We start from the raw sequence: 72,089 nt of genomic DNA on the forward strand, positions 1-72,089 counted from the left end.
AGAAGCAATCTCAAAATTCATATGGAACAATAAAAGACCACAAATAGCAACAACAATTCTTAGCAGAAAGAACAGTGCTGGGGGAATATAAATACCAAACTTCAAATTTTATTACAAAGCTATAGTAATCAAAACAGCTTGCTACTGGCACAAGAACAGACCTGAGGATCAATGGAATAGAACTAAAGACCTAGAAATGAACCCACAGCCCTATAGCCATCTAATCTTCAATAAGGGAGCTAAAAAAAATAGAATGGAAGAAAGACAGCCTCTTCAGTAAATGGCACTAGAAAAAATTGGTTGGACACCTGTAGAAAAATAAAGCTAGATCCTTATATATCACCCTGCACCAGAACCAACTTCAAATGGATCAAAGACCTCAAAGTCAAAGCAGATACCCAGAAAACATTACAGGAAGGAAAAGGAGAAACTCTAGGGTTCCTTGGCACAAGCCAAAATTTTCTTGATAAAGATCCAGAAACACAACAAATCAAAGAAAAGTTAGACAAATGGAATTGCATGAAACTGCAGAGCTTCTGCATGGCAAAGAACATAGCAAGCAAGATCAATAGAAAGCCCACAGATTGGGAGAAGATCTTCTCTAGCTATACAACAGACAAGGGCCTCATATCTAAAATATATTTAGAACTCAAAAAACTAAAAACCCAAACAATAAATCCTCAAAGAAACAACTGCCCAATTAATAAGTGGGCTAAAGACTCAAAAGGAGACTTCTCTAAAGATGAAATAAGAATGGCCAATAGACACATGGAGAAATGCTCAACTTCTCTAGCCATAAAAGAAATGCAAATCAAGACAACATTGTGATTCCACCACACCCCACTTAGAATGGCTATAATCAAGAAATCTAATAACAACAGATGCTGGAGGGGATGTGGCCAAAAGGGAATGCTACTATACCATTGGTGGGAGTGTAAACTTGTTCAACCACTTTGGAAAGCAGTATGGAGGTTCCGCAAAATACTCCACATAGAGCTCCCCTATGACTCAGCAATTCACTTCTGGACATTTTCCTAAACGATCACAAACAAGGCTATACTAAAGCTACCAGCACAACTCTGCTTATTGCAGCATTATTTACCATAGGTAAGATATGGAACCAACCCAGATGCCCTTCAGTAGATAATGGATAAAGAAAATTATATATACATATATACACATACATACATATATATATATATATATATATAATGGAATTCTATGCCTTCATCAGAAAGAATGACACTCCTCAATTTGTTGGAAATGGAGAGACTTGGAAAAAATTATATAAAGTGAAGTAAGCCAAAGAAACATAGGCCCCATGGTTTCCCTTAATTGCAATAACTAGTATATGTGTAGGACAAGCAGAAAAAGCCAAAAGCTATGTACAGATGACCATATAAGATGATGCTAAATGAAAGGAACCCCAAGATAGGGACACAAGAGGTTTTACCTCTTGCTGTTGTTTTTAATGTATTTACACTGTACCATGTGATTTTTTTGTTTCTTTTGTATGTTCTTCCCCCATGGTATAACCCCTGTTTTCACTGTATTTGATTCTGGTACTCTGCAGCTTGTATATACATTTTTCTAATTTGGGGAGGGGAAGGGTACTAACAATATGCTGAAATAAGGATACAGGTTGACCCATTGTAACAAGACAGTATAAACTTTACAACTTTGTGGGGGGCGGGGGGGGGGGAGGAGTTGGGGAGCTGGGAGGGAAGGAGTAGTAGAGGAAAAACAAAGAAGGAGGTAGCAAAGCTCGATAGAAAATGTACTCATTACCTTACTCATGTAACTGTAATCCCTCTGTACAGTATCTTTACAATAAAAATATATATACAAAAAAAGTAAATAATCAACAGCATAAAGAGACAATGAGCAGAAATAGGGAGAAGTATTTTCAAACTTTTCATCTGACAAGGGATTCATATCCACAATAAAGAAGGACCTTAAACAACCCAGTGGCAAAACTAAAATAATCTAAATTTTTATTATTTATTTTATTGTGAAAATACCATACAGAGGGGGGTTACACTTACATGGGCAAGATAATGATTACATTTCTTATCAAGCATTGTGGTCTCCTTCTTTGTTTTCCCTTCCCATCCTCCCCCCCCTCCCTACCCAATCCTCCCGCCCCCCCTCTCACCAAAGTTGTAAAGTTCGTTTTCGACATGACTTGTACTTCTCATTGTTGCAATGGGTCCACCTGTATCCCTATTTAAACGACTTAGTGCAGGGCCTTGTTGGCTCATGTCTATAGTCTTAACTATTCAGGAGGCAGAGAGCTGAGGATTTTAATTTGAAGCCAGCTTCAGCAGTAAAGTCTGTGAGACTCTGGTCTCCAATTAACTTCACAGAAAGAGCTGAAGTAGAGCTATAGTTCAAGTGGTAAAGTGCTAGCCTTGGGGAAAAAAGCTCAGGGACAGTGCTCAGGCCCTGAGTTTAATACTCAAGACTGGCGCATGCACACACACACACACACACACACACACACACACACACACACACACACACACGGGTAAGTGATTTGAGCAGACAATTACAAAAAGAAGACATATCCATGTCTCATACAAAGACAAAGATCCATGCACAGCATGTAATGCTACATTTCTCCTCAGGAAATGTATTCAATGTCTAGTTATTCAGGACACTGAAGTAAAGGAAAACTAAGTTACTCTACAAGAATTTTTCTTTTGGGGATTACTGGAGATGGGCAGAGATGAAATATGAATTATTTCAAGCTCTTAGGAAGGATATCAGTATAGGGCTTTAAAATCCCTGAATCCTGATGGCCATTCTGGTATTTACAGAACATGTCTTTCTTAATACTCCAAAGTTGCTGAGCCATGGTGCAACAAGGCAACAGATCAAATCCATTTGGAAACATATTATGAGTTCATAGTTGCATACTCTTGACAATATACATATCAGAGAACAATCTTAATAATGACATGTAGAGAAAAAAGTCCCATCTTTTCTGGCAGGATAAATGATATCACTCTTTCAACATGCTTTAGGAATGTCTTCAATTAATTTTTTCTGAAAAAATGCATCAAGAAAATGTGGCATATCCAATAATGAGAAGAGAGAGGCCAAAATCAGGAAAGCAACTACTTTTATAATAGCCCCACAAAAATAAAATGCCTAGGAATTAACTTAACCAAAGAAATGACAGACCTCTATGATGAAAGCTTCAAAAACCTGAAAAAGGAAATTAAAGCAGAACTAAGGAAGTGGAAAAACATCCCACGTTCCTGGATTGGGAGGATTAATATTGTGAAAATGGCAATATTGCCAAAGGCTGTCTACAAATCTAATGCAATACCTATCAATATTCCAACCTCATTCTTAATGAAATAGAAAAAGCAACCCAAAAAATTCATATGGAATAATAAAAGACCACAAATAGCAACAACAATTCTTAGCAGAAAGAACTGTGCTGGAGGAATATTAATACCAAATTTCAAATTCTATTACAAAGCTATCGTAATCAAAACACCTTGGTACTGGCCCATACCCAGAAATGAACCCACAGACCTATGGCCACCTAATCTTCAATAAAAAAAAATAGGGTAGAAGAAAGATAGCCTCTTTAGTAAATGGTGCTGGAAAAATTGGTTAAACACCTGTAGAAAACTAATGTTAGATTCTCATATATCACCCTGCACCAGAATCAACTCCAAATGGATCTTTCTTTCATATGTATGTTTTCCCCATTCTTTTGCTATTATTAATGATTCAGACATAAACATTCTCATGCATTGACTTTCTTCTTTTACTTAAAAATATATATGTAGAATTTATGGGACAAAAGCTATGGTTGATTTATGGTCCTGCTATGTACTATGTTGCATACACAAAGAGTTGTATTTATTTTAAAATTCCATCTGAAATAAGTGTATTAAACAGTAGTTTTATACTTCAGTATTTAAAGTCCCTGTTCTTCCCCATCTCAAACTCCTTTCCACTCAACTGCAGACAATGTAATTGTATACCGCACAGCTCCTGTCTTCATTAACCCACTGCATTATCATTTTTCTGTAGAGCACACTGGCTCTCTCCCCTGTAGCTTTTGGACAGATCTACACCTGATGTAGCTTTTCATTTGCAATGCCTGTCATCATAGTCTCTCCTCAGCAAGTGTTCGGTATTTTTGGAAAAGAATATGAACATTCTAACTAAGGTTCAACAAGATTTCGGTGGAGCAGGACATTAGACTGGGCTGTTGGATTTGAGAAATGCTTTTGCGATGAGCTGGAATTTGTGCAAGATGAAAGACTGATGTGATCTGAGAGAGTTGTAATTTGAGTAAAAGTTTCAGATGTGCAACTGTAGGAATTTCAGCTCCCCTTGTCTAGATAGGGCATGTGCCAGGACTCATTAGAAAAGCTTAACCATCTGTTCATATGACATATGTCTTTTCCCCAAAACATCTTCAAAGAATTTGACAATTAGGAGAGGTAGGAGGCCCTCTGGATAAAAAAGGCTAGGCAAGAAGATCGCACCCCATAAAGAACCCTATTGGCAATCTGTGATGAGGGGACTTAATTGTCATTACCAAGACTTTAGGAGGAGGTCTATGGATCCCATGAGTCTCTTACACAAGGTCACAGTGATAACCATAGTTGATAAGGTGCTACTAGATTGTCACTCTCAGATGGCCAGCTGACCTAATTGAGAAGCCATGATTTTCTGCTCTGATATTCCATCTAAACCCTCCATGCATCTGATGATGACGACTCAGCAGGCCCTCCGCTACAGGATGATAGTTGGGATTGCTCCCCGAGGAATAAGCCCAGGCAGAAGGGCTGCATTCTCTGAATGCCATTTGTTGCCAATAGAAGTGGAAGGCAAGTGTCATCCAAGGATATTGCCAAGGTAGGCAAAGTGCCCTGGCATAGGAGGGCCCTGGGTCTGTATCTCTGTATCTGTGTCATCCTGAGCAAAACCATTTTCCTTCTGAATCCTCATGAAATAAGGAATTTGACTTACTTGGTACCAACTCAGGTGCCTTCTCCAGGAGCAGAAGGGAGTTGGTAGTACTTACCTTATTACAGGTACTAAAGCCAGAAGAGGGGAAAGCACTGAAAAGGCCCTAGCCCCAGGGAGCAAGGAAGGGCCACATATAAGAAGATAACTGAAGGAGATATGAGATCATCCTGTCTTGGGGCCCTATTCCCCTCCCTGCTATCCTCTGGGGACCTTAGAAATTAGCCCTCCCAAGAAGCAGTGACAGTTCGGAGAGCCACACACTGAACAACAACCCAAGCTTAATGAGGTTGTGTGAGTTTGTGATGCTCTTGATTTTCTCCAAAAGGGCCTCACTCTCAACTCCTTATTCCCACTCCTCAGACATTAGTTTCATCCTATTAATTCAGATTTATTGATTCCACTTATCACACAACAACAATGAAATCCAGAGAATTTATTTGTTTTTACAAAGACATTCATAGAGCTAAGCGTGGTGCTGAGGCTAGGCCAGAGTTTTCAGAACAAACGCTTTGCTCTTCCCAGATCCCAATAGGAGCTCTGAGCAGAGAGAAGCCAATTCCAAGATTTGCCATGACCTGGAGATGAGAAGGAGGCACAAGATGGAAACAGAAAGGAGATGCTTTCTCCAAACTCAGCTTCCTCATGAGTCCTCAGGATGGCAATACTTTCTCCTTCAGGATCTGGCTAGTGGGGACGCTGGGAGTACACCTGGGAAACATCCACAATGATTTGGGAAGTCAAAATAGAAGAGCTGAGTTGAGTTAGGACAGCTTCAATGGTCCCCAGGAATAGAGTTGTCTGAGCCCCAACTTCCGAAATTGAAGGCTCTTAGTGATGAGGTCCATGGACTGAGAGTATGGAGGGGTGATGTGACCCTCCCTCAGTAACCTATTCCCATTTAAACAGGAATTTTCCATATGGCAGGGAACTTGCCTTTCCTCAGCTACAGAACCCCAGCTCTTTCTCCACACATTCCTAGGGAAGCCTCGCACAACATGAGAAGCCCTAGAATGGTAGATAGACATGTTTTTCTAGTTATTACATCATTTAGGACAAGATGCCAATCTTCTTTGGGCTTTGACTTCCTCACCTGTGAAAACAGAAAAATATTTCCAGCCACCCAGAATTGGTCTGAAAATTAAAGATAAGAGATGTGAAGTACTTGCTAAGGGATCATCAAACAACAATAATAAAATAGTGTTCACTGATATTTAGTTTATTTTGGCACTTTGTCTTCCTCCATCTTCCTGTCAGCTCTTTGATGTAGCTTCAGTATTTTCCCCACTTTATAAAGAAGGAAACCTAGGCTCAAGTTCAGTAAGTTGCCTGATATTTTTCACCTAAGCTGAGGCACAGCTGGATCTGAAACTCCAAACAGGATTTTTTGGGAGTGGGGGGTTAGTTGTGGGGCTTGAACTCTGGGCCTGGGTGTTGTCCCTGAGCTCTCCAGCTCAAGGTGAGTGCTCTACCTCTTGAGCCACAGAGCCACTTCTGGTTTTCTGGTGGTTAATTGGAGATAAGAGTCTCACAGACTTTCCTGCCAAGGCTGGCTATGAACCGTGATCCTCAGATCTCAGCCTCCTGAGTAGCTAGGATTACAGGTGTGAGCCACTGGCACCCAGCTCCAAAACAGGATTTAAATGACATTTCCATGGCTTTCCCATCATCTGATCACCAAGTCTGCTTCTGCCCCCAACACGCTAATGTTGGTGCCTGCTTTCTTCAGTATCTTTATGATGCAGTCCTAGTACCTACATTTATAGATTAGCCACTTGGGAAAGGAAGAATGGTTACTTATTCACCTTCAGATTCCGTGTGTGTGTGTGTGTGTGTGTGTGTGTGTGTGTGTGTGTGTGTGTGTATGTGTGTGTGTGCCAGCCCTGGGGCTTCAACTCGGGTCCTAGGCATTGTCATTTATCTTTTTAATCAAAGCTAATGCTTTACCACCTGAACCACAGCTCCACTTCTGGCTTTTTGGTATTAATTGGAGATAACGATCTCATAGACTTTCCTGCCTGGACTGACCTCAATCCTTGGTCCTCAGATCTCAGCCTCCCAAGTTGCTAAGAATCCAAATATAAGCCATTGATACATATCTCCCCACTCAGATTCTTGTCATTGGTCTTTTCAACATCCCTGGTACCTGTCCTGCAGGGGATGAACTTAAGCTCTGCATGTAAGCCACGCTTATCCTGGTAGCTCAGCTCCAGACTCTTAATTCTAGTGAAAAGCTACTGCTACCCAGTGTGACTTTTTGTCTCACTTGGTTGTCCCTACCCATCATAACTTCTTTAAAGGCATGGCAATTAAGAGCAAAATTCAAGAAATGAGCCCAAACAGCAACTTAGAGGTCCTGGAAATTTGACAGATAGCTTAGGTGGCCAACTGAGTAGTAGGAAAAGAGTAAAAAAGTAAAACAATGAGCTAGGCTGGGCATGGTACTGCATTACTCTAACCCTAGCTCTTGGAGGTAGTAGTGGAGTAGACCCCTCCGTAGTAACTATGTTCCTGGCAAAGGCCATGTTGCCAGAATGTGTCTAAGAGAGGGTGTCTGCTGGAATGTGGGTATCTGGCAGACCAAGTGAATTTCTCTGGATTGCTAACAGAAAGCCCACCAGGTAGCAATTGCACACCTGACCTGAAGTTGACACCTCTTCCTCTGACCCTGGCCTTTCTGATTGATGACCTGTAGAGAGTGTGTGTGTGTGTGTGTGTGTGTGTGACCAGCTTGTATAAAACCCAGAGTTTCCCCTTCCTCAGGATCTTAACTCTTTCTGGGAGTAGCCTGGTTTGGGTCACCAGCAATAAACTCTTTTATCCTCTCTGAAAAGTGGTCTTGGTCTCTGCAGGTTCATATTGCTGTAACAGTGAAGGTAAGAGGATTTTGTTCTAAGACCACACAGGCAAAAGCCACAGAGTGTTAAAAAAAAAATGGCTGAGAATGTGATTCAGGTGGTAAAGAGTTTATCTAGCTAGTGTGAGGCCCTCAATTAAGTCCCCAGTTCCACTAAAGGAGATGTATTAATTAACTGTCCCTGACACTGTACGACACTCCTATACAGTAACTTTCTGAATATATGAAGAAGAATGAAATCTTGTCATTTGTAGAAGCATAGGTGGAACTGGAGCACATTCTGTTGAATGAATAAGCCAGAAAGATGAGAATTGCCGAGCACTGGTGACTCATCCCTGTAATCCTAGCTACTCAGGAGGCTGAGATCTGAGGATCACAGTTCAAAGCTGACCGGGGCAGGAAAAGTCTGTGAGACTCTTATCTCCAATAAACCACCAGAAAACCGGAAGTGGCACTGTGGCCCAAGTGGTAGAGCACTTGCCTTTAGCTGAAGAGCTGAGGGACAGCGCCCAGGCCCAGAGTTCAAGCCCCATGACCAACCAAAAAAAAAAAAAAAGATGAGAACTGCATGTTTTCTTGCATGCTAAAAAATAGAAAAATGGCTACTAGAAGTTGGGAGGGGAGTGTGCATGGCAGCTGGAGCTGAAAAAATGGAGGCTGAACTTCCTCAGTGACACTGCATGCACATATGGAAACATTACCCTAAACCCATTAATAGTGTACAATCATACATGTTAATACAAAGTCTTTCTGAAAGTCATTTGAGCTATAACATGTAGCAAATGAGAATGGCGGCTCATAGTAAAATCACATTTGTTGAATAAACGAATGAATTTCACCAGCCAGGAAGGACATACTTGGAAACCTTAAAGGTCTTTGGCAAAGACAGGTGTTTAGCTAGCTCTGGATCCTCCCCTCCCCCGAAAGGTAATTTCTGAGGCCTCCAAGGGGTAGATAACAGTGGGGAGAAGAGAAATCCCCCAGGTGAAAATGATGTGAGCTGTTGTTTGTATCTTTGGGTGCTCTGTCCTTTATAAGCTCTTACCTCTGAGGAGGCTCCCTGGCCTCCTCTTTGCCCAGGAAGTTCCTGTCCCTTTAACCATGTGAGTGCCATTCTAATACCCTTTGGCTGCATGTCAACTTCACTCCTGAGTCTGAAATGGATTTTTTCCTTTCCCTGAAGGCTGAACTGGTATTGGGGTGCTTGACTGTGGGAGGGAAGGAGGATGGAGGCGACAGTGAGGATTAAGGTTTTGAGCCACATGAAGTGGGATGCTAGCAAGCCTGTTCTGAAAATAGTTGACTAAGAAACAGACAGGGAGGGAAGAAAGTAGTCCAGCTTTGGGGTGATAAAGTTTGAGAAAATCGTTAAACATGTGCATGAAAAATTAAAAAAAGACCAGACTCTTTTGAGAGTGTTTGGCCCACTACAGACCTGTCGATTCTTGTCAACAGGAAGTATCTTCCTCTGCTCATGGGTTTTGCTCTTGGGGGTGGGAGGTGTCTCCAGTTCCAGCCTTTTCCACATGAGTTGAGCTCTTTATAAGTTTGTAAATACCTACACCTCAGTGAAATGAATTGCTGAGTCCTTTTTTTGTTTGTTTGTTTTTGTTTTGGGTTTATTTTTTTTTGTCAGTCATGGGGCTTGAACTCTGGGCCTGAGCACTTGTCCCTCAGCTCTTCAGATCAAGGCTAGCACTCTACCACCTGAGCCACAGCGTTACTTCTAGTTTTCTGGTGGTTTATTGGAGATAGGAGTTTCACTGCTTTTCTTGCCCAGGCTGGCTTTGAATCGGGATCCTCAGATCTCAGCCTTCTGAGTAGCTAGGATTACAGGCGTGAGCCACCAGTGCCCAGCAATTGCTGAGTTCTTTATTCCTGTGGCCACCTCCTAGTGGCAGAGAAGGCACCATTGAAGTGGCCGTGCATATGGGCTGCCAGCAGCTCTGTGACAGACTGTGGTCCTATCTGGTCATCAGGCACATGAGGGTTAGATGATGTGTAATTAGGTTCAAGAGACAGAAGGGAAAATGATTGGGCAGCAGAACATGAGGCAGAAGGGAATCAAGACGTGCGTATCTGTTTTCTCAAGAATCCAGCCGTAGGGGCTGGGAAGGTGGCTCAGTGGTAGAGCGCTTGCCTTGCATGCCTGAGACCCTGGGTTCGATTCCTCAACACCACATAAGCAAAAAGAAAAAAGCCGGAAGTGGCGCTGTGGCTCAAGTGGTAGAGCGCTAGCCTTGAGCTGAAGAGCTGAGGGACAGCGCCCAGGCCCAGAGTTCAGGCTCCACTACTGGACCCCCCCGCCCCGAAAAAAAAAAGAATCCAGCCGTAAGAAAGTTTGACTCAATATCCTGTAAATCCATCCAACCCACCCTGGAACTTAAGCCTACTAACTCTTACCTACTCAGAGTTCTTTTCACATTCTTCTTATTCAGAAAAAAAGATCAGTACTCTGGAGTCAAATTTTCTGACTTGAGAAATGCAGCAGCATCAGTCTACTTAGAAAATAAGGAAGGCTAGTTGTCACCAGCTGGAGCTGGAAATACCTCCCACAATATAGTATCATTGAGTTTCACTGTTTCTCATTTCACTAGTCAATGGCTTTCCAAGTTAATTTTCTAACAGTTCTTCCATGATTTACAGTCAGCTCTCCCTATCTGTGAGTTGTATATCTATGGATTCAGCTAATCATGGACTGAAAATATTTCAGCGGGGTCCCATATTACCTCTTTTTCCCATGAAAAGTTGTATTTCCCATAGCTTTCCCTGTTATGTCTCAATCTTTTAACTTTCTTTCCCTTAAATTATATGTTCTCTTACATCCTGGCTTCTCCTAGACATTGCTATATTTGGTGCTTCATGTCAAGATATTCTTCCCCTGTTATCCCCTTTGCTGCCTTCCAACTTTTCTCGGTCTGCTGGTAAATGAAAGCCATGGATCTGGGAGCCTTGGGAAATTATTCATTTGTGACTAAATTTGTCTTGCTGGGTCTCACAGAGACTCGGGCTCTCCAGCCTGTCCTCTGTCATCTTCCTTCTGGCTTACGTAGCTGCCATTGTCGGCAATTTCAGCATTGTGGCTGCTATCATTATTGAGCCCAAACTCCACACCCCCATGTACTTCTTCCTGGGAAACTTGTCTGTGCTGGATGTTGGGTGCATCAGTGTCACTGTCCCTGCCATGTTGACGCATTTCATGTCTAATGACAGAAGCATTTCCTACAGGGCCTGCCTCACACAGCTCTTCTTTTTCCACCTGCTGGCTGGAGCAGACTGCTTCCTGTTGACTGTCATGGCCTATGACCGTTATCTGGCCGTTTGCAAGCCTCTCACCTACAGCACCCATACGGGCTGGGGAATCCAGAAGGCTTTGGTGGGCATGTCCTGTGTCTTTTCTTTCAGTAATGCACTGACTCAGGCTGTTGCCTTGTCTACTCTTCAATTCTGCGGCCCCAATGTGATCAATCACTTCTACTGTGACCTTCCCCAGCTCTTCCAGCTCTCCTGCTCCAGCACCCAACTCAATGAGCTGCTGCTCTTTGTAGCAGCAGCCTTCATGGGTGTAGCCCCTTTGGTCCTCATCACGGTGTCCTATGCCCATGTGGTAGCTGCCATGCTACGTATCCGTTCTGCTGAGGGCAGGAAGAAGGCCTTCTCCACATGCAGCTCCCACCTCACCGTGGTGGGTATCTTCTATGGGACAGGCGTCTTCAGCTACATGAGGCTGGGTTCCGTGGAGGCTTCAGACAAGGACAAGGGCATTGGCATCCTCAACACTGTCGTCAGCCCCATGCTGAACCCACTCATCTACAGCCTCAGGAACCCCGATGTACAAGGTGCCCTGCGCAGGGTACTCTTGAGGAGGTAGCCCCGAGGGACACTTGCTCTGACTTAAGCAATGGCCTGGTTCCACTTACCACTTCTAAGAGGCATTGAAATCCATGCATGTGAGTGTGGGTATTATGAAATGAGGACATTCTAGATGAGGAAGAAGAGTACAATAAAAATGACAACAGCTATCACTTTTCTCATTATCATCAGTTGTCAGTCACTGTCCTAAGTGATTGGCTTCTAGTAGCCCATTTATTCCATGTAAGAAAGTAGATGCAGACTTACAAATTGTAGATTAAAAAAAACACCCTCAGAGAAGTTGAGTAATTTGCCCAAAGCCTCCTATGCTGAGCCTATGTTTGGTCCAAATCTGGTTGATGGGATGCTTCAATAACCACCCTTGTACATTGGTATATATATTCTTTAATTGCCGAAGACAGAAAACCATTAGAAGGGTTCCTGGGTCAAAGGATATAAACTTCTCCAAGGCCTTCATAAACATTTGACTAGACCAGGACCTGAGAAAAGTTGAGCAAATGATACTTCCAATGACTAATTACTGTATCTTTGCCAATCTATTAGTCTGAATGTTACAACTCATCATCCTATTTGAAGTTCATCAGTAGTAAAATTAAATCTATCTACCTAAGATAGTACTTACCTTAGATAGATTTAAAGCAGTGTTAGCAACTATTTTTATATAAATATAATATATATCTAAAATATTGTCTTTTTTTCTTAATGAAGGGATAGAAGAAAGGCTAAATGAAAAGGAATATGGTGGAAGTACTTTGTTTACACTATGACAACAGAACAGTGAAATCTGCTTAAATGGTTTTTGTTTTTTTTGTTTTTGTTTTTTTTTTGTCGGTCGTGGGGTTTGAACTCTGGGCCTGGGCGCTGTCCCTCAGCTCTTCAGCTCAAGGCGAGCGCTCTACCACTTGAGCTACAGCGCCACTTCCGGTTTTCTAGAGGTTTATTGGAGATAGGCGTCTCACGGTCTCTCCTGCCCGGTCTCTCCTGCCCAGGCTGACTTTGAACCGTGATCCTCAGATCTCAGCCTCCTGAGTAGCTAGGATTACAGGCGTGAGCCACCAGCGCCCGGCTTGCTTAAATGGTTTTAAGCAAAGGGGAAGGAGGATTGATTGGGAAGAGATGGAAGGAGGGAGTTTGGGGTATACTGTATATATGTATGGATATATCAAAATGAAATCCCCCTTTAAAAACCAATATATGCTAACAAAAATTAAGTGGGCATTTGCCACATTGACCAGAAAGAATTCACCCAAGGCAGTGTATGATTCCTAGAGGGAACCTAGCAGTGCTGGGAGGAGAAGTGGATGCAGTGGGCAGACCCAGCAAGGAGGATCACAAGTGAAAACAGCTCTCTGGAGAAGTTCAGCTATGAATGAGAAACAGAGATGGCCAATGTAAAAGGATAGCCAATGGAGAAGCAGAATATTAAGGGGTGTTGCGTTTTTGCTTCAAAGTGAGAGAACTATGTGCCTATATGATGGTGGGTAAACACCAACAAAAGAAAAGCAGATTAAAATGCATCAGAATAAGGAGTTTCTTGATGGCGTGGGCCCAAAAGATGTGGAAAATGAAACAGTAAGAGCAGAGATAGTTGATAATCTATATAGTGGCAGGTTTATTATTAAAAGGAAGTATTCACTGAAGGATTTATAAAAGGGAATATGTACAATATAATAATTAAGTAGTGGGTTCTAAGTAATTGTCACCTCCTGGTCATTTCCTTTGTTAACTAATGATTTAAATAATTCCTTGGATTATTAACAATGTCTATACCTACCCTAGAGGAGCTGACAATGTACAGAAAAATATAATAAAATATATTAATTGCAATGATAGGATTTACATGCTTATTTATAAGTCTGGAGAAATTTCAAGCACTAAAAATCAGTTTTTAATCTTGCTCTCTGTATATGTGTTCTATCTATCTATCTTTCTGTCTGTCTATCTTTCTATCCTTCTGTTTATCTATCTATCTATCTATCTATCTATCTATCTATCTATCTATCTATCTATCTATCTATCTATCTATCTATCTATGTGTCTGTCTGTCTGTCTGACTGACTGCCTATCATGTTTATATCTATTCTTTTCATTTACTCATTTACCCTACAAATGCTTAGTGAATATCTTACAAAATTTCCTGTACTCTGCTGAACAAAATGGGGGTGGGGAAACAGAGTTATCAAGTGGAGTAAATCTGATTAATGTACTAGGTACATGTGTGGAATTTGGTAGAACTTCTTTGGACAACCAACATACATGGAAAAATGACATGAAAGTAAAACAGCTCCCATATTGGGTGGGGAGAGGGGAGGAAGTGGCAGTATTAAATGAGGGAGAGGGTAAATGGACAGGGTAACAGTGATCAGTAGAAATACCTTATATACCTGTGTACCTGTATGCTAATAGAAAACTGAGACCTGTTGAAATTGTTTTAACAAGTGGAGGGAGAGCAATGTAGGGTAAATCTGATCAGGGTACACTGTAAGCAAATAGATGTCAAAATGAAGCTCTCTTGAACAACTAATAGATATTAATTTTTTAAGAGATTCAGAGAAAAAAAGATTTTAGAGACTAAATGTCAGTCTCTACTCTTAAAAATTCAATCTTTCCTGACAAACTGTTGTGCCAACATTGCTGATTGTTATTTTAATTGCACTTTTCCCTTTAAGTAGTTGTATGAAGAGATTACAATCCATATATCACATTATGAGTTCAATACATATTGATCAATGCCACTCCTTTGTTAGTGATTATTACAGAATAATTGCTAATTATTATTATTATGTCATTAGTATGATATCTCTTAGAATTATTATTAAGAAGCCAGGCTCTGGTGGATCATGCATATAATCCTAGCTACTCAAGAGGCTAAGATCTGAGAATCATGGTTTGAAGCCAGACCAGGCAAGGAAGTCTGTGAGACTCTTACTTATCTCCAATAAACTACTCAGAAAAAGCTGGAAGTGGTGCTGTAGCTCAAGTGATAGAGTTCTAGCCTTGAGCACAGGGAGACTCAGGGTCAGCACCCAGGCACTGAGTTCAAGCCCCAGGACTGGCAAAAAAATAAAGAACTATTATTAAGAGGTAGAAGCTTCTTCCTTCAAGGCTAATATGAAAACTGCAAAAGTACTGTGGAGGGATCAGAAAGAATGACATTGCCCATTTGTTAGGAAATGGAAAGACTTGGAAAAAAATTATATTAAGAGAAGTAAGCCAGGCCCAAAGAAACATAGGTCCCATGGTTTCCCTTATTTGCAATAACTAGTATATGTCTGAGTCAAGCAGAAAAGGTCAGATAAGTTGATGTTAGGGAAATGAACCCTAAGATATGTATTCAGATGTTTTTTTCTCTCATGCGATTGTTTCTAACACATTTATAAGATTATTTCTTTGTTGCTTTATATGTCCCTCCCCCACAGTATAACCCTGCTTTCACTGTATTTGATGTTGGTATAATTTGTGGAGGGGAAGGGAAAAACAAATCATTTAAATAGGGATACAGGTGGACCCATTGCAACAATGAGACGTACAAGTCCTTATGTCGAAAACGAACTTTACAACTTTGGTTGGGAGGAGGAGGGTTGGGTGGGGGGTTGGGGGAGGATGGGATGGGAAGGGGAAACAAAGGAGGAGGCTACAATGCTTGATAAGAAATGTACTCATTATCTTGCCCATGTAATTGTAACCCCTCTGTACAGTATTTTCACAATAAAAAAATAAAAAATAAAAAAGTACTGTGGATAGAAGCAGATGAAGCATATATACATACAACTAAATATAGTAACAATAATTCATAGCCCACACGTGGTACTTCCCAATTCACTCTTTCATGTCTAGTGTCTTACTTGAGTTTCAAGACTGGTCTGTTTCTCCCTCCACCCCCACCTGCAAATGAGTTCCTCTTGGGATGCAGAAAGCCAGAGGAAATGTCATTCCTCTACTATTAACAGAAAAAAAACAGACAACCTACAAAATCCTAACTTTTCTTGATCTAATTTAAGTTTTGATTACAGGCAATAAGGTGAATAGACAATAAGGCCCTGAAAGGAGAAGGAATAAGTTCACCTTTGACTAAATATGCTATAAATATGGCTGGGTTGTTAACAAATTCTTAAAGGTCAAGTATAGAGCAACATGGTCATTAGAATCCCTGGGGCCTCTAGACACAAGAACGACTTGGAGCAGAGAAAAGTAAGAAATATGAACTTCTAACTAGACTTTCCTCTACGAAACCAGAGGAGTCCCCCCTTTAAGAAAGTAGAAAAGCCCTTATCCTCAGGTGAGTCCAGAGAAAACAAAGAGCTGTGGTTCTGGGGAGTGGTAGAAGTAGGCCCCTTACTGGAAAGAAATAGCATAAAGACCTGAAGAGGGTGTTGAAGAAGGGAAGGGCTGCATTGAGATCTCAAAATAGACATCATAACTCTTCCAGGCTTCTAAATACCCAACAAGCATACAGGATGGCCTTGTTTGAGATGATGAATCCACATAGTAGCTTTCTCAAGGTTGAAGCTGACAGCAGACACTTGAAGACTGGAGAAGAAAACACTCTACAACCCCCCACATATACACTTTAACTGTCAGCACTTTTCCATTTTTTAACTACAGAATTCAATGGGCAACTTCAATTGCTACCAGAGTAAGTGGAGTTTAACCCTGCAAGTCTTCCATTGACCCCTGGCCTCTCTAGTCCTATTTCTCCTAATCCCTCTCTAGGTGGAGGTTGTCCTTTGGGATGTTTTCACCCAGGCTACCACTTGCTAAATTTAGCAATATCTGTTGTACATATTTTTGTGTCACAACCACACAGGATGTTAAAGAGTGGAGGGAAATGGAGGGGCTATCGACAATTAAATGGACAAGATCTCAGTGGATAAAGTCTGCTGGTTCTTAGACATCAGCAATTGGACAGAGGTCCACAGGAGAAGTGATAGCAGATGGGAGACAGATAGAGATATGAAGGCCTGAGAGGCAGCAATACTGAAGCAGAAAGCAGTGAGCTTGGAAAGGAGTCTTGAAATAGCAGCCTGAAAAATACGTAACTTTGTTTTTCATTGATTTGTAGAATCTGGTGAACTAAAGACTTCGGAGTGTGAACAGGGCTCAGAACTTTATTTGGTAGTTATGTGTAGTTGTCCAGGTATGCATTTTTTTGCAGCACTGGGATTTGAACTTAGGGTGTCCCATTCATTCTGCTTGCTTACCTGGCTGATACTCTATCATTTGAGTCATACTACCAGTCCTGCTCTTTACTGATTATTTTGGAGACAGACTCTCATGGACTTTTCTGGTGAGACTGGTTCCTTCCTTGCTTCAGACCTCCAGATCTCTTCAGATTCTGAATGATCAGTATTATAGGAATGAGTCGCTAGTGCCCAGCTGAATCCACCATCTTCCAGATGCACTAGGTTAGATGAAGGCCACATTAAGGAAGAGCTGGGAGGGCTGGTTACTGCTGTTTGTTAACCAGATGACATTGGTCGATGGCCTCTGTGGGCCCTGGGTTTCTCATCTATGAAGTGGGGAATTCTAACATGTACTTTAAATGATTATTTGGAGGAATAAACTCAGAATTACTGAGTTGATTATTCAGGGAATTTGAACTCAGAATTATTGAGCTGATAGGTATGGTGTCACCTCACATAGAGTTACCATATTTCTAGAGTTTTACATCTCTCTGTCTCTCTGCCTGTTTCTCTAATATCTACCCTAGTCCTATTTCCCAGTTGCTATGGCCTCTGTGCCACACCTGACTTCACTTCCTGAATGAAGAAATGAAGAGCTAAGGCCTGAAGACACGGATGTGTCTCCCACACACGTCCCAGGATCATGATTCATCTTCTGCATTCTCAAACTCTTCATATATTTTGACATGTCATATAAGAAAAAAATGAATTGATAAATTTTCCTAACTTCCTCAGCTCCATAGGGCCTCAGGAGGCATCCATCCACTCAATGAATCTCACAGAGGGAGCACCAGGACTGGGATCAGGGACTGAAGTCCTTAGAAGCTTCACAAACAGAACCCTCTAATTAGCTCTCAGATGAGAGTTCAAGATAATGAGGCCTAAGGGCTGAAGGAAGACTGGGAATTTGTAAATTGTCTTCTGTATCACTACTAATAAGACCAGAGGGAATGGATACTCAGAAAAAGATTTACTTTCTTTTTAGTCCTTATAGTCTGAAAGAAACTTGGACCTGGGAGAATAGAAAAGGCCAATTAGTAATGGGTGGTTGTGGTAATATTGTAGCAAGAGTCATTAACAAGTTGGGACTGGAGGGAGCATGCACCAGCCTCCCAGCAAACATGAGCTTCCCGCTCTTTTTTTCTCTGCTTATTACCATTTTTATTCTCACTTCTGTATACTTCAGAAAGCTCCTGTCCTATTCTTTTTATTATAGCTTTAGGAAAAAACCTATATTAATAAATGCATCTCTTTCATTGTTTTGTAATGGCTATATCAGTCTGTGTGTGTGTGTGTGTGTGTGTGTGTGTGTGTGTGTGTTATTGAGCCTAGAACCTTGTGCATCACAGGCAAGCACTCTACCACTGAGCTACCCCCTCCCCACCATGGCATAAATGATTATATCCTTTTATAACTTCATATAAGTTCCTTAATCAGCACTCTATCTGGACTTGTTTTGAGTTTTCATTATTAAGAGACAGGCTTTGGTAGACCTTTATACACTTATTTGCTGAAATTTAACAAACTATCATAGACAGATTTTCCCATTTGACTTTTCTACCAATTCAGAGTGAGAAGACCACTTTCCTAATCATTCTTAACTCTAGATACCATCAGCTAAAGAATTCTTGTAATGGCAGGGAGCCAGTGGCTCCTGCCTGTAATCCTAGCAACTAAGGAAGCTGAGATCTGAGTATCATGGTTCAAAGCCAGCTTGGGCAGGAAAGTCCATGAAACTCTTGTCTTCAATTAACCACCAGAAAACTGGAAGTAGCACTGTGGCTTAAGTGATACAGCACTCTCCTTGAGCTGAAAAGCTCAGGGACAGCACCTAGGCCCAGAGTTCAAGCCCCATGACCGACAAAAATAAATAAATAAAAGAATTCCTGTAATGGACTAAGTGACTAACCATTTAGCTCATACTTTTTTGTGAGAAAGATTAAGGTTTCTACTTACATTAATGCAAGTTTTAATAATTTGCCATAAATAGTGCACAATATTTTTCTTTCTTCTCTTTAATGCCAATGATGTGTTTTATGAAGATTTCTTATGTACTTAAGTATATAAATATTTGGGGTTTTCATCTGTGTTATTGTACTATAAATTATTTTTCCATGTCAAATTTATAAAAATAATCATCTAGGCAGATGCTTTAATTATGACTCACCATAACACTAAGAGTGAAACTGACATGATTGCAAACACAACTGCAATTTAAGAAACCAAAGGAAATACCTTGGCCATCTAAATACTTACACAAAACATGCACACATTTTAAAATAGTAAGAAGTCCATCCACACCAGTGTAATTAATGGGATATTTCAAACCTCTAGAATAAAAAAAACGATCCATAGGCTTCCAAAGTGGAAGTAGGGAAGAAGAGAGGCATCGATTTGTACACAAAAAAAAGAAAGGAAGGAAGGAAGGAAGGAAGGAAGGAAGGAAGGAAGGAAGGAAGGAAGGAAGGAAGGAAGGAAGGAAGAAATTAAAAGGACTTTTGCTTCTTTATAAACATGAGGCTTTATAACATGAGGGCAATTGTAAAAGCTGGAGGAAATATTTTAAAATGTATCTTTGAAGTGCCAGAATAGGACCCAGAGGCTGAAAGACTCCCATGGACTTGAGTCATCTCTCAGAACTACTCTTTCTTGGAGGTCTTCATTAATGTAGGGTGGCAAAGAAAAGAAATGATACCTTCTGAACTAGTAAGTCCTAGACTGCTCTCTGAATGAAAAGTGGCAAAGTCATTAAGCCAAAGTAAGCCTGGAGTTGAGAGCTGAGCTTCAAAGAGTCTTATTTGGGGGTAAGCTAGAAGTTTTGATCCTCATCTATGTTGAGCAGTATGGGAGCCACTAATTACATGTGATCATTGAGCAACTAAAATGTGTCCAGTACAACTGAAAATTTGAATTATTTATTTAACTTTTTTTTTTAGTTTGTCATGGGGCTTGAACTCTGAGCCTGGGAGCTGTCCCTCAGCTCTTCAGCTCAAGGCTAGTGCTCTACCATTTTGAGCCACAGTGCCACTTCTGGTTTGGGGGTGGTTAATTGGAGATAAGAGTCTCATAGACCTTCCTGCCTGGGCTGGCTTTGAACTGTTATCCTCAGATCTCAGCCTCCTGAGTAGACGGGATTAGAGACGTAAGCTACTGGTGTCTGGCTAACTTTAAATTTTTAAACTAACATTTGTTTGTGGAAAATGTGTAAGTAGAGGTAAGTGACTCTACTTTGTCAATTGTTTTATTAAACCTCCAAATTGATCGAGTTTTCCTTAGTGCACTTAACATCTGGATTGAGATATTATGTAAGTGTAAAATACATACAGAATTGGGAAAACAGTGCAAAAGAATGCAAATCATGCCATTAATAATTTTATGTTGGTTGCCTGCTTAAATAATATTTTTATGGATTGGGTTAAAATATATTATTTGAATTAATTTTACTTTAATGAATCTTTTTAAGGTGGCTACTAGAGAAGGTAAAATTACATAGGTAGCTCTCATCATATTTCTGTCAGACATCGCTGACTTAGAATATGACCCAATTAGTGAATATCTAGAAATGAGGCTGTGCTAAAATCTGAATATAGCTCCAAGTTATGGGACTTGCCTTGGAATAAGAGAGAAAATAAATGTATTTTCTGATAATATACCCAGGCCAAACTATTATGTGAGCTACTTGCATATATTATTCCAAATAATTCATACATTAGGCAATATGGCAAAGAAGTGTATTAAACACCTAGCTTCTCACCTAAGTTTGCAATTTTCAAATCAGTACATATCTCTTGGGCTGGGGGCCAGGATGAATGAAAGAATATTCTCTACTGTCTTTCAGTGTGGAAATTCTTCTACTGGATTCTCTCAACTCAGCAGATCCGATCCTGTTCTTGTTCTACAGAGTTCCACATTGGGATGGACCCAATTTGCACCAAAGGTCCCCTGCCTGCTGTTCAATGGGCTTGCTCCACAGTCTCTCAGATCCCAGGTTTTTAGCATTTGTGTTGCTAGATATTTACTTCCAGCTTTATTATCTACAAAATGCTTGTCTTTACTTGAGGCATACATGTTTGCCTTTTTCTGCAAGCTAAACATGCATCACCTTATGAACTAGAGGAAAGGAATTGAGATGAGCAGGGTTTTTTTTGTGGGGGGAGGCTTTTGTGTGTGTGTGCAAAAATCTTCCTGGTTAAGTCTGAGAAGTAGTGAGATTTTTCTTTGCTATCTTCTGAAATGAATCTATTAGAAACAGTTTATCTGTGTAAGTCTTTTGCAATGATCCCAATCTAATAAGAAACTGTATGATTCATATATAATAGCCAGTAAAGGAGTTCTGTGAAGTCAGTAAAGCTAGTCATGTTAACTGACTCGCTCCATACCCACTTTTAGTCCTCTTGATTTCTCATGCTGTCCTCATCTTCCTATTTCCTTTCTGATCATACATTGTTGTTCTAGCCAATGAGAATGTTTCCTCAACAACTCCCACACTCAGCTCACTGGTATCCACCTAATCATTGTGAAAAGTCATCTCAATGTTTTCTCAGATGCATCTTCTGATAGTGTGGGTTTAGAGCATGCTTAAGAATTTTTCACTTGTAGTAAAGTGGATGGATGATGCTGTTGCTGCTGGCCTGGGGACCACACCTAGAGAATTATGGATCCAGCACTCACTATTCTACTTTTCATCTTTCCCACTCCAGATAAAACACCACATTACTGACTTAGCCAAAGACATGTCAGACTGGATTTAAATCCTACACCTAGCATGGAAACTTGCCACACCACACAACCACAGCCAAAATTGATTACATAAGTTCCCCATATCTTTGATCAAATTTCTGGTTCTTTCCAAAGTCCACTGGCTTCTTCTTAAAGTAAATTAATCAAAAGGGAGATTCTTCTCTTGCCAGCTAATAGAACACTGCTGGGTCATTGTTGAGGCTGTGAGGGTTGAATATTAATCCCAAGACTCCCAGAAGACAATTCTCTGGGCAAAACTGGCATGCCAATAGCCACCTGCAGACATGATGCAAATCATGAGTCTTCCATTTAAACGTGGCACAACTTTAAGAAACTCACAACTTAGCCTCCATTTTACCATCTATAGGGTGAATATAATGGTTTGCTTTATGAAACTGCTATGTTAGAGTACTGATTCATTCTCCCCCTCTCTCTACCTGATCCCTCCACCTTTATTTGTCCTATCTAACTTAAGGAGGAAATTTTGGCAGGAGCGACAACTTTCACCTTGAACATCCTCTGTTGCGGCTCCATGGTCCTAGCTATGGAAAGGTGGCCTTGGCGGTTGCCTGACCTCTGAAAGTAGCTGGGTGGGGGGCTGTGGCCTCCTCCTGGAAGAATGCAGCTACAGGTACATTGGGAAGATGCTCAAGGTTGGTGGGACCTCTCCCCAGCAGGGGAGTTGAAGGTAGGGTGCAGGCAGAGCATAAACTGGAAGCCAGTCTGTTAGGCACAGAGTTAGACAGCTAAGAGCAATAGTGCAGCTGTAGAGCAGCAGCTGTGGAGCCTTAGCCAGACCACAGGGAGCAGAGCTTGCTGGCCTCTGGCTCAATGCCAGCCTGTTTGAGCAAGCTGTGGAAAAAGTCACTAACGAACATAACATTACAAAAGACTGGGGTCTTAGTATGGACATTTGTGACCAAGTTGGGAGCACTCTTAGTGGAGCAAAAGATTGCCCACAAGCAATAATGGAAAGAGTAAATCATAAGGTTTCCTCACATTGCTGTTTAGGCATTAACTCTTCTTGGGGAAAACTATGAAAAGATATTTCATTCAGCATTTATGGTCCTGTGATTTTCCAATAGAAGTATGTGCTGTGATAAAAAAATAAATAAGATTCATCCTAAAGTATGTGAAAAACCAAAGTCTTCAATGGTGGAATGGCCGGAAGAATTTCAGAAAGACCCTCAGTTTAGTCCAATATTTGCAGCTATTCAGTCTATGAGAGCGGAAGGAATTATTCTTTCTTCCAGCAGGCTCTCAGACTTTCTCAGCCATTTTGAAGAGTTGTATATCATGTAGCAAAAACAAAAAATAGGAATACATTGCTAAAACTATCAAATTATTCTTTCAAGAGTAGAAACAGCAATACACAGACATAAAACTTTTACATCCAACTGTAGAAATTCAGCTAAATAATAAGGCTGCATAGATGGCGAGTGTCTTTAAATGTGGTGAAATTATTATCAATGATGGTGATGCCAGTTTGTGGAGAGACTCACACAGGAACAGGACTCTTCCCATCACATGTGTATAACAGCTAATTTAAACACAGAGTCTGAGGTGCAGCAGTGGACAAACTGAATACTATGGATGATGGCGTAGAGGAAACTAAGAAATCAGAGTCTGAGCATAAATCTGAGGTTAAGATGAGAGAACCCTGCAGAAGAACCCTGGAGTGAGCAGGTGGATCCAACAGATTCAAAGCCAAACTTCCAAGGCCTCTTGGACTCAGAAGATATCTGCCAAAAGATTGGTTTAATGATAGATAAGAAACCTAAAGAGATTGGTAGGAAGAATGCAGAACTGTCTGAGGTGAATGTAAATGTCTTGGAAGCTCTGGCACTATATAAGAAGTTGGTGAATTGCAGCAGTGTGTTCAGTGTATTCAAAGCCCCATCCTCCAGCATATTACCCATCCGCATTCACTGGATTTCCAATGTAGGTGTATCCAGTTCACTCACATGATGGAAACTACATGAGTCAGGCACTCACCAAGTAACTGTTGCCCAAAGCCATAGCCTAGGACCATATCTTGTTGGTTCCCTGAAATCCCTACTTCCAAATGTGAATTTCTCAGTAACAACACAGCTGTATTTAAGTACTGGACAAGATATTGTTTCCAATCCCACTTATGTAAACCAGAATCCTAGTCTTTAATCAGCTACTGGCACAGCTGCTTACAAACAGCAGATGAAAACATCTGTGAACATATCTTTTTACCAGAACACTATTTCCAATCTGCCACAGCTGGCAGGCTTCCTAGTGTGGCAATTCTAGCTCATTCCATTGCCCAGCAGCAAAAAGTTTTATCAGTAGTCTCTCCCTTAGAGACAAGCATTCTCTTGAAAGTCTTCTTAAGTTATCACACCACATTTGTAGGTCTAATCTGAAAATATAAAAATATATAAATTCCTATATATATATATATATATATATATATATATATATATCAATTGATGGACCTATATTATGTAGATAATATATCAATATATCTGTATGCATTCAGGTAGATGTGGTACTCTCAAATCTCTACATAAATCTGGATATTAAATAGTATGAGATAAGAGAATAAAATTTTCTTGTTGTCAGGTGCTGATGGCTCACACCTGTAATCCTAGCTACTCAGGAGGCTGAGATCTGAGGATCTCGGTTCAAAGCCAGCCCAGGCAGGAAAGTCCATGAGACTCTTATCTCCAACAAACCACCAGAAAACAGAAGTGGCGCTCAAGTGGTAGAGTGCTTGCCTTGAGCTGAAGAGATGAGGGATAGCACCCAGGCCTAGAGTTCAAGACCCATGACTGACAAAAAAAATCTTGTTGAGAACATTGTTTCCCCTTCAAATGTGGTTTTTTAAGAGTACTGAAGATATTTAAATATTTTGCTGAATATTTCTTTCATTTCCTTCACACTATTATTTTTTTTAAGTGAGCATCTTTGGTGGAAGTATTTAACCTGTCAAGGTACTTCCTTTTGATTCCTTAAATTGCATTTTGTTTGCAGCTCTGTCAGTTTTGCTCTCAGTGTTATGATAGGATATAATTCTGTGCAGCAGCAAAAGTAATATGAAAGGAACAAAAAAGTTTAGTTATCAACAATGAACACTATGTAAGTGCAGATTGTGATAAAGCATTTAGCCAGCCATGTCCCCATTACAGCAATGCCAACATTGGACTAAAAATTGCCCCCACAAACATTTCTAGTCCCCAAGGAAAACCATTTCCTTCTGTACAAGGGTCTCTGGTATTTAGAATAAATTGAAAACTGTACGTCCAATCAACATTGTCTTTTCATTCAGTAATTTATTGACAGAATATCTTAAAGATGAAGTAATTATATTTATTATTCAGGATTTAAAGATGTAATATCATCTTATATCATTTCAAGTACTTGACATTTGACTATATACAAAATTTATTGCACACTACAATGGTTATAAAATTTCACCTTCAAATTTTTGAAAAAAATAATGTTTTATTAAAAAACATTTTAGCTAAAATTGCTAAGAACATAATGTTTTATTTAAAAACTTATTTAAAAAATAATGCTTTAAAAATAGAGCCATAGAGCTCCCCTATGACCCAGCAATCCCACTTTTGGGCATTTACCCAAATGATCACAAATAAGACCACACTAAAGCTACCAGCACAACTATGTTTATTGCAGCATTAGTTACCATAGCTAAGATATGGAACCAACCCAGATGGCCCTCAGTAGATGAATGGATCAAGAAAATGTGGTATATATACACAATGGAATTCTATGCCTCCATCAGAAAGAATGACATTGCCCATTTGTTAGGAAATGAAAAGACTTGGAAAAAATTATATTAAGTGAAGTAAGCCAGGCCCAAAGACACATAGGTCCCATGGTTTCCCTTATTTACAATAACTAGTATATGTCTGAGTCAAGCAGAAAAGGTCAGATAAGTTGATGTTAGGGAAATGAACCCTAAGATATGTAGTCAACTGTTTTTTTTCTTTCATGCAATTGTTTCTAACATATTTATAAAATTATTTCTTTGTTGCTTTGTATGTCCCTCCCCCATGATATAACTCCTGCTTTCATTGTATATGATGTTGGTATAATTTGTGGAGGGGAAGGGAAAAAACAAATCGTTAAAACAGTGATACAGGTGGACCCATTGCAACAATGATCTCAACGTTATGTCGAAAACGAACTTTACAACTTTGGTGGGGGGGGAGGGAGGAGGAGGATTCGGAGGATTCGGGGGGGGGGGGGGGAGGCGGGACCAGGAGGATAGGAAGGGATGGGAAGGGGAAACAAAGCAGGAGGCTACAATGCTTGATAAGAAATGTACTCATTATCTTGCCCATGTGATTGTAACCCCTCTGTACAGTATTTTCACAATATATGTGTAGCTCCAGGCAGAGCATATAGGTAGCATGTATATTCTGTCCCAGTACTCAAGAATATATATATATATATATATATATATGGCTTAGACATTTTTTAAAACTTTTTATTTATTTTTTATTGTGATGCCCAAGGTCCCATTAACAAGTGTATTTATTGAGTTTAGTACAGGGGAGTATAAGCAGAACAGAAGGTATCAATATCATTGAAGTTACAAACACCAACATGGAACATAATTTTGTATACAAGTGATAAATGACTTCTTATCTTGCATAAGCTTTTGTCTACCTCCAGGCTCCCAGACAGCTTGGAGCATGACCAACTCACTTCAGGTAGAAATCTGAATCTCTGTAAAGCCAGGACTGTTGGATCATTCCAGGGCAACCCCTGGCATTCTGAGAGTCTTGTTAGAGATTGGCATTCCAATTCTCTTTCCCTATCAGAGCTCACAGTTCAGTTTCCAGAGATTCCCACATATAAAGTTTTTCAAAAAAAAGCACATATAGGAGCTTTATTCATTATTGCTAAAAATAGACTAAATGGAAATCAAGAGAATTAGTAAGAAAATATTGATAACATATGCCACTTAATAATACTTAAGGGGAAAATGAACAATATTGAATTTCAAAATCATTGTGTTGAACAAAAGAAGCCAAGCCCATTTCTCTAAGTTCTAAAAACACATCCTACAGAAACCTCCACCCTATACATGTTTAGGGCATTATTCAGATATATGGTTTAATTTTGTTTTACTTCATATATTCTAACTCGTTTAAATTTCATTTTTAAGATAGCATGGGTTCTTAAAACCAAAGTGAACCCTTTTTTACTGACTCTTTGAGGTGGCTCCCTGTTTTTACTTTTTTTTTCTCTTCTGAGATTATATTTACAATACTTTGGCTAACAACAAAACCCAACAATGTATTGCTGTTAAGAATCCCCTCTTGCTGGGCACCGGTGGCTCACATCTGCAATCCTAGCTACTCAGGAGGCTGAGATCTGGGGATTGCAGTTCAAAGCCAGAGGGGCAGGAAAGTCCCTGAGATTCTTATCTCCAGTAAACCACCAGAAAAAGCCAGAAGTGGTGCTGTGCTCAAGTGGTAGAGTGCTTGCCTTAGCTGAAGAGCTGAGGGACAACTCTTAGACTCAAAGTTCAAGCCCCACGACACACACACACACACACACACACACACACACACACACACACACAAAGAATCCCCTCACAATTTTTGACAAATTGATACCATTTCTCTATGGACTGTCTACTGGGAAGTCCTGATTCCTATATTCCAATGTTTTCTATGCCTAATAGTGCACTTCATGCTCTGAGATTCAGATGGATCAATGTATTCTGTATTCTATGGTACTCTATTTCAAAGTATACATATTTTAATATGTTGGCAGCACTCATGTAACATCTTCACTAGAAGACACAGAGATTTAAGACAAGAGTGCATCCTCTGCCCTACAGTCGAAAAATCAATCAATAAAATGTGTTTAAATAATTTATATAATCAATAATGTATAAATATATATCAATAATGTATATATACATATAAATAATGATGTGCATATATCAACAACATGTATATATGGAATTTTATTCATCCATTTAGGAAGAATAATATAATGTCAAAGGAATAGATTTGGAAAAAAAATCACATTGAATGAAGTAAGCCAGGCTCAGAGAGACAAACGACATATGTTTTCTTTCATATGTGGGAGTTAGATCTAAAATATAAACATGCCTGAAAACACATAGAGGACCATATACCAATATAGACCACCAAGCTGACTAAATATAAGGAGGAGTGAGGTACTATAATGTAAGCCCTTTGAACAGTTAACAACAGGGCAACAAAATAGCAGGAAGCTGAAACATGCCTTGAGTGAAGGGTCTAGATGAATGAAAAGAGGAAAGGTCACAAATACAGCCATAATACTCAATGTACATACATGGAAACTAAAACAGGAGACTATACTGATGGAAAAGGTGACTCTGATCAGGAGTCACTTAAATTAGCGTTCTTAAATCGAAATCCGTTTGTACAACTACTTGAAGATAACCATTAAACACATTGGTTTAAAAAAATCAACCCCCCCACAAACACACACAAAGAATGCACTATTCATGCAGATTTCTCACTTGAAAAAACAGCTCTTACAGCTCAGAACAACAACAAATAGCACAGGCACACCTGAGGTCATTGTAGAAAATGCACTGAATGACCGAGGGAAAATAAAATGAGATTGTTTTCTACAGAGCCATAAATAAAGAAAAATGAACATTAAAAACGGTAATGGTAATATATCACTGTGGTGGGGAGACACATGCAGCCTCTGTTAATTACTGAAGAGTTTATTTTATGGCTTTCTTTTCCACAGCTGTAAGTAATTACAGAAATTTTCACCTCTTTGACACTGGATTTTCTTTCTGGATTCTTTAGGAAACCATCAAAGAAATAGGAAGGCTGGGGCTGGGAAGGTGGCTCAGTGGTAGAGCGCTTGCCTTGCATGCCTGAGGCCCTGGGTTCGATTCCTCAGCACCACATAAGCAAAAAGAAAAAAGCCGGAAGTGGCGCTGTGGCTCAAGTGGTAGAGCGTTAGCCTTGAGCTGAAGAGCTAAGGGACAGCGCCCAGGCCCAGAGTTCAGGGCCCACTACCGGACCAAAAAAAAAAAAAGAAATAGAAAGGCTGAAATTGATATCCCATCCTTAACAATTAATTTGTTTGCTATTATAATCATGATTAAATAGCTTGTACCGTGTCTACTTGGTGAAAAAATGCACACCTCAGCTTGAAAATGATCAGTGTCTTCAAATTTAAGCTCTGCAAAGCTTACTAGACATAGCCAATATTTTAAAATTTACAGTCGATGTTTGAAAATGAAAAGAAAAAGTACTCAACATCAGGCAGTTATTGGAACAGAATAATACAAATGCAAATTACTTGTTTTGCTGAAGTACAAAACCTCTGCCAATCTTTCTCCATATTTACTATATTCTTTATATTATTTTTATTGTAAAAACTATATTTTATATGTAGGTGTGTGGGTGGATGGATAGGTGATAACAGATTACAAAACTAGGTAGGTGATAGAGGCACATCTGTGCTGGAGGAAAGGTGTGGAAGCAGGCTGCCAACATGGGTAACTTTGTAGAGATGGGCTATGAAGGGAAGTGACATGAGGTTCTTCTTCATCTTGATAAATGTGGACATCTCACTTAGGCTAGGAAAAGAAAATAATCAAGTGAAATATTTTTTAAAGTGAAGGAGGGATTTGTTAGGAAGTGGAAAGACTTGGAAAAAAGTATGTTAAGTGAAGTAAGCCAGATCCAAAGAAACACAGGTCCCATGGTTTCCCTTATTTGCAATAACTAGTACATGTCCAGGACAAGCAGAAAAGATCAAAAGCTATGTATATATGACCATATAAGATGGTGTTCAGTGAAACAGGGACAGAAGTGGGTTTTTTTTTTCTTGCTTGCTATTGTTTTTAATGTACTATGTGATTCTTTTGTTTCTTTTGTGTGTTCTTCCCCCATGGTATAACCCCTGTTTTCACTGTATCTGATTCTGGTGTCCTGCATCTTGTATATACATTTTTATAATTTGGGGAGGGGAAAAGATATAACACAATGCTTAAATAAGGATACAGGTTGACCCATTGTAACAGTGAGATGTACAAGACATTATGTTGAAAACAAACTCTATAATTTTGGGTGGGGGATAGGGAGGGAGGAATTGGGGAGGTAGGGGAAAGGGGGAAGGGATGGTAGGGGAAAAACAAAGGAGAGGTAACAATGCTCCATAGGAAATGCATGACCTTGCTCATGTAACTGTAACCCCTCTGTACAGTATTTCTACAATAAAAATATACACAAAAAAGTGAAGGAGGGGAAATACTTTTCTAAGAAAAAGTAGAAGAGAAAAGCAATACTTAATTCTTTTTTATATGTTTTTTTATTGTAAAAATACTGTACAGAGGGGTTACAGTTACATGAGCAAGGTCATGAATACATTTCCTATCAAGCATTGTTACCTCCTCCTTTGTTTTTCCCTTCCCATCCTTTCCCTCCCCACCTCCACAACTACACCTCCCTCTCCCCCACCTCCCCACCTAAATTGTAAAGTTCTTTTTTTAACATAGTGTCTTGTACATATCATTGTTACAGTGGGTCAACCTGTATCCCTAATTTAAGCATTTTGTTTTTTCCCTTCCCCTCCCCAACTTAGAGAAGCATATAATCAAGATGCAGGGCACCGACATCAAATACAGTGAAAACAGGGGTTATACTGTGGGGGAGGAGCATACAAAGCAACAAAAAAATCACACGATACATTATAAATACATTAGGAACAATAGCAAGAAAGAAAAAGCCACTTGTCCTTACCTTGGGGTTCATTTCACTTAACATCATCTTATCTGGTCATATGTACATGGCTTTTGACCTTTTCTGCTTGTCCCAGACATATACTAGTTATCGCAAATAAGAGAAACCATGTGGCTTATGTTTCTTTGGGCCTGGCTTACTTCACTTAATATAATTTTTTCCAAGTCTTTCCATTTCCTAAAAAATGGGATGATGTCAAAGAACTCATATATATCACATTTTCTTGATCCATTTATCTACTGAGGGGCATCTGGGTTGGTTCCATATCTTAGCTATGGTAAATAAGGCTGCAATAAACATAGTCATGCTGGTAGCTTTAGTGTGGTCTTGTTTGTGGTCATTTGGGTAAATGCCCAAAAGTGGGATTGCTGGGTCATACGGGAGCTCTGTGTGGAGTCTTTTGAGGAACCTCCATACTGCTTTCCAAAGTGGTTGAACAAGTTTACACTCCCACCAACAATGCAGTCGGGTTCCCTTCTGTCCACATCCCCTCCAGCATCTGTTGTTATTAGATTTCTTGAGCAATACTTAATTCTAAAATTTAGGCTATGTGTATTTTTTGGTTTATTTACTGTATTTCTTTTTATTACCCTTAAGTAGTTGTACAAAGGGGTTTCCACTCTACAAATCAGTTTCTAAGTTCAATGTACCTTAACTGGCATCACCCCTTCCATCATTTCTCCCCCACCTTCCCAACCCCACCCATTCTCTCAAGTTCTATGCTTCCATTTTCACATATGGACATAGAATGTAATGACTATATTCACTCAGCCTTCCTCTCTCCATTTGTCTGCCCCCAGCCTCATGTGCTCTGTGTACTTACGCACGCATTCTTTCAGCAGGTAGCAATGAAGCCACATGGTGTGGACAGGTATTCTAGACATTCTATGGATGTCACAATGAACCAAATCCTGTGCTTTGGGATTGTGCATCCATTGAGTCTGCCCAATGACCATTTGAAGTCATTGTTAGTATTATTTCTGTCACACCAACAAGGAACTCAAAACTAAAAGCACTTAAATGAAATCTGCCCTGAGTCCATCATGATGGTACATACCTATAATCCCTGCACTTGCTAGATGACGGCAGGAAGATTACAAGTTCAAGGTCAGCCTAGACTAGATAGTGTGACTATCTCCAAATTTTTTTTCTTTAAATTAAAAGGATTTAACTTTTAAACAACAATAAAAGTAACTACCTCAAGATCCTAGATCTAATAAGTGGTTGAACTAGGACTTAAACTTAGATCTGACTCTTTATACAAATCTTACTTTTCACTGCCAGGATATAAAGCACTTCTGCACTTCTGGGGGGGGGGGGCGCAGAAATGAAATAATAGAGATAGCCCAGAGAGTGTTTTATAAGGGATGCCCTGGGATTTTGTTAAAATGTAATAGAGGAGTTGAAACTATTTTCACCACTTCCTGCATGAGAAAGAAGCTGAGGTTGGCATGGAATCTTTTCCCTTGACCCAGGAAAGAGGTAACATGTCATTTCATGCCATGTGTATTTTTAAAACTCTTCAAGATCTTACATAAATTAAGAGCAGAATTTTGCCAGGGTCTCAATAGACTTAGGAAGTTTCTCACCAATTAGGATCTTGCAGGAGCAGCTTCTTTCCTTCTCTGGCATTTCCCTGTGTCCTTTCTACAGTAACTGTGCCTCCCAGATACTTTCCACAATCACAACAATCCCAAATCTTCCCATTCTTCTGATCGGTTTAAACTGCACTTCCTCCCAGAAGTTCTCTCTAAACATCCCAAGTCTCAGGTGCAGCTTCTTCAATTCAAACCTCTAGGGCACTTACTGTCCAGCAATGTAGTCATTTGTGCCCGTGTCTTCTCCTCTCAAACTTAATATTAGGGTCAGATCTTCAGTTGTACATCCTCAAACACAAAGGGATCATCACATGTCAGCAGTTCACACTTCCAAATTTACCAATGAGGAAATTGAGACTGATAAAGAAGAAACGACTTGCCTAAGATCAAGTCCATTGAAGTTGAATATCTCCCTCATCCCAAGACTCCTCTGGAACTCATGGGAGACCATGAGGACTAACATGCCATGGACAATGGATAAATGTTACGTAAATGGATAGTCAAGCTAGAGAAGTTCATTTGTGGGCTAGACTCTCAGCTCCACAAGCATTAGAAGTCATGCCAGCTAGAGGAAGGAAAGACAAGAGAAAGAGATGGGGAGACTGTTCTCAGAAGATGCTGGTCCATCTAGAATATCAGGACACTCAGAAGACTTTGGAACCGAGAACATAAACCATCATGTTCTGGAATTAACTGGACAGCTCTGAGATTGTGGCATCTGCAGTCAGACTAAAGAGTGAGTGGGCAGCAAACCTCAAGTCCAACAAGAGTAGCTCCACACAGGATGTGGGGCTCCACTGCACTGACCTGATCCTGCCTGAGGTGAATCAGGAACTCTAGCTCCTTCCTTTCTTTCCTTAGCTTCTAAGGTGGGCTCTCTGGGGCCTGGGATGTGCCTGGGGCTTGGGGAAGGGCTTCTGAAATCCGTATTGGGAGATGGGCATCTAGTTCCTGTCATGGTGCTCTCCTTACCATGAGATCAGGAGGAGGAGCTCCTCCATCTACAAGGTTACACGGTGAGGTAGCAACTTAGGGATGATGATCATAGATACTGGGAGGGAAAGCCAGGGAGGAAGAGCTCAGGGTACCCTGCATGTGGGTCTTTGACCTTCTTCACCTTGGAAAGGAGTCAGAAGAGGGACACCCTCTTAGCACACAGTGTTTTAGTAAACTGGCTACCACATTGAGAAGCGTCTGTCTCAAGGACACATTCCCAGACGCCCTTGTTCTCCCTCTCCCACTCTGTCCCTAGCAGAGCAGGAGAGCAGAAGCCAGGTTGGCTGAGAGCAGAGAGGTCCTCATGGGGCTGAGGGCTGCACAGGCCACTGTGGCTCCCCATAGAGTTCCTTGTTAATTAGTGGATGACCTCCTCTGCCTGTAGGCCACTCCCCCCACTTTGGGCTGTGATAGAAAACCTTCTCCGGGGTATTGCCAACCTAACTCTTGCTCTGCTGCTAGCAGACCATCCTCTGAGTATGTGCTGCAGATAGCAGAGCCCTTCACATTCACAGGTGAGTTGTCAGATAGGCAGCTTGCCGGCAGGGAGAATAATCGGTAGCAGGAAGGCAAAGAAGGTAAATCAAGTGTTCAAGGGAAGGGGCTAAAGCAGTACCTGCCAATGTGTGCAGAGTGCATGGATTGAACTACAGGTAGGACTGCGAGCCTGTAGTTGGTATCTTGTCTGGTCCCCAGATCGCTGAATGGTTCCAGCCTGTTTTCCAGGCCTTGCTTCCCCTACTTATGATATGGGGAAGGCGGCATTGAAGACTCATTGTCAGTTGTCCGATATCAAGATAAGAAGGCAAACTCCTCTACTATGATTCTGAAAGCCTTGGATTCATGTTTAAGTACCTGTCTGGCATGGAGCAGGTGCAATGTTAAAGATTATTGAATGAATTGCAGGAAGAAAATGAGTGAGAAATTGGTAGAGGAATATAGAAGAAGGGAAAACATTCGAATAAAAAGGTCTCATCTTGGGTTAAAAGTATGTTGAGCAGAAAGCTATTTGGGACATCACCTAGAGAAGTATCTAGATTATCCAGAAAGATATTGGTTCAAGGAACTGGACAGAACCCCCACGAATGACGATAATGAGGCATGTGGTGGTTTCTATTTTTTAATCACTGTCCACTCCTACTCTATTAAGGCAGGCCTACCTGTGGCAAGAGGCGAGAGAGAGGGGTGGGTGGAGGGATTCTGTCTCTGTCTTCATGCTAACATATGAATATTTTTCTCTAAGGACATAAATTGCGGACCTTTCTATATCTGTGCATTAGTGACTCTGATAGCCTATGTGTGCCTGCAAGAGTGTGTTCTTACCATAGTGAGTGTATTACTTGTATGTCTGGATGTATCAGGATGTCTGTATCCTTTCACAGGTGTGAATCTTCATGCATTTCTGTGTCTTGATGCCACTGAATGTTTACTAGATGGCTTGCCACCGAGGGTTGAGGGCAGCAAGCTTCCTGGGAGGAAAGGGCTACCGTTTTTAGATCTTATACATCCATGCTTCCCTTTGCTACTTTAAACCAATACTCTCTAACCATTTCAAACCAACACCAGCCATCCCTGGGCCTCAGGAAGGGCTCTGCATCATCATCAGCATTCAGCAGCAAAGAACCCAGTCCTGTGTGCCAAGCATTTCAGGAAGAGCTGACAAACCCCATTATTGAAAGTAGTTAGCTGTTAGGAGCTGTGAGCATTTATTAAGTGATTGTGAGGATAGTATAAACATCCCACTTCCTTTCTAGAGATTAGGGTCTTACTAGGTTTCCCAGGCTGGTCTCAAATTATTGGGCCCAAGTGATGCTCTGGCCTCAGGCCTCCTAAGTAGCTGTGAATAGAGGTATGCACCACTATGCCACACTCTTAATTATCCCAAAAGTGGGAGGAGAGAGAGAGAAAAGGAGGGAGGGAGGAAGATTTTTTTGTTGGTGGTGGTCATGGGGCTTGAACTCGGGCCTGGGCACTGTCCCTCAGCTCTTCAGCTCAAAGCTAGTGCTCTACCACTTGAGCCACAGCCCCATTTCTGGCTTTTTCTGTTTATGTGGTGCTGAGGAATTGAACCCAGGGCCTCATTCATGTGAGGCAAGCGCTCTACCACTGAGCCACCTTCCCAGCTTGGGAAGGAGATATTTAAAGTTCAGTAACTTCTCTTAAGGTTTCCCTTGTAAGTTCATTTGCATGTGCTTCTGTAAAATTCTCTTCCACCCTTGTCTGTTCAGTAAATGATTAAAAAAGTGCTTCAGCCTCTGTACAGCATTTTTACAATAAAAAAAAAAACATACAAGAAAAGCTGCTGCTGCTCAAATGCCACATCCTCTGAAGAGCCAGGAGAGTCCTGTGCAAAGCCAAAGGTGAAAAACATCTGACACATCAAAAATTCTGTGGTATAAAAAAAAATTCTGTGATGTTCAAAGCGCATCACAGCATAAAAAGTCATTTTAATATCAGCAAATGAAGACTGGGTTTAAATAAGCTTACAAGAGATAGAAAGGAAGGCAGTTGAGTGGCTACAGAAATCCAGAAAAAGAAGGGGCTTCGGGGAGGAAGTAGAGCCAGGGTTTGGTGCTGTATCTGGTTAGGAAAAGCATTTGGGGTGATAAACTGTGTGCAGGAAAGGCTTGTGAGAAAGCTGTAAGAGACAGTGAAGAGACTAGCCAGACTGGGCTAGGGGTACGAGGAAACCTAACACAGCCTTGGAAGGTATGAAAGAAGAATACTGGGAGCCATGTTGGACAGCATCCAAATGGGCAATGTGGGACTCGGGAATTCTTAGTGTTCACAGCTCTTCTTCCCCAACCCCCTTCTCTCTCCTTTCCTTTCTCCTTCTCTCCCTCTCTCTCTACCTCTCTATCATTGTCCTGTCAGCCCACAGGAACATACCAAAGTCTCCGGGCTGCAACAGAGAGCAATGTATCTGCCCTCAAGATTGGGGATCTCTGTCCAGAAGGGAGATACTCTGTAGACAGGGTTAAGGTCTGGCATGCTGCCCTGCAGGTGAGAGAACCCATGCCCCTGCTATCTCCTTGCCTTTTGTCCTGTCTTTCTCTCTACTCCATCTCCATCTCTACATGGTATTACAGTGGAACAGGCACATGTTAGCTAAAGTCCCAACACAAGACATCTTCCTGTGCCTTCACCTTCTCTCTTCGTTACCTATACTGACCTTTTCACTTCCGAGTATCTATATATATGGTAATGTTCAACTCATTTTCCCACACCCAATTTGAATCCCATCTTCTCCTAGACCAGCCAGGCAAAAAGAATCACCCCTACTTCATTCACAAAGTTAATGTGGAGCTTACTAGCCTACTGATAGCTGGAAATCAAGGACAATGGCTGACTTAACTCTGTGTCCCCAAGTGTCCCAATACAACACCTAACCTGGACCAGTCATTCAATAAACAAGCATGGGTTATATGGCTGAGCCATTCTACTATCCCAAGTAACCCCATGTAGCCCAACCTTAGCAAGACCATGTTGTCCAATTTCTTTTAAGAAAGCATGGATAAAATAAAGAGTGACAGAATGAAAGAAATATGTAAGTTAAGTCATATAAGAAAGGATCTTGCAGGACGCCAGTGGCTCAGACCTGTAATCCTAGCTACTCAGGAAACTGAGATCTAAGGATCGTGATTTGGAGCCAGCCTGGGCAGAAAAGTCCCCATGAGACTACTCTTATCTCCAATTAACCATTCAAAAAACTGTAAGTGGAGCTGTGGATCAAAGTGGTAGAGCACTAGCCTTGTACAAAAAAAGCTCAAGGATAGTCCCCAGGCCCTGAGTTCAAGCTCCACAACTGACAAAAAAAAAAAAAAGAAAATAGAAAAAAGAAAGAAAGAAAGTTTGACCAGGCACTAGCAGCTCACATCTCTAATCCTAGCTACTCGGAGGATCTGAGATGAGCTCTGAGGATAACAGTTGGAGCGCCCATGAGACTCTTATTTCCAATTAACCATCAAAAAAGCCAGGAGTGGAGCTGTGGTTCAAGTGGTAGAAAGCATAAAAGCTCCCTGAGTTCAATCCCCAGGACTAACATATACTAAAAAAGAAAGCTCTAAAGCAGAAGAGTTGTTTGGGTTGGAGAAAAAGAATACTTAGTAGACCTTGAAGAGATGCATCTAATCATTAAGTCAAAGCCTTCAGAAAAAGCAGACTTGCCAAATGTTAACTTTGTTTCCCCAAACTGAAGCTATTTGGAGAATGTATAAGACAGAAAGTTTCAGCTGCAATTAAGAAAAACCAACTATAGCCCTTCAGTTCTGGACTGGTTTATCTCAAGAAGCCATGAGGGAGCAGAAAAAAAGCCATCAGACTTTGAGAGAAAAGGTAGTAAAAACCTATTGGCATCTATTCTGTACCAAATCCTTTTGCATACATTACCTCACTTAACCTTGACTGAACCTCTCTGCTTAAGAGAGGAATCAACAATTTTTACAAATAAAGAGAGGGATATTAAGTGAAAATAGCTCCATATTTATAGTCATTCAGGGTAAGAACCAAGGTGCTCTGACTTCAAAAACATGCCCTTTCCCCAGCATCGTGTACCTGCCTAAGGAAAAGTTGGGAAATGAATGTCACGGACTCTACAAAGGAGAATTTGAACAGTCAAAAAGGACGGATTGGAGAGCTGCCAATACCTTGGCTCTATTTGCATGAGTCTAGCAGGTTAGTTCACAGGTAAAGTTCTGTGACCTGGGAAAGTTCACAGGCAACCCTGATAAAGAGATGTGGAAGCATTCAGATTTACTCTGGGCTTGTCCTGGAAGTTCACAGGTGTGTTCACTGAACCTTGCCCAGCATTCCCTCTCCTTTACATCTTTTTATTAACCATTGCTCTTCAAATAGCCTCATTCCACAAATCTTAGTGGACACATTTTGTGGTCAGACCACTGGACATGGCAGTGCAATGCACCTCACTATTGTCCATTCATTTGCTGGGCTTTCATCAAAGGCTGACTCTCCTTCCTGGCAAACAGTGGGCAGATTATTTTAACAATAAAAACATTTTTAGAGACTTTGGAGAAGTGGGAGAAAGGATATGTTATTTTAAGGAAGAGATTGAAGTGAAGACAAAAATGAATGTATTATTTCTGAGATCATGAAAATCACTTTGTTAATCAGGAAATTCAGAAATGTTCTTTCTGGCTGTTTTGGGTACTGAGGTCAGATCACACATAAGCCTTGTCCCATGTTTTATGTAGATGCTTCAGCCTCTTGATTCTATCCTTCTTGTACCAAGAACCCCACACAATCACTTCTCACTATCTAGAAAGTTCTTTCTGCCTATGGAAGAGTATGTCTATCTGAGGAAATCCTATTCGTTCTCAAGACCTGGTTCAGGTCCCATTTCTCTATTCCTCCAGGAAGAATAATTCATTACCACTTGGTTTATAAAATTAGAAAAGTACTAATAGCTCTGCAAAATATTTCACACCAAACTGAGGGCAAAAAGCCAAGACTGGTTTATTTCCTTGTCTTTCACAGTGTCTAGTACAAGAGCAGCAACCCATGTCCCATGGTTCAATCCAGCCCACCACTTACTTTGTTACAAAACTTTATTGAAACATAGCCATGCCCGTTCATTTACATGTTGTGGATGGCTGTTTTTGCCCTACAATGGCAGAACCAAGTAGATGCAAGAGAGACTATATAACCCCAAAACTAATATTTAAAACATGTCTGGTTACCGAACACATTTGTCAGTTTCTGATGTAGCATTCAATGTGCGGTGAAAATGAATAGCTAATGCAGTAAGGTTTTCTGAAGATATTTTAGACTACAATTTGGATGGTCTGGTTGCTACCTCTGCCCCAGTTTGATTAAACAACTAAAGATGATGATAGTATACTGAATATTTTGATCATTATTATCCTTCCATCTATTTTATCCTCATGACTGACTTCACTGAGAGATACTAGCATTTTCTTCATTAAAGAAGTAGAAGCTCAGGGAGATCACATTACCTTAGTGGCACAGTTTGATAGACCCTAACTTGGGATTTACCCTCTACTTCTTTTCTGAAATTCAGTTTCTTCATAAAATTGAGATCATTGGATGAGCAATGTGATTTTCACTACATTTCAGCAAGCAGACATTTATATTATCTCTGTGGACATACAACAATGTATACGTGGAACTTCATTGTACAGGAAGTTTACCTGGAGCTCCCAAAACTTGGACTGTCCCATCTCTCCCCCTCAGGGTCCACCTGGCATCCTATGGCTCTGGTCAACCTCACATCCCACCCGGACTTCCTCCTCCTGGGCTTGATGGATGGTCCAGACGCTCACCCACTGTTGTTCCTGCTCTTCCTCAGTGTCTACCTGCTCAATGCCCTGGGCAACCTGAGCATGGTGGTGCTGGTGAGGTCTGATGGCGCTTTGAGTGCCCCCATGTATTACTTCTTGGGTCACTTGAGCCTTGTGGATGTCTGCTTTACTACAGTCACCGTCCCCCGACTGCTGGCCATCCTGCTCCACCCCGGCCAGGCAGTGTCCTTCCAGGCATGCTTTGCCCAGATGTACTTATTTGTGGCTCTGGGTATCACCGAGAGCTACCTCTTGGCAGCCATGTCTTATGACCGTGCGGTGGCTGTCTGCCGGCCACTGCACTACGGTGCGGTGATGACACCCTGGCGCTGCGCAGTGCTGGTGGTGATGTCCTGGGCAGTGGCCCACCTTCACTCTCTCCTCCACACACTGCTCATCTCCGCGCTCTCCTACCCCAGCTCCGCGCCTGTGCACCACTTCTTCTGTGACATGACAGTGATGCTGAGCTTGGCGACCTCGGACACGTCCACTGCAGAGACTGCCATCTTCTCCGAAGGCCTGGCTGTGGTGCTGACCCCATTGCTCCTGGTGTCCCTCTCCTATGCGCGCATCCTCGTGGCGGTGCTGGGTGTGAGGTCGGCGGGGGGCCGGCGCCGGGCCTTCTCCACTTGTGGAGCCCATCTGGTGGTGGTGTCACTTTTCTTTGGCTCTGTCCTCTCCGTCTATTTCCGGCCATCTTCTGCCTATTCCGCACGCTACGACCGTTTGGCCAGCATGGTCTATGCGGTGGTCACACCGACCTTGAGCCCTTTCATCTATAGCCTTAGAAACAAAGAGGTGAAAGGCGCCCTAAAAAGGAGGTTCAGGTGCAGTGCTGCCCCCCAAGCGGTATAAAGGCTGATCTGTGTTAACCGACATTTCATCATCAATACTAACCAAACCTACCTCTCCCTGCCTCTTCTCTCTCCCTTCTCTTTCCTTCCCCTGCTTCTTCCCCCTCCCTAGCCCACCATGGAGCACTACTGCTGTACTCCTGAATGCTTGAAATAATGCTTTTAAATTTGGGGAGAATAAAAAGGGGGAAAGAATGAAGATAAGGAAGGAGTCTTTGTGGAGAGGGAAGGAAGAGTGTACCACCTGCCAGCAGGAGGTAGAGAGGAAGCCTGAGCAGCAGTAGAGCTGAAAGAGGATTTGAAGGTGACTTTGCTAGATGCACTTTACTTCACTAAAGATTTGGGTATTTTTACAGTGGCTTAAACCTTTTCTTTTTGTTCTATATCTACCATTTATCATTGTAGGAGTTCAAATGGGGAGAAAGATCAAATTCTTCATCCAGGCTGGAAATATGGCTTAGGGTAGAGTACTTGCCTAGAATGCATGAAGCCCTGGGTTCAATTCCTCAGTGCCATGTAAACAGAAAAAACCGGAGGTGGTATTGTGGCTCAAGTGGTAGAATGCTAGCCTTGAGCAAAAGCTCAAGGACAGTGTCCAGGCCCAGAGTTCAAAGCCCAGGACTGGCAAAAACAAAAAACAAAAACAAAAAATAAAATTCTTTATCCACCCAAATCAACTTTCACTTCTATCCAGAGTCAATTATTAAATCTCTTTCTTCCTATCTTTTCCCTACCCCATTGTGAAACATAAATATTATAATTTTATATATGGAAATCTCCAATTTCCTTTTTTTTGTCAGTCATAGGGCTTGAACTCTGGGCCTGGATGCTGTCCCTCAGCTCTTCAGCTCAAGCAAGCACTCTATCACTTGAGCCACAGGACCAGTGCCAGTTTTCTGGTGGTTTATTGGAGATAAGAGTCTCACGGCTTTTCCAGCCTGGGCTGGCTTTGAACCGTGATCCTTAGATCTCAGCCTCCTGAATAGTTAGGATTACAGATGTGAGCCACTGGCACCCAGCTTCCAATTTCCTTTTTACATGAAAGAAGACATCTAAGAGATTTAGTTGTAGCACTACGAATAAAACACCCTCATTCTTAACTTCCTAGTATAGAATCTTAGATTAGTATTATGGATTAATGTTAATAAATATTTTAAACATTTTTATGATCACTCACTATAAAAGCATGTAAAGGATATTTTTGTCATAAAATAATAAAAGCTAACACTTAGTGTAGCAAGCATAGTCCTAAGTGCTCCATGCATATGTCTCAGTCAAATGGAAGATTGATTTAACAAGGAAGACACTAGTATTCTCAGTGTTCCACGGAGAAAAAAAATGGAATAGATATCCAAAGTCCTAAGTCTAATAATGATATGTAATCTATTCAATCTTTTTTTGTTTTATTGAACAACTTTTAATAGTATGTAAGTTCCTAACCAAATTATGTCTGTATTTTCCCTTTGATCTTTATCATTAGTCACTTGCTTTTTATTAGCATGCATAAGCCTATGTTAACAGGGTTAACTATAATATTTCAATGCATATATTATACACACACTGATACTGATCAAATACAGCTTACCTTAATCTCACTTTAATTCTTTTTTTTTTTTTTAATACGGTTGTGGGGCTTGAACTCTGAGCCTGAGCACTGTCCCTCAGCTCTTCAGCTCAAGGCAAGCACTCTACCTCTTGAGCCAAAGGGCCACTTCCAGTTTTCTGGTGGTTAATTGAAGAGAGGAGTCTCATGGACTTTCCTGCCCAGGCTGGCTTTGAACCTTGATCCTCAGATCCTGAGTAGCTAGGATTATAGGCGTGAGCCACCAGTGCCCGGCCTCACTTTAATTCTTAAATTGCCTCTTTTGCTGTTCATTTGATTCCATTTTACCCATGTAACTCTTTACCTATGCTTTTTATTCACTTTTGTTTCAAATACATTTGTTCCATTTACTTTAATTGCTATTAATATTGTGGGTGTTTTTGTTTTTGTTTTTTACTCCATCGATGTTTTCTACTTTCTTTTTTTTGCGGGGGGGGGGGGGGGGGAGGAAGGGGCAGTCCGGTCATGGGGCCTGAACTCTGGGCCTGGGTGCTGTCCCTCAGCTCTTCAGCTCAAGGCTAGCGCTCTACCACTTGAGCCACAGTGCCACTTCCGGCTTTTTTCTTTTTGCTTATGTGGTGCTGAGGAATCGAACCCAGGGCCTCATGCATGCAAGGCAAGCACTCTACCACTGAGCCACCTTCCCAGCCCTCTTTTCTACTTTCATAGTGGTTAATCCTTTCTTTTTTTCTCTTCTTCTATTTTTCTTTTTTTTGCGTGTGGCAATACTAGGGTGGAACTCAGGGCTTTAGGGTCTCATTTGGGTTTTTTTACTCCACTTCCAACAATTAGCTGGTTAATTGGAAATAAGTCTCACAAATTTGTCTGCCCAGGCTGGCTTTTAGATCTCAGCCTCTTGAATAGTTAGCATTACAGATGTGTGTCACCAGAATCCAGCTCATTCCCCAACTTTTAACTGTCGGGACTATGTAAAAACTTTACATTCTACTTTATTATTTATTTATTTGGTTAGATGCTTTCAAATGAGTCCCTCTTTAGTAGTCAATAATTTTTAATGAGAAATAAAGTTAACATTGGCATTGTTAGTAAGACTTCTTCTTAAAAGTGGTTTTAGAGTATCATTTCGGAAAGATAACATAAAAATACATTCAAAAACAAACTTTACAACTTTGATGGGGGAGGGGGTAGGGAGGATTGGTGGGGAGGGGAATGGGAAGGGATGGGAAGAGGAAACAAAGGAAGAGGCCCAATGCTTGATAAGATATGTACTCATTATCTTGCCCATGTAATTGCAACCCCGCTGTACAGTATTTTCACAATTTAAAAAAAAGCTGATAAAAAAAATACATTCAAGGGGCTGGGAAAGTGGCTCAGTGGTAGAGTGCTTGCCTTGCATGCATGAGGCCCTGGGTTCGATTCCTCAGCACCACATAAGCAAAAAGAAAAAAGCCGGAAGTGGCGCTGTGGCTCAAGTGGTAGAGCGCTAGCCTTGAGCTGAAGAGCTGAGGGACAGCACCCAGGCCCAGAGTTCAGGCCCCATGACCGGACCCCCCCCAAAAAAAATACATTCAAGTCAAATACTTTCTATCCAGAGTAAGTATACAAAGCACTAAACTAGACATTGTAGAGATTAGGAGGTACCTTATTCATGACAATTATAACATACTTGGTAAGAAAAGAAATCATTAAATTGTTTCAGTATATATTCCAAGGGAACAAAAACACATATCTAGGAATTGCAAATAAGTTTCAGTCCTGTCACTATTAATATTGTATTATGCTATACTTAGGGCCACTATTTTACTCTCTGTAAATTCAGCAATTTATAGCAGAATTCTATGGACAATTCTAGATTAGACAATTTTAATTCAACAAAGGAGTTCATATGCAAATGTAAATCTTGTAAAAAAAATAAATAATTCATTATGAACTAACAAATAATTTGGTATGTTTAGTTGAGAAAAAGAGATAATTTTAGAATAGGATTATTAGGCAAATGAATAGTCCAGGCATGACAAGAAAACTAGGAACTGAATGGATTGAAAGAGGAAAATGGTCCTGGAAAGCAAAAACAAAATTCAAGAGCATGTGCATAATAAACTGAAAGACAGTGAATAGATATATTTTTAGAAGTAACACCCTGAAGCAGCTGAGGAATTTGAATTTGGGGACAGAATTAAAAAGTACTTTACAGCCTCTGAATGCCATAAACATGAAGGCTAGCATTGTATTATTCAACTTTTAATAATAATCAAGGAGTACTCATGATATATCAGGCCTTGAGTTACATCTCACCTAAATTGTGGTGACAAACTCAAGAGGCATGATAGATTCTTCCCTTGAACGGGTGCTGCAATAGTGGCACAAAGCTTAAGGGTTACTCTACTATTCAAAATACTGCTCAGCTTCAATATTATGCCCATGGTTGTAATTTTTAGAGTTATTGTTGTAGAGAAAAGTGAATTATGTGCTTTGAAAAGACTCTTCCCAATGCCCCTTTTATGTCCTGGTTCCTGAGACTGTAAATAAAGGGGTTGAGCATAGGAGTCACCACTGTGTACATCACAGCCATGACAGTTTCCTTGACAGTAGAATTATTCGCTGAAGGACACAAGTAGAGACCAATGATTGTCCCATAGAAGAGAGACACTACAGAGAGGTGGGAGCCACAGGTGGAGAAGGCTTTGCGGATGCCTCTGGCAGAGGGGACCTTTAGGATAGAGGACACAATGTGTGCATAGGATAAAAAGATCAACAGGAATGGAACAATAATGACAAGCCCTCCCAATATAAATATCATCATTTCATTTATCTGGATGTCAGAACAGGCCAACTTCAGCAGAGCTGACATGTCACAGAAAAAATGGGGAATCACATTATCAGCACAGAAAGATAGCCGAGCCATGAGCAGTGTATGCAGCGAAGAGATAATGGTAGTCAACACCCAGGACAGTGACACCAGGCAGAGACAAAGTTTGGGGCTCATGATGCTGGTGTAGTGCAGGGGGAAGCAGATGGCCACATAGCGGTCATAGGCCATGGCCACAAGGAGGAAGCTCTCAAGGTCTGCAAATAGCAGAAAGAAATACATCTGTGTCAGGCAGCCTGCATAAGGGATGGCTGGGACTTGGCTCTGCATGTTCTGCAACATTTTAGGAATGGTCACAGAGGAGAAACAGAGGTCAGAGAAGGACAAGTTACTGAGAAATAAGTACATGGGTGTGTGGAGATGGGAGTCCGATCCAATGAGGATGATGATGATGAGGTTCCCAAGGACAGTGGTAAGATACATAACCAGGAACAAGACGTAGAGTAGGTCTTGGTGATTTGGATCAACAGGTAAACCCAAGAGGAGAAACTCTGTGATGACAGTTTGGTTTCCTCTTTTCATGTTGCTTTATGGAACCTTTTAAAATTAAAATTATGTATTTGAGTGTATGAATAGACACACATACATACTGCAGAACTTTTTTTTTTTTGGTCGGTCTTGGAGATTGAACTCTAGGCCTGGGCATTGTCCCTCAGCTCTTCAGCTCAAGGCTTGTGCTCTACCACTTGAACCATAGTGCTACTTCTGGTTTTCTGGTGGTTTGTTGGAGATAAGAATCTCATGGACTTTCCTGCCTGGGCTGGTTTGAACTGCAACCCTCAGATCTCAGCCTCAGCCTCCTGAGTAGCTAGGATTACAGGCATGAGCCACCGGTGCCCAGCTATACTGCAGAACTTTTAAAAAATATTTTCTTAACTACATAAAACCCAAGGATCCTAAGAGTTCATTTTAATATTTTATATATCTTTTCCCAAGTAAATAAATAAATATTTACATAGAGAAAAGCATAGTATGCATATGAACTTATGGATTAAATTCAACAATATTACAGGCTTCCATAAGGATGTTCTGTCTACTCATGAATCAGATAAGGATGATCAGACATAAAGCAGTCTAGAAACCACTTTTGTATGTCTCTAGCTTACAGATGCAATTAATATCTCATTTAGAGAGCCAGTCACTCAGGAATGATGACAACCATGAAGGTGGTGATAGTGATAGTAATGATGATGATGATGATGATGGTACTGATGACAAGACCACACATCTTACCAGAGATTATTCTTGCCAAATACTGAGATATAAGCTTAATATCTGTGAACTGATTTATATATCATAATGACCTGAGATAGATACTAGTATCTTCTTTTTATTAGATTAAATATATTTATATTTGTCAAGTAACTTGCCAAAGATCTCACCACAGAACTAAGCCCTGTTTTGGTTTTGTCCAGAAGAGTTCTGGAACTATGTAGTATATGTTAGCCTGCCATTGGAGGCTACAGAGACAGTGGATCAGGGAGCAGTGAGGAATTAGCAAAGCAAAGGATTACAACTCTGAGCATTTGGCAGTTCTCTGTGCTGCCTAAATCTGTTATCCTCACCTGCTTTCTTGTCAGTCTGTGTATATCACTCCTGTCCCAAGGAGAATTCCACCTATTTATTATCCACTTACCCTGTCATGTTTCTCCAGCCACCTGTCTTAGTGGATGTGGGAAAGGAGATGATCTAACCCATGTCCTATGTTGCCTCATTCTGGGGGCTATTCAGAACCCAGGAGCGCTCCAACTGTAGACATGTTGGGCCAGTTGGTGACTTACCATCTTAAGGCAATCTTAAACCTTCCCAAAGCACTAAATCCAATTTTTGACCATGGGAGTAATGGGAAAATGACACCTCTACTTTTCCCTGTTGTCTAGATGAATACTATCTCAGTTACATGAAAATCATATCCCTCTTCCCTCCTAAGCCTACATGACTCAGCTGCTAGTTAGAGAAGTATTAGAAAGGAATGGAATTGAGAGAGCTGTTTTAGGGATGATTAAGGAAAGGAGCTGAGGTTGTGAGGATTCCATAGTGGCATTCATAGCACTTCAGTGCTGGTTCCCTATACTTTGCTCCACTCCTATTAGCTTTCTTACTCTAAGCTCTTTCTTAATTGTAATGGGAATATACCAATACTAATCTTATCGTGCTATAAGAAAGAAAAAATGTATTATGTATTAAGACAGTGTGCAGTGGTATTGGAAAGACTCACAGTCATCATCATCAGGTTCTGTGATATGGTTACAGTGTTTTCCCAAATACCTCGACCCTAATTTCTACCTACCAAGGAGACCAGCACCTTAGTGTTAAAAGAGGAAATGTGAAAAAGCACTAAAAGTAGGAACTTCCACTGTGGTTAGTAGTTGAATCTCTCCTTAGTTAAAAATACATTAATATTAGGACAAAACATTGGTAGGTAAAGAAAACTAGCTACATAGAAAGGGGCTCCAAAGATGGTATCTTGAAAATTCACTATTAACCAGTCCCCTAGATAAAATATTCCGTGGATCTTATGAGTCAGACTAACCTACCACTATCATCTACTGGCTTTCAGCCTGATGAAAATGGCTGGATTCAGGTCTGGGAAGACAGCTAAGTGGTAGAGTGCTCACCTAGCATATATGAAGCCTTGGGTTCGATTCCTCAGCACCACATAAACAGAAAAAGCCAAAAGTGGTGCTGTGGCTCAAGAGGTAGAGTGCTAGCCTTGAGCAAAACAGAAGGTCAGAGACAGTGCCCAGGCTCTGAGTTCAAGCCCCAGGACTGGCAAAAGAAAAGGAAGAAAGAAAGAAAGAAAGAAAGAAAGAAAGAAAGAAAGAAAGAAAGAAAGAAAGAAAGAAAGAAAGAAAGAAAGAAAGAAAGAAAGAAAGAAAGAAAGAAAGAAAGAAAGAAGGAAAGAAAGAAGGAAAGAAAGAAGGAAAGAAGGAAGGAAAGAAGGAAGGAAAGAAAGAAAGAAAGAAAGAAAGAAAGAAAGAAAGAAAGAAAGAAAGAAAGAAAGAAAGAAAGAAAGAAAGAAAGAAAGAAGGAAGGAAGGAAAAAGAAAAAGAAAAGGGAAAAGGCTAGATTCATCTGCACTCCAACTTCAGTGACTTTTATAGACATTGCAAAACTATGGGTTTAGGATGCTAACACTTTGAAAAGTATAAAGTATTCTACAAATATACAATCTATTCATTCTTATTAACCGAGTGGTGCTTCCCAATTACATTACATTCCCAATTTGGAGAGATGAGTCACTGTATCAGCAGTGGAAAACAGTAAGGATAGTAACTTTTAAACCATTTTCTGACAATTGTGTGATAGAACTACAGAATACTAGTATCTGTGGTAGGGGATTGTAGAATGACTGTTCAAAAACTCCCCCCTCCCCGGCTTACCCAGATGGTCTGAGTAGGACTTTGAAACCTGCTTCCTGTCTCCCACTTCCACACTTTGCCTCTCCAGCTGGAGCCTTTACTATTGTCTTCTGACTCCTTTCTTCTCCAGTGCCCTGACAGCTGGGATCTCTGGGTCCCAAAGCTCATTAATACTAAACCCTGTATTTTCCCTCTCTCCTAATGTCACACCATCCTAGGTCACATTTATAAATAAATCACACCCAGAGACAGAATTCTGGCTCTACTCCAAGTCTAACATTCTCTGGAAAGTGTCCCTTGATCTTGAAGGCCTATTTACTATTCCTGTTCTCTGTCTTCTACAGTATATCACCTAAAACAGTTATCAAAATCGAATGCTGTGCTTCTTGATTACATTGTCTTGTTATCCAATAACTAATTGCACCCATATGTATTGATCTTTTCTCCCTGGATAGACTTTAAGCTCAGAGATAGTTTGTGATGTACTAATTGATTAATTGTTTCTTGATGTACAAGAATTTTTTTCTAGTCCTAGAGCTTCAACTCTGGGGGTGAGGGTGCTGTGGCTGTCCCTAAGCTTCTTTTACTCAAAGATAACACTCTACCACTTAAGCCACAGCTCCACTTCCAGGTTTTCTTGTGATTAGTTGGAGATAAGAGTCTCAGTCTTTCCTCCTCAGGTTGGCTTTGAACCTCAATTCTTAGATTTCAGCCTCCTGAGTAGCCAGGGATATAGGCATGAGCCACCAGTGCCTGGCTGATGTTACAGGAGTTTTTTATCCATAGGTTAAGCAATATAGTCCTTTGAAAAACGTTAATTGGGTAATAACTATGTATATGACACTAGGCCCTTTGATGTGGGAAAACAGGGGTCAAGGTAGGCATAATCTGTGATGTCAAACAGTATCCAATCTAGAAGGTAGAGATGACTTCTAGGGAAGTGTCACAGATGTCATTAAAGAGGAAGTACAGGATGCAAAGTGATCACTTACATAGGTCACTTATTACATAATCTTATCCAATGAGTCCGGAAAGATACATACCTCAAAAAAATACAGTATGTATCTATGTATGTATGTATAACAAACGTATAAGCAATATCCAACTAAAGGGGGGGAAACTGAAATCATTTCACCTAAAGTCAAGAATGAGACAAGGTTGTTTAGTCTTTACATTTGTATTAAATATGGCAGTTGAAGTCTTAGCTAGAATAATGAGGCAAAGGAAAGAAATAGAATAGGGAAAGAATAGGATACTGGAAAGAAAGGAAGAAGTCAAATTATCCTTGTTTGCAAATCAAATTGTCCCTGATACGATCATCTACTTTTTTTTTGTCAGTCATGGGGCTTGAACTCTGGGCCTGGGCGCTGTCCCTCAGCTCTTCAGCTCAAGGCTAAGGCCCTACCACTTGAGCCACAGCACCAGTGCCAGTTTTCTGGTGGATTATTGGAGATAAGAGTCTCACAGACTTTCCTTCCCAGGCTGGTTTTGAACCATGATCCTCAGATCTCAGCCTCCTGAGTAGCTAGGATTACAGGCGTGAGCCACTGGTGCCCGGTGACCATCTACTTTTTAAAAATTAGAGTTGATTTAATTACTAAACTACAGTTACCAAAGTTGAAATCTATATCTCTGGTGTCAGGAAATATACTAAATAACCATGATTGCATGATTCTTTGATGAGTTATAAAGCCTAAATAATTAAAATTTACATAAAAGATGGTAGTGGAAAGATGACAAATTGGCCCACACCAAGAAAACCTCCACAACCCAAATTTTTGCAACCCATGTATTTATTAACAAAATACAATCAAATGTCTTCACAGATATGTAAAAATGCTGCCACAGTTTTATCTGAGTAAGGCCAGCCTGAGCAGTGTGTTGAGCAAACAGGGCTCAAAGTAAATCATATCATCTACTTTTCAGAACCTAAAAATCCTTTTTTTAAAATCTCAGATGTGATAAATACTTTCAGCAATAGTTCTATAGTAATTATGTATGGCAGTGTTCTTGTTTCTAGGAGAGTCTGAATTCAGAATGATTTACTGTCTAAGCATAGGGGCCGGTAGGATAGCTCAGTGGTGAAAAACAAGCTTAACGTATGAAGGCCCTGAGTTCAATCCTCAGTAACAAAAGAAATAAAGGAAGGGAGGGAGGAAAGGAAGGAAAGAAAAAGAAACAGAGTAAGAACTCACAAAACCACACCAATGAAAAAAAGTATCTTGATGTTAAAAATTATATCAGATTGCCAGGCATCAGTGGCTCAGGCCTGAAATTCTGGCTACTCAGGAGGCTGAGATCTGAGAATCACGGTTCAAAGCTAGCCCAGGCAGGAAAGTCAGAAAGACTCTTATCTCCAATAAACTACTCAGAAAACTGGAAGTGGCACTTGTGGCTCAATGGTAGCGAACTCAGCTTGAGCTGAAGAGCTGAGGGATAGCGCCCAGGGCCAGAGTTCAAGCCTCATGACTGACGAAAAAAATTTATATCAAGTAACTGTATGTAAGGTAGCATCATAAAATAAGATAGGGAACAAAAGACAAAGAGAAAACATGGGTGGGGCATAGAATTCCAGATAGTGTGTGTTGTATTGCATTGTCCACAGAGATTCACACAAAAAGGTCCACTAGGCAGATGAGAAGAACAGGGGTCTCTAGCGGAGGTCTGGACTGTGAGTGGAGATTTAGGGGGTCTGCACAATACATGACAAGATGAAATATGGGCTTGAATGCCATCAGTTGGGAAGAAGAATAGATCATGGCTGAAATCTCCTTCATGTAACAGTGATTGTAAGCATTCAAATATGTGGCTATTTCATTTCTCTCTGAGGTGAGAGAAATGACAGGAAACTAGAATAAGAAGCTCCCAAAGCTCAATTCTTAACACTGTCTGATGTGGTAAGTTGTTGATCTCCATTTTTAGGCAGTAAAGCATTGATAGTGTCCCCTCTCCTTCTGGGTTTCTCATGAGGGGAGAAAAAAATCTTATAGGTATAAACTACATATGTTAAGTCCAAAACACCAAGCAGATCACAGAGACCCTTAAAAGCTGAGCATTTTGTTAGCTTCTCATTCTTTCCCCATTAATGGAAAATAAAAATTAAGTTCCCAGGTATTAGATAATTCCCATATAAACCCAAAATATAACATTATAACAACTGGATTAGTGTGGAGAGGTCTGCAGTGATTCTGATTTTCTTTCCATTGTAATATAGCTTCTTCTTTGATTTTGCAGCATTTAAAATCAGTTTCTTGTTATTTACATCTAATGTTTTTATTATGATCTGTCTAGAAGTGTTTCTTATAGAATTCCATCTATTGGGGGTTCTATATACTTCTGTTAGTCAGGTGAGATTTTCTCTCTTTAAGAGTGGGGAATGGGCTGGGAATATGGCTTAGTGGTAGAGTGCTTGCCTAGCATGCATGAAGCCTTGGGTTTGATTCCTCAGCACCACATAAGCAGAAAAAGGCAGAAATGGGACTGTGGTGCAAATGGTACTGTTGCTCAAGTGGTAGAGTACTAGCCTTAAGCACAGAGAAGCTCAGGGATAGAGCCTAGGCCCTGAGTTCAAGGCCCAGGACCAGCAAAAAGAGTGGGGAAGTTTTCAGCTATTACTTTATTGAATAGTTTTTCAATGCCTTTACTATTAAATTCTTCCCCCTAGTCAATCTCAGTTATGGGTAGGTTGGATTTCTTAGTTGAGTCTGCCAATTCCTGGACTTCTCTTTGGTAGGTTCTGAGTGTTTTTTAGATAATTTTGATTTTTGTTTTGTTTTAGCTCCTCCGTTCTATCCTCTGAAATTCTCTTTCCCATTTCACTTATTCTGTTATCTATGGATTCCACTGTAGTTTACATTGTGAAAATTGAATCTTTTATGCTTCCAAGATCACTTCTCATAATGTTCATTTCACCTTTTAATGAGGTGTATATTCTGTCTATTTTTCTCTCTGTATCTTTCTGGGAGTCCTGGGTTTTTTCTCTGTTATCTCTATCATTTCTTCTTTACGCTCTTGAAATTGTTTTTGCATCTCCTCTTTTATTTTATTGTCAAATTCTATCATCATTTCAAACTCTGAATGCAAGGAGAGCCTGGAATTGTTTAATTCCAGCACTGAAGATCAACAACTGCCAACCCAAGCTTATCTACCCAGTGAAGCTATCATTTCATTAGATGGTGAAACTAAAACCTTCCATGACAAACAAAAATTAAAGGAATTCATGAGGTACTAAACCAGCATTACAAAGAATACTCAAGGGAAGAATACAAACTGAAGAAAACAATTAAAATCAAAGAAACACATCAGACAAAAATCACTAGAAGGCCAAGTTAGAAAATGCAGCAAGAGGAAAGAAACAAAATACAGGAAATCAAGAAACTGGCAAGAAACATGATAAATCTCTCTAGAATAACCCCAAACATTAATGGACTCAATTCCCCAACCAAAAAGAAAAGAACAGCAGATTGGATCAAAAAAATAATATTCATCCAATGTTTGCATTCTGTTTTGGGTTATTTTTAATTGATTAATGCTTCCATTAATTATGATATATGGTTTTAAATATATTGCCTGTATGTCATATTTATTGAATAAAAGATGTTCATCTCTGATCTTAGATAAAAGAATTCAGATACAGACATTTGCCCAAAATAAATACCTTTAACTATAAAGAACTATATGAATTACATGAAATTCAGAAATAGAAATGTCTTGCCTTTAAATAATTTTCAGAAATAGTTTATTCCTTTATTAATAGGCTGATTATATGATGAGTATTATATTCAAGGTTAATAAGCAATGAGTATAAATAAAATTTCACACATATATCATCAAAAAAAGGAAATATTCGTCCCTGTAGTCACATATGATACTGCTCCTTCTTTTGTAGTGAATGATGCTTAATTGGGTGTAAATACTACAATTTGTTTATGCATTCATCCAGTAATGGAATCTTTACATTTTTAAAGGCCATCAGGTTAACCTATAATAGAAAACAGTCTTTTAAGTTTTCAAGTCTTTCTCTGCTTTCCTCTTTTTTTCTGAATCTGTTTCTTTTTTACAAAAAACAAAAACAAAAAACAAAAAACAACTGGGTTAAAATTTTTACTGAGGGTTAGGCAACTCAGAAAAGATTTTCTAGGTATAAATGTAAGTCAGGGTGATTCAGGGAAGCACAAATAAAGTGATGGGAAATTGACTTTATGAGGGCCTACATAGGAGACATCAGCAAAAAGTTGAGAGATTGATGCTTGGATGTCATTGAGTATCAACCTAGGACTATATAGAATTGCTTAAAAGTTATACCATAGAACAAACAGTGATCTAGATTAAATGACAGGTACTGAGACACTTAAAAGAAATAGAGATTACATAAAAATAGTGGCTCTTACACTGCAGTTTTTCAAGGTAACCTATACAAGAAAAAGAAGGTATAACCAATTCATCAAGAATCCTATTCCTTAGTTCAACTACTCAGCTAAAACACCTTTCCTTTAGATATTTCATAATTATGAAATGTACCTTTCAGAGTCTCCATGGTAATTGAAAATCAGGAAAAACATTCAATATTAATATCAATACACTTAGCTGAATAGAATTATATAAAAATTCCATCATAGAAAGAATGGACTATTCCTACAAAGAATTCTTCCTGGGGATCTTCCTACTAAGAATTCTTCCCAGGGCTCCTTTCATATCTCTGTTCCTGAGGCTGTAGATGAAGGGGTTCAGCATGGGGGTCACCACCGTGTACATCATTGCCATGACAGTCTCCTTCAAGGTAGAGTTATCAGCTGATGGACATAAGTAGAGGCCAATAATTGTCCCATAGAACAGTGATACCACAGACAGATGGGAACCACAGGTAGAGAGCACCTTGTGAATGCCACGAGAGGAAGGGACCTTGAGGATGGAGGAAATGATCCGTGCATAGGACACTGTGATAAGTAGGAACGGGATGACAACAACAAGCCCTCCCATGATAAATATCACCAGCTCATTGACATGAGTGTCAGAGCAGGCCAGCTTCACAAGAGCTGACAAATCACAGAAGAAGTGGGGGATCACGTTGTTCTCACAGAAAGCCAATCTGGTCACAAGAAGAGTGTGTACCATGGCATGGGACATGGTCAGCACCCAGGACAGCACCACCAGACCCACACACACCTTGGGGCTCATGATGCTGGTGTAGTGCAGGGGAAAACAGATGGCCACATAGCGGTCATAGGCCATAGCCACAAGGAGAAAACTTTCCAGGTCTGCGAAAAACAGAAAGAAATACATCTGTGTCAGGCAGCCTGCATAAGGGATGGCTGGGACTTGGCTCTGCATATTCTTCAACAGTTCGGGCATTGTGACAGAGGAGAAGCAGAGGTCAGAGAAAGACAGATTGCTGAGGAACCAATACATGGGTGTGTGGAGATGAGAGTCCAGTCGGATGAGGACAGTGATGAGGCCATTTCCCAGAACAGTGGTGAGGTACATTGTCAGGAACAAGGCATAGAACAGGTGTTGATGTTCTGGCTGGATGGGCAGGCCCAGGAGGAGGAACTCTGAGATGATAGTTTGGTTCTTTCCCATCATAATCTGTTTCCAGTATCTTTAAAGAAAATTGATTACTTTTTTGAAATCCAAGTGAAAAGAACGTATTTTGTGATACATAGTCTTAGGCATTTTGTAATATCTGATTTCATTATCATCACAATAACTATAATATCTGACCTCTAAATCCATAGGTAGAATCTATTTAATTCTTAATGACTTTTTTAAACACTTCTTTCCACATGTTCCTGCATTCTGTCCTTTGCACTGTCTTCTTTATTTGCTTCTATGACAAAAAAATATATCAGCTTTTTGTTACCTATCCAAATGACAATAGTAAGGAATTATAACTTGTTTTTGCCCTTTCTGTCCCTTTCATGTTGATGTTCCTCAGTTATTTGTCTAAATATTCTCCTCTTTATTCTACGTACACTCCTTCAGAAAAACTAATGTAGTCAAATGGCTTAGATTTCCACTTAAAAATTGTAGTTAAGTATTTGTCTATTTAATCTACAGAACTCTCATTCTAAGGATAAATAACGATCTCCCCTGGAATATACCACAGGCAGTAAAAAAAAAAAAAAAGTACAATAGATTCCAAATGAAATTTGTGATTTCAGTCTACTTTTCTTCCTACCCATTTTGGTCCAGTCCCTCATATTAGTAAAAGGATTCAGGCTCAAGTTTCATTCCATTGGGCCATTCTCCCATAATGCACAATAAATCTAGAAAGTCAATTCTATACACCCTATGTTTTCTAAATTAATCACAAACATCACCATCCTAGACATGGTTATCTTTTATTACAGACTACTGAAACCTCCTCTCAAATCATCTCCCTGCTTCTCTGATAAAATGCCCTCCTCTCCCAACATCTCTTCCACAGTGTACATTGCAAGATGAAAATCTAGTCCTATCTCTTCTGATTAAATACTTCGATAGATTTTTCACAGCTCTTAAAACGAAGATTCCTCTCTATGCACAAATGACACTTCTCTCATCAGATCAGAAGACCCTTTTCTACCATCACAACCATATCTGCCTGCACAGCCATCCCAAAGCAATGCTGGATATTTAAATCATAACTTCCAGACTTCTTCCTTTCATTGTTCCTACTCTTTTCCCTCTTCTCCATCTTACCTGGCTTACTCTCATTTATTCTGTAGGTACAGCATATGTGCCTTGCTCAGATGAACCTTCCCAGTCTCTCTAGGCTATGTAAGATCTGCTACTTTGACCTCATAACACCTTGTATTCACCTGAGCTATTGATCACAGGTTTAGAGTTGAACTTTCACTAGATTCTACACCATGCAGTAAATGCTGTCTGCCCTCAGGGATACATCAAAGCTAGCACCTAGAAACATTTAGCCTTTTGGGGTGAGACATGTATTCCTGTACCTAAAAAGTCAGAAAAGTTCTATCAAGTTAGAATAACCACTTTTGTGATTCCTTCCAAAACAAGAACTTACTAGGCTTAACTTATATGATGTTCTGTGACAAATCCATGGATATAAATTTGAAAACATGGAAAATAGCAGATAACTTGGATAGGCTACTCCTATAAATTCAGATGACATCAGTTAAATATCTTCATTTCACTTTGTTAGTGGGATTGAAGTGGGATAAAATACAGTAATTTTAGACATTCAGCATAAACAAAACATATTTTGCTCCCTAAGCTTTCATTTTAGTTCATCCTCTAAAATCCACACTCCTATGTGATAATTTAATGTGTCACTTGGCTTGGCTCTGGTTCCTAGGTTTAGTGAAACACCAGGCTTGATGTTGCTATGAAGGTATTTTGTAATGAGATTAGCATTTAAGTCAGCACAGTTTGAGTCAGTCAGATTAAACTTCATTATGTAAAAAATCACACAGTTAATTGGAAGTCTTAAGAGCAAAGTCTGCAGCCTTATAAAGAGAAAATTCAGCTGCAGACTCCCTTCAGACTCAAGATTAGTGTAGACTGCCTTGATCATTCAAGCTTGACAGTCCTTATAAATTGCAAAAGCTAATTTCTTCAAACAAATCCGTTTTCTGTGTCTCTCCTGGTCTCACTATCCCTCCCTCTTCCTATTTATGAATAGATATGGGTGTGGCATGGCTCTGATTTCTTGAGAACGCTAACTGATAAACCCTAGAATGTTCTAAATCTGAAAAATGAAACAGGAATGGCACAAAGAGCTGGGAAATGCTCCTTCTCTGAAAAGGTATAACTGAGGCCAAAAACTAGGCTCATCCTCCTAGTAACAGTGTTTAATTCAGGTGTATCAATGGTGCACTTGAATATTCTCTGCTCCCACTACTCTTGGAAAAATGTCTCCTGAAAATAATACACCTGGCTTCTCAGTTCGCTTTCCTCATACCTGCAGAGACCCCGCAACTCTGGTGTCCAGAGTTTCACCAGGAGTCACAAACTAGAATCCTCACCTGCAGATGCTATGCTGAGAAGGAAATGAGCTTCCTAGCTCCCTGACCTAAGAGCCTAGAAGTTCTCAGCCTGCAGTACACAGAAGAATTCACAGGGACAGAGCTTCTAAGATTTACTGTAAATGTGAATCACTTGGAAAGTCTGTTAAAATATCAGTTCTGATTCTATTGTTTAGATTTTTACAATTTGACATCTAAATAAAGCTGATATTACAGTAAATGCCCTGAGTTGAAGCAACAAGGACATACACCACCTTTAAATTACAGATGAGTAATTCTCATCAAAATCAAAGCAAAAGTGAGAAGAGACATGTCCAATTTTCTAAAGTGATACGGATTATTTTAAAAGAAAACAAAGCTTAAGAGCTACCTCATTAATGCCTACCTCACTCACAGAGCTGTCATTACATGGAAGTGATATCATCTTGCATGAACGTGGTGTTCAGTGATGTTAATGAATGCTTCTTTAACAAATACAACTGGCAAACAGTAGACAATATACTTGTAAGATGTTAGAAAAACTTGAAAGGAAAAGAAGTATAGTATACAGAGGTTATCACATCTAAATATCTTGCAAACTATAATACAATATGGGGAAATTAGACTTTGTGTTGAAGGTCATTGAAGGTTAGATCATTACCATCATACTTAACCCACCTTGGATGTCTGAGAATGACTCCAGAGCCCCAGCCTAAGTTGTGCTCCCTTTATTCATTATAAGCATGAGAAATAACAGTCTCTGTGGTCATAATCTGTTCACCACTCCTGCTACTCTCATTCTATTCATCCCTGGGCCTAAGGGAACCTTCTCCCAGAGGAGTCCAGAACCTAGTGTGACTTATTAAAGACAATTTCCCAAGACCTCTCTAGGACAAATCTTCCTTGAGTCCTGCAGCAGTGACTTATTAGATTTTTCACCATAACTCACTATTCTTTAGAAGGCAACAGACAGAGACAGCAGCTCATAGATGCGTCCTTACTCATTGAATTCATGCATTGTTGGTGCATTCTGCAGCTGGAGTGTAGTTACGGTGGGGTAAGGTTGAGAAGGATGGTTTAAACAATGTTAAAAGAAATCAGTAAAGCAGTGAATGATTTGAAATATCATAGCAATATAAAAGCTTACTTGAAATCATGAGATGTTTTGAATTAGAGTACCACCATGGAAATCTTTTTTTAAAAATCTTTTTTAAAAAAGATTTCCAAGTCATAGTCTCTTAATACCGCATGCCTCCCTTGTACACCAGCCTATACTGCTAACAGAAGTCAGCTTTCTATGATTTAATTTTGTATATATGCCAATGCAGGGAAAGGGCAGAAGTAAGAGAATTCCCTCCGCTCATGGTCCATTCTTCTTTGGGTGAAGATAGAAAAAGAAACCCAATAACAGAATTCCCACACATTTAGTTACTTTCACCTCATTACTTGTCTGGGAAGAACTCACTATCACCACCACTATACTACCCTCCCATTACCTATGTCTCTCTCTCCCTTCTTCCCCCCACCACCCTCAAGATATACATTTGTGTGTGTGTGTGTGTGTGTGTGTGGTGTGAATGTGAAATATCACTGTATATCTCACATATGGAAGGCTTTGTCTTCAATAAAGTGTTCAGAGCTAAGGCACTGGGGGAGTGATTAGATTGTGATGGCTCTGATTTAATCAATGGGCTGATCAATTGATAGATTTATAATTTGGTGATGTTATTGGGAGGTGGTGGGAGCAAGGAGGTTTGGTAGGTAGGGCACAGTCAGAAGGAGGAGGTCCCTGGGAGCAGGCCCTTACACAGCCTTGTCCTAGTCCAACTTTCTCTCTCTCTCTTTCTCTCTCTCTCTTCCTTCACCCTTCGTTTTCTTTCCCTCTCTCCTTCCCTCCCTTCCTCTCCCTCCCCTTTCTCTCTCATTCTTCCATTTCTTCATACAAGCTGTTTTACTCTCTCATGACCTTCTACCGTGGTGCATTACCCAACCACAGTCCCACAAACATAGAACCAAATGATGATCAAACTGAAATCTCTGAAAATAAATAAATCTTAGTTGCTATGTTAGGTTTTTTTTGGTCACAGTGATTCAAAAGTATAAAACCAAGAATTATAAGTATAATAATAATGTACAATATAATGATTATACTGACAAGTATAATACCAAAATGCTTGGGTGAAATGCTCAACATCCAAATCAGTAAAACATTCCTTGACAGAAAAGGCTAGCGTTTGACAACTAATGTTTGGTATCCTACACTAAGTTCTCTCAGCTCCAACTCTTATTTCAACCACAGCTTCAGGAATAAGTCCTGCATGGGCTTCAAATGGTTTTCCTAGATGCAACTTGACAGCCCTTCAATCCTTCTGTACATGCTTCTTATTTCTATTCTGGACTTCTTTAACTCCACAGAGGATGAGGTCAAGAGGACTCAGGCAAACATTAATTCCTATGACTATTTTGAATTATCTTAAGAGAGTAATACCTATGAAGTGAGGGTTTTATTGTGTAAGGAAATTTGTTTTTCCTAGCACAACTGTTGGAAAGTTTTCGTCCCTCTCAACTGTCTTTGTGCCTTTGTTAAAAGTCAATGGAAATAGTCTGGAGGGTCCTTAGAAAGCTAAAGATTGACCTCCCTTACGACCCAGTCATACCACTTCTAGGCATCTACCCTGAACAACAGGAACCAATATACAAGGACACGTGCACCTCCATGTTTATTGCAGCACTGTTCACAATAGCTAGGATATGAAAACAACCCAGATGCCCCACCACAGATGAATGGATCCAAAAATTGTGGTATCTATACACAATGTAATATTATGCAGACATTAGAAATGACAAAATAATGGCATTTGCAGGTAAATGGATGGAGCTAGAAGGAATCATGCTGAGCGAGGTAAGCCAAGAGCAAAGAGACAAACGGTACATGGTCTCCCTGATGAGTGGATGCTAAATCCAAAATGTTAGGTGATACAACAAAATTAACAGGATTTAAGAAACAAAGAACTTCCACTCATCTGGTCGAACCACTACTAAATATCCCCATGCTGCTGATCACATGTATGGTGTATATGTGTACACTGTTATATGTTATAGACCGTGATAGACAATTTGCTCCAGGAAAATTAGAATGAACTTGTGACTTTAAATGAGCATCATTATTCCACAATACTGTGAAATTTTGGAAATTATGTAATCACTTAATCACAATTTAAAAAAAAAAAAAGAACCTCGGGGAAGGTAGGGAGGGAAGGGATGGTAGGGGGAAAACAATGGAGGAGGTAACAAGGCTCAATAGGAAGTGTACTCATTACCTTGCTCATGTAACTGTAACCCTCTGTATAGTATCTTTACAATAAAAAAAAATCAATGGAAGAAAAAAAAAGTCAATGGAAGAGCTGGGCACTGGCGGCCCACACCTGTAATTCTAGCTACACCGGTGGCTGAGATCTGAGAATCATGGTTCAAAGCCAGTCTTGTTAGGAAAATGCATGAGACTCTTATCTCCAATTATCCATAAACAAAAAACAGAAATTAAGCTGTGACTCAAGTTAGAGCACTAGCATTGAACACAAAAGCTCAAGAACAGTGCCCAAGCACTCAGTTCAAGCCCCAGGACTAGCACAAAAAAAATAGTGAAATTAAGTAATTCAATTATTAAATGAGGGGATGTAGTTGAATGAAAGTGGAATGGGAGAGGAAAGTATCTTGAGCTTCAAAGAGTACTGAAGAATGTTGCATGAGTATGTATATATATATATATATATATATATATATATATATATATTTACACATATATTTGAAGGCAATATAATGAAACACAACAAAGTCACTGAAGTGTATCTCCAACCCAAACAAGAGTTTCTGGCTTAAGGTATTTGGACTTCAAAAAGAGAAAATGATGTCTCAACCCAAAGAAAACTGCAAAAGAAAATCCTGAGAGGAGATCAACTCTCCTCCTAAATAACTAAGAAATTTTGACTGCTTTTCTCTTTTTTAATGTTGTTGCACTCTTATTTTCTTTCCTGTTTTGTCTCTCCGTATTTGGTATCTATTCTTTCACTATTGTTTCAGATAGCATCACCACCCATATACTTCTCAATTTCCTATCTTCTTCTTTTCTTTTCTCCATTCCATTACCTCATTATTAATACCTATACCTCTAAATGGTATTTATGCTTCTAGTTTACCCTGTAAGTATCCTATTTCCTTTTCAATTTCATTAGTGAGTTTGTTGGTGTTTATAATAGTCTTATTACTGCATTTAACTATCTCTTTTGTGTATAGAATTCAATGCATCATTTGTTCTCTCCATCACTATTGTGAGGCACATTCGGGGAATGCCTGAAAGATTTTCCATGTACTAACACAAGGGAGCGCAAGAGAGCAATCTGGGCAGCAAGAGGAAACTTTCCTGTCCCATTGACTAAAAAAGCAATAGTTCCCAGTACACCAAAAAGGGAAGCTTGTAAGTGGGAAACAGCACAGAAAGGGACAATTGATACCTGATCACCTAGCCTCATAACACACTAACCCATACACAAAGAAACACAAGAGACTCCAGGTAATTCTCTATAATAGGAGTACTGGGGAACTAGCTTTGGTTCCCTAAGCACACAGGTATCAAGCATATTTGAGTTACTGAGCAGTCCAGAGGAAAGTAATTACACTGCATGCCTCCCAATAAATGGTCCTACCTTATTGATGAAAACACTTCAAACTGAAGACTATGCATGATTAAAACTTCCAACCCATGTAATAGCCACAGATGCAGCAATCCAATGAAGAAATACTGCTATGTGGCCGCTTGCTTCCCACTGTATGACACCAGAATCATGAAGCTCAAGTTGTATGCAGGGATGCAGGGTGGGGATGAGAGGGGGAAGAGAAGGTGTGGAAATGATGGCATAATATGGTGCTGTCCTAGGTGCTACCATCTTCCATACCAATAGTGCAAATGCTCATTCATGTCCAGGTTGTCTTTTCTATGAAAACAACAGAATTCCCCAATTTGGTAAGGCTGGCATGCTCACACTCACATCAGTGAGTTGAATTTGAGATGTTTCTGGCGGGAAGGCTTGCTGTAGTCACCCCATTCTTACCAAGTATCATGTCTTACGTAAGAACTGCCTCCTCCATCCTCAAGGCCCCACCTTCTCAGGATATCTACAAAGTCTTAACCTGTGGCCTTGTCTGTCTCTGTTGGTGTCCCTTGTATCACTGTTCTATGGCTCAGTTATTGATTTATACTTATGTCCATCAGCTAATAATTGTACAGTGAAGGAGACTGTCAAGTTAATGGTGTACATTGTGGTGACTCCCATGTTGAACCCCTTCATCTACAGCCTGAGAAACAGAGACATGAAGGGAGCCCTGCAAAAAAAAAAATCAATTGTAACAGTAAAATGTCCTTCTGCTTAGAATGGTAACATGTGGTATTTTGATACAGTTTTATCCAGTCAAGGATAATGGTGGTATTAGAATATTAGTATGGTCTTTCACCATGGGAGCAACTATTAAATAATTCTAAAAGGAACTTTAGCTATGTAATTGAACTAGGGAATTAGATCACCTCACTATGCTTTTTTGTCTTGCCCAGATAATCCTTAGAATTATAGTGTAAGACCTACTGTTGCCAGGGTCGGTGGCTCATGCCTTCATGACTATAATCCTAGCTACTGAAGAGGCTGAGCATCACAGTTCATGGGCAGGAAAGGCCTTGAGACTCTTATCTCCAATTAACCACCAAAAAGCAAAACAAGTGTAGCTGTGTCTCAAGTGGTAGAATGCTAGCCTTCAGAAAAAAAAGTTTAAACCTACTCTCACTCCTTATTTTCTTAAGTTATTCCAGGATTGTGTTATTTTGTATGTAATACTGTTTTGACTGTGCTATTATTTTTACATAGTGTTTCATATTCATAGGATATTACATAATGTCATCCAAATCTATCAATCTCCTTCTAATATCTCCTATATGTTCTTTCTGAACAAAATATGGCATAATTTTTATTTCTTTTTTTTAAGCCAATCATGGGGCTTGAACTCAGGACCTAGGCACTGACCCTGAGCTTTTCTGCTCAAGGCTAGAATTCTACCACTTTGAGCCACATTTCCGATAGTTAAATGGAGATAGTCTCACTGACTTTCCTGCCCCGCAGGCTTTGAACCAGGATCCTCAGATCTCAGCCTCCTGAGTAGCTAGGATTACAGGCATGAGCCACTAGCTCCTGGCGTAATTCCTAGCTAGGATTACAGGCATGGGCCACTAGCACCTGGCATAATTCTATCTCTTAACTTTACCATATCCCTTAATATTCTGACCTGCCTAACTCCCAAAAAATTATATAATAGTTTCATATAAGCTATTTTGTTTTATCTGAACTCATAGATAAGGGCCCTGGAAATTATGTTATTTGCATAATAATGAATGAAACTAGAGATCATCAGGTTAAGTAAAATAATCCAGTCTCACAAAGACAAGTATTGTGTGTTTCTGTCTTGTAGGAGGTATGGCAAAAGAGAAAGAGGCCTAGTAAAGATGTGAGAAAGGAAAGGATAAAAGGTTGGGGATATAAAAGAGTAATGGAGGAGAGAATATGATCAAAATATATCATATGCATGTCTGGAAAAAAATGAATTCTATATCTTGTACAATTAATATATCATGATAAAAAGGGAAGTGATAAAAATTGAGCACTGGAGAAGACCTGAGCTGAAGAGTTGTAGTTAGAATCACATTAGAAAAGAATGAGATCATGGTTTTAGGTGCCATCACTTGCAGGGACTGAGGATTGCAGCTTAGACAATGATATATATGCACCTAAGGGTGATTAATGAATGGCTAATGTCCTATTTCCAAGATTGGGGAAAATGAGAAGAAACAATTAAAATAGTCAGATATTAAACAAGCTCAGTACTTGACACACACTGAAATGTTGGCACACCTTTCAAACTTCAACATCACAAGATTTCCTTCTTTTTTTGTAATACTCGTGAATGTACAATAAGATCACCAAAACCAATTCTGTCAATAAATGTGAAAAAACTAAGGAAGTAAAAGAGATTGTCAAAGAGTGAAATAAGCAGAATTGCTTCTTGCATCATTTTAAGGGAACAGCTTTTAGGGCCCCAGTAACTTGCTCCAAGGTAAATACAAACTAAATTACTACAGTATAACAAAGCAAAGTGGAACTTTCATTTATAAGTATATATCAGTAAAAGAAAAAGACAATTCATACATGAAACAAAGGAGATGTACTAGAGGCTAAGAATCATAATGATGTGAACACTTGCTCAGAAAGATCAAGAATAAATTTTTATAAATACATTCAAAAGACTTTATTTAAATTAACAAGGGAATGAAAAGGACATTACAATCAATTTGAAAGATAAATAGCAAGCTGGGTGCTGGTGACTCATGCCTGTAATCCTAGCTACTCAGGAGGCTGAGATCTGAGGATCACGGTTCAAAGCCAGCCTGGGCAGGAAAGTCTATGAGACCCTTATCTCCAATTAACCACCAGAAAACAGGAAGTGGCTCAAGTAGTAGAGCACTTCCCTTGAGCTGAAGAGCTGAAGGACAGCACCCAGGCCCAGAGTTGGATGAATTTGGTAAATTGAGACAAAATTGGCCAGCAGTCAGAAGCAATTATAAAGCCTCATTACATCAGACAAAATTTATTACCACATGTTTTCTACAATTTAGGAGAGAAACACAAAGGCACAATGCCTATGTGTATCTCATCACATAAAATAATATTTGGAGAAATGAACTCCAAGAAATGGAAGCAAGGTCTTCTCTTTGCTGCTGTTTTTGTTTCCTTTTTATCTTTTCCTTCATTTATCTATCTTTGATAGGGAAAGAGGTGTCACAGAAATGGAAGTACAAAGAATGAACAAATGTAGCAGTGATACTCATTAGACACTATGTTGAAAATGAACTATACAACTTGTGTGAGGGGGTGGGGAGGAAAAACTGGGAGAGAGTGAGGGAAGGGATGTCCTTGTCTAAAAAGAAATGTACTTGGGGCTGGGAAGATGGCTCAGTGGTAGAGCACTTGCCTTGCATGCCTGAGGCACTGGGAAGATGGCTCAGTGGTAGAGTGCTTGCCTTGCATGCCTGAGGCCCTGGGTTCGATTCCTCAGCACCACATAAGCAAAATGAAAAAAAGCTGGAAGTGGCGCTGTGGCTCAAGTAGTAGAGCACTAGCCTTGAGCTGAAGAGCTGAGGGACAGCACCCAGGCCCAGAGTTCAGGACCCATGACTGGACCCCCCCCCCAAAAAAAGAAAGAAATGTACTTTTTACCTGACTTACATAACTGTAACCCTTTTTACATCACCTCCATAATAACAAAATTTTAAATAAAATTTGTTTACAAAAGAAAAAGTTAAAAGGGTGGGCAAAGCACTGCAATATTTAACTCTTAACCAGAATTAACATGGGAGTACACAGTAAAAAGTATAGAAGAAAGTTGATGTGGGGCTGGGAAGGTGGCTCAGTGGTAGAGTGCTTGCCTTGCATGCCTGAGGCCCTTGGTTCGATTCCTCAGCACCACGTAAGCAAAAAGAAAAAAGCCGGAAGTGGCGCTGTGGCTCAAGTGGTAGAGTGCTAGCCTTGAGCTGAAGAGCTGAGGGACAGTGCCCAGGCCTAGAGTTCAGGCCCCACGATCGGACCAAAAAAAAAAAAGAAAGTTGATGTGTTTAGAAAAACACGAGGGGTTTGGATGCATGACTCAGGTAGTAGGGTGCCAGCCTATGAGCAAAAGCATCAGATATGAACTTTGAGTCCTGGTCTCAGAAAATAATAAAAATAAAAATTTATGTAATCACTTAATCTTAATAAAGAAAAAAAATTCCCATGTATTAGAAGATGACCTAAATATATTTGAATACTTGATACTTCTGGTAAAACTTTAAAAAAATTGCAATGAAAGCCTGGTGTATAATTAAAATATGCTAGTGATTAAAATATTTTACAGTGGCTTCCATAATCAGTAGAATTAATAAATAAAGTGACCTAAACAGTTACTAGAACCTCTTTTACATCATATATATATATATATATCCCTATGACAACTTTCTAACATATTAATAGTTCTATATTTTTATTAAATGCAATGTTTGGTAGTGAGCAGAAAGAAGTGAGGAATATCATGCAAATATCCATATCACTATCTATTGGGGGAAGATAATTAAACTCTCAAGTATTATAATCATATGAAGAAGGAAACTCTCTTCTTACAAAAGACCCTTCCCACAGCTCCCTTCATGTCTCTGTTCCTGAGGCTGTAGATGAAGGGGTTCAGCATGGGGGTCACCACCGTGTACATCATCGCCATGACAGTCTCCTTCACAATCGAGTTATCCCCTGATGGACATAAGTAGAGACCAATGACTGTCCCATAGAACAGGGACACTACCAATAGATGAGAACCACAGGTTGAGAAGGCTTTACGGATGCCTCGAGCAGAAGGGACCTTGAGAATAGAGGACACGATTCTGGCATAGGAAACAGTAATGAGGACAAATGGGATCACAAGAATGATGCCTCCCATGACGAATATCACCAACTCATTCACATGAGTGTCAGAGCAGGACAGCTTCAGCAGAGCAGCCATGTCACAGAAAAAGTGGGGGATCACATTGTCCTCACAGAATGACAGTCTGGCCATGAGCAGGGTGTGCAGCATGGCATGGAATGTGGTCAGCACCCAGGACAGCGCCACCAAACCCCCACACAGCTTGGGGCTCATGATGCTGGTGTAGTGCAGGGGAAAGCAGATGGCCACATAGCGGTCATAGGCCATAGCCACAAGGAGGAAGCTCTCCAGGTCTGCGAAAAACAGAAAGAAATACATCTGGGTCAGGCAGCCTGCGTAGGGGATGGCTGGGACTTGGCTCTGCATGTTCTGTAGCAATTTGGGCATTGTGACAGAGGAAAAGCAGAGGTCAGAGAAGGACAAGTTACTGAGAAAAGAATACATGGGTGTGTGGAGGTGTGAGTCCAGTCGAATGAGGATAATGATGAGGAAGTTTCCTAGGACAGTGGTAAGGTACATGGTCAGGAACAGGACATAGAATAGGTTATGGTGTTCTGGCTGGATTGGCAGGCCCAGGAGGAGAAACTCTGAGATGATACTTTGGTTCTTTCCTGACATTCTCTGGCTCTAGGACCTTTAAGAGAGAATAATATGGTGTCTTACAAACTCATTTATTTATGAATACATTGGTATGATACATGATCTTTTAGGTGGTCTGCAATAATTTATCTTACCTTTATTATACAAAAGGTATCAAACAAATAAAAACATTCCATGTTGCTAAATCCAAGTCACCATTTTCTTCACTTCTCATTAGGTTAACAATTTTCACTCTTCCTCGCCTAGTAAAATTGTCATTTATTACTTTTTGTGTGTCACTGGTCCCCTATACTTCCACAGCCATCTATTCTCAATTATTGTAAATGGCTTCTTTTTCTTTATTGTAAAGGTGATGTACAGAGAGACTGCAGTTACATAAGTCAGATAGTGAGTACATTTCTTTGTGAAGTGTCACCCCTTCCCTCATTTTCTCCCAGTTTTCCCTCTCCCAGTCCCTCTTCCCCTCAGTTTTATAGTTCACTTCCAACATAGTGTTTAATGAGTGTCACTGCTGAATTAGTTCACCTTTTCTCCCACTGTTTCTATGCTTTCCCTTCTCCTCTCCAAATCAAATAAACTTATATACAAGACAAAAGATACAGAAATCAAAAACAGGAAGCAAAGAGAAAAGAAGAGGAGGGGTGGAAGAGGAGGAAGAGGAGAAGGAGGAGGAAGAGGAGCAGGAGGAGGAAAAAGAAGAAGAAGAAGGAGGAGGAGGAGGAGGAAGAGGAGGAGGAGGAGGAGGAAGAAGAAGAAGAAGAAGAAGAAGAAGAAGAAGAAGAGGAGGAGGAGGAGGAGGAGGAGGAGGAGGAGGAGGAGGAGGAGGAGGAGGAGGAGGAGGAGGAGGAGGAGGAGGAGGAGGAAGAGGAAGAAGAAGAAGAAGAAGAAGAAGAAGAAGAAGAAGAAGAAGAAGAAGAAGAAGAAGAAGAAGAAGAAGAAGAAGAAGAAGAAGAAGAAGAAGAAGACGACGAAGAGGAGGAGGAGGAGGAGGAGCTGGAGGAGGAGGAGGAGGAAGAAGAAGAAGAAGAAGAAGAAGAAGAGGAGGAGGAGGAGGAGGAGGAGGAGGAAGAAGAAGAAGAAGAAGAAGAAGAAGAGGAGGAGGAGGAGGAGGAGGAGGAGGAGGAGGAGAACTGCAAATAGTACAATAAAAAAACTTCATGTTTCCCTTTCTTAGAGTTCATTTTGATAAGCATCATTTTATATGATCATATGCACATAGCTATTGAGCCCTCGTGATCCTTTCCGAAGAATATCCTCCTTTGGTCTCACTGTGTGAATGTTTAGAGTCCTGTTTAATCATGTTCAAGTGTAATTTTTGTCTTTCACTATCCATTGGGCTTACTTATAGATTTGTAGGCACATTCTAATTATTACAAATGAGGGAAACCATGAAGCCTATGTTTCTTTAGGTCTGGCTTACTCAATGTAAATTTTTCCAACTGGTTCCTTTCTAACAGTATCTTCTACCTCACTGTTTCTTCTGGGCTTTTGTTTTCCTGAATACTGTTCTCTTCTTTTATGGATAACTCCCTGAAAGTATTCCTGTAGCACAGACAAACATCTAAACCTCAGATAAATATTTTAATCACTTATGATACCCTATCACCAACCACTTACCAGAACTATCTTCAGCTCAATAGATCTCTAATGAAGCTCATGACTCAACTTTCTTTTTCTCAATTAATGTTTCACTGAAAGGCACCCAGGCTCAACTAAGAAACCTTAGTGTTTTCTTTCATCAATTTGTCTTTCTAACTTTCCACATCTAATCTAGAAAGTACTGTAGATTCTACCACTTTGTTCTCTTTTATCCTTTCTCGTTTCTTCCTCCACTCCTTCTCTTGCTTTCTCCCACTTTCTTCCCTTAATTCCTTTCTGCCTTTTTTCTTGCTTGCTTCTTTCCTTTCACTCTTCCTTTTTCTTTTTGTTATTGTTTGTGGGAGGAAGTGGAGACAAGATCTTGCTATGTAGCCATGGATCTCAATCTGATTGTTCATCTGCCTTAGTGCCAGGATCACAGGAATATGCCACCGCATCCTCTTGCATTTTCTGTAAGAAGCTTTTCTTGAAGCTTCTTGCTTTAGCCAGCTTTAATCTCCTCACCTCAAGACCGGCTGAGATGAAAATCTGGTCAGCATTATCCTGTTAAGAGTTCCACAAATGCTCTTAGCTCTTAAGATAAAGGAAAATGCTTTCTGTTTTTTGCCTGTCACTGTTTTTTTTAATTTCTGTACCTTTTGTCTTGTATGTAAGTTTATCTGATTTGGGGTGAACTCATTCAGCAGTGATACTCACTAGACACCATTGAAAATGAACTGAACAACTTGTGGGAGATGGAGGTTGGGAGGGAGAAAACGAAGGAAGAGATGACCCTTTAAAAAATGCAATCATTACCTGACATATGTAACTGTAACCCTCTGTACATCACGTTTACAATAACAATTTTTAGAAAAAGAGAATTACCCAGCTCCCCCATTATCTGGCCCCACAATGACTCACCTCTGATGCAGCAGCTGTTCATATTTTCTGTTACTCTCTCCTATCTCTATCTTCCATTTGTCCCTGCTTTACCTTGATTACTCTTTCTTGTCCTTCAGGTATAAATTATGTCACTTACTCAGCTAAACCTTCTTTGTTTTCCTAGTAGAGGATAGACCTGTATATATGTTTACTCCCTGGACATAACCCACAATACTAAATGCCTGAATCTGGAATTTATAAGTGACTTTCCACCAAACTAAATGCAAGAAAAGCCATGTCTGCCTTAATGTACAACAGGGACAGCACGTGGCATAGTGTGCAAGTGTGGCTACTGTTTCATGACAATGTGTTGGCTGTCGGATAGATTCCTTCAGGCTTAACTGCTACAAACTCTAATTTGTTAGAATCACTAGTCATACCAAATTTTTCCAAGAAGCACTCATTAGTGTGAACCATGGCTTTTCACAGGATGTTCAATAATTCCTAGAATAAGTTCCCATCTATGGAATATCTTACATTACCCAGCCACACTACTGTGCATCTGAAACAGATAATTCTATAATTCGTTATGTATAGTATTTTGTTCTCTGTGTTATCCACTTGTGATTCACTAATCTTGGATGATAAAAAAAATCAAACTGAGTCACAGAGGGATAAAGAAAGAAAGAATTTTCCCCTTTAACTGCTTCCCTAGGAATTTAGTGGGACCTATGGCAGTATCTAGGTTTTATTAGTCATCATAAAACGAAGGGCCATCATTTGTAGATAGTGCCACTATCAGGCATCTGGGCCTTGGCTGTTCCCTTGATAGTGCTTCTCACCTTCCTTTCCTAGTACATGTGTGTTCTTAGACACCACTGAAGAAGGAGGTGCTCTGAAAAACGTAATTTGCATATGGAGCACCTGCTTACTCTATGTCAAATCCTGGGTTTGAGTCTATAGGCTTGGTATGCTCACATTGTAAAGGTTCAAGACTGTAGACATGGTTCAAGTGGTAGAGCACCTGCCTAACAACCATGAGGACCCGGACCCAAGTTCAAAACTCCAGTATCACACACACATAAAAGTTCAGATTTTATCTTTGGTAACTCTCTGACAGTCAGCAAAGCTCTTTGTGTATTTCTACCATAAACCAAAGCTCTTTGTGTGAGGACCTCTGTATTAAATGCCTCCCTCACTGAGGTGTCATTATGTTAAATGACATGATCTTGTAGGAATACACTAAACAATACTAGTTAATGCTATCATTAATAAAAAGATGATAAGTGGTGAACTTTAATCATAGTATCTATATAATGTGGAAAGACTTAAAAGACAGAGAGATGGGAAAAATGGAATGATACCTGAAAATGCATCATGTAGAGCACGATGTAACCTGGGAAGTCAAAGGTTTCAAGTTGGAAGGACTCTAAGGCTCTTCATAACTTTCTTAGAATATCTAGGGTCCCACTCCTGTTTATTCTTTGTGTGGGTTTGAAGTAACAGCTGGGGTAGTCATCAGTTAAGTCTGTGCAACCCCAGTGTACATTTCTCATTCTACCTATCCCTGTAGCCCAAGGAGTTCCTGCATCCCAGAGGAGTCTAGATCCTAGAGGAACTCATTAAAAGCCCTCTCTCAGAGACCTGTGCTGTGACTGATTACAGTGTCTGATGATACTTGGATATACTCTGTGGAATGGAAATGGCAGGAAGCAGCAGGTGGATGGATGCTTACTCATGATTGCTTATAGGATGGACAAGGGGCCCTGTGTCCGTGGAGACTGCAATTTTGAGAGGTAAAGAAGAATGGTTGGAGAATCCATGAAGCCACCAAAGATCAGACTGTGAATGCTTTGAAATATTTTAGGGGTATAAAATTTTACCCATATAGGAAGTTTGGCAAAAGGAACAAAATCTACCCATAGAGGCATTAGATGTTTTGAAACAAAGTATCATTATCAAAGATTTGCTTTTGTGCATCCTGCCCTTCCGTCACGGTTTACAACCTTATCATCAGCCCATCAACATGGAGTCAAGTGACCATGGACCTCAAACAGTTATAACTATGAGCTAAAATACATCTTTCCTCCTTTAAGTTGTCCAGGTTGTGTATTGTATAAGAGTGATGCAAAACTGACTGATGCATAAGAACAAGAAATTTGGATAGTTTAATCAATTTTCAAACAAATCAATGAAACTGACATGACAAATTTTGTATTGAAAGGTACAATAAAATCAAATCCAACACTGTATGAGAGGAAATTACCATATCCCAAGGCTTTTATTCCAGGAATACAGTGGTGGGTCAATGTAAGATAAATGATTGTAAAGTACATTAATAGAGTGAAGTTCAGAAATACAAGTTCATCTCAAACATGTAAGAAAAGCATTTGATAAAAATTCAATGACAATTCATGATAAGAAAAAACAATGAACTAGCAATAAAGAAAATTTACCAAGATATTAATGAGCATTTATTAGGAACACATAGCTAACCTCACACTTAATGGTGAAAGACTGAAAGACACTCCCACAAAGATCAGCAACAAG

The 72,089-nt window shown here is 40.1% G+C and overlaps 5 protein-coding genes and 1 pseudogene across 5 annotated transcripts; 3 read left to right on the plus strand and 3 right to left on the minus strand.

The window, feature by feature from the left end:
• The first annotated feature begins 10,792 nt into the window (after nucleotides 1-10,792).
• LOC122103438 (putative olfactory receptor 3A4) lies at nucleotides 10,793-11,726 on the plus strand. Its single transcript, XM_042674017.1, is given in 2 exon segments — nucleotides 10,793-10,881; nucleotides 10,883-11,726. Coding segments are annotated over 2 exon segments (933 nt in total).
• A 1,514-nt stretch (nucleotides 11,727-13,240) lies between these two features.
• LOC122103547 lies at nucleotides 13,241-23,931 on the plus strand (annotated as a pseudogene).
• A 5,181-nt stretch (nucleotides 23,932-29,112) lies between these two features.
• LOC122103548 (olfactory receptor-like protein DTMT) lies at nucleotides 29,113-45,142 on the minus strand. Its single transcript, XM_042674159.1, has 4 exons — nucleotides 44,234-45,142; nucleotides 36,179-36,206; nucleotides 32,230-32,308; nucleotides 29,113-29,257 (listed from the first exon to the last, which is right to left on the minus strand). Exons 1-4 carry the CDS (start codon nucleotides 45,140-45,142, stop codon nucleotides 29,113-29,115), a joined length of 1,161 nt encoding a protein of 386 aa, XP_042530093.1.
• LOC122103213 (olfactory receptor 1L4-like) lies at nucleotides 39,244-40,188 on the plus strand. The gene has a single exon (XM_042673681.1). The coding sequence runs from the start codon at nucleotides 39,244-39,246 to the stop codon at nucleotides 40,186-40,188; it is 945 nt and encodes a 314-aa protein (XP_042529615.1).
• Nucleotides 45,143-53,616: 8,474 nt separating the features above from the next.
• LOC122103270 (olfactory receptor 1468-like) lies at nucleotides 53,617-54,564 on the minus strand. The gene has a single exon (XM_042673802.1). It carries the CDS (start codon nucleotides 54,562-54,564, stop codon nucleotides 53,617-53,619), a length of 948 nt encoding a protein of 315 aa, XP_042529736.1.
• An 11,588-nt stretch (nucleotides 54,565-66,152) lies between these two features.
• Nucleotides 66,153-67,100, minus strand: LOC122103250 (olfactory receptor 1468-like). The gene has a single exon (XM_042673763.1). The coding sequence runs from the start codon at nucleotides 67,095-67,097 to the stop codon at nucleotides 66,153-66,155; it is 945 nt and encodes a 314-aa protein (XP_042529697.1). The 5' UTR covers nucleotides 67,098-67,100.
• Between the last annotated feature and the right edge of the window lie 4,989 nt (nucleotides 67,101-72,089).

The sequence above is a fragment of the Dipodomys spectabilis genome, unplaced genomic scaffold (assembly GCF_019054845.1).
Source record: "Dipodomys spectabilis isolate Male_0828 unplaced genomic scaffold, ASM1905484v1 ptg000018l, whole genome shotgun sequence".
NCBI lineage: Eukaryota > Metazoa > Chordata > Mammalia > Rodentia > Heteromyidae > Dipodomys > Dipodomys spectabilis.

Coding starts and splice junctions, on each gene's coding strand:
- LOC122103213 (XM_042673681.1), top strand. CDS start 39,244: ATGGCTCTGGTCAACCTCACATCCCACCCGGACTTCCTCCTCCTGGGC.
- LOC122103270 (XM_042673802.1), bottom strand. CDS start 54,564: ATGATGGGAAAGAACCAAACTATCATCTCAGAGTTCCTCCTCCTGGGC.
- LOC122103250 (XM_042673763.1), bottom strand. CDS start 67,097: ATGTCAGGAAAGAACCAAAGTATCATCTCAGAGTTTCTCCTCCTGGGC.
- LOC122103548 (XM_042674159.1), bottom strand. CDS start 45,142: ATGAAAAGAGGAAACCAAACTGTCATCACAGAGTTTCTCCTCTTGGGT. Junction 32,309..36,178: donor AAGTGAAAAGGTCAGTATAG/GTAACGAAGAGA, acceptor TTTGTGTTTGAG/GATGTACAACTGAAGATCTG. Junction 29,258..32,229: donor AATGACTACATTGCTGGACA/GTAAGTGCCCTA, acceptor TTCTTTTCCTAG/CCTAAGTGAGATGTCCACAT.